This window comes from Castanea sativa, chromosome 11 (assembly GCF_040712315.1).
Source record: "Castanea sativa cultivar Marrone di Chiusa Pesio chromosome 11, ASM4071231v1".
Taxonomy (NCBI): domain Eukaryota; kingdom Viridiplantae; phylum Streptophyta; class Magnoliopsida; order Fagales; family Fagaceae; genus Castanea; species Castanea sativa.
Window position 1 is genome coordinate 69,902,290 of NC_134023.1, and position 55,822 is coordinate 69,958,111.

The 55,822-nt window shown below is 33.4% G+C and overlaps 3 protein-coding genes and 1 pseudogene across 27 annotated transcripts; 1 reads left to right on the forward strand and 3 right to left on the reverse strand.

Moving 5' to 3' along the window:
* Positions 1–3,380: 3,380 nt before the first annotated feature.
* Positions 3,381–25,224, forward strand: LOC142617197 (disease resistance protein Roq1-like). 25 transcript variants are annotated; one of them, XM_075789944.1, is made up of 11 exons: positions 15,492–16,167; positions 16,761–17,886; positions 18,048–18,326; positions 18,445–19,254; positions 19,359–20,356; positions 20,516–20,585; positions 21,780–21,887; positions 22,655–22,721; positions 22,817–22,870; positions 24,153–24,310; positions 24,570–25,224. In XM_075789944.1, the coding sequence occupies exons 1-5, from the start codon at positions 15,716–15,718 to the stop codon at positions 20,268–20,270; spliced, it is 3,579 nt and encodes a 1,192-aa protein (XP_075646059.1). In that variant the 5' UTR covers positions 15,492–15,715; the 3' UTR covers positions 20,271–20,356; positions 20,516–20,585; positions 21,780–21,887; positions 22,655–22,721; positions 22,817–22,870; positions 24,153–24,310; positions 24,570–25,224. The 25 variants fall into 25 exon arrangements, 21 of the variants coding, with proteins under 21 accessions (XP_075646078.1, XP_075646075.1, XP_075646077.1 ...); XM_075789945.1 differs by having other exon boundaries at positions 20,516–20,557; XM_075789943.1 differs by having other exon boundaries at positions 20,516–20,541.
* A 5,353-nt stretch (positions 25,225–30,577) lies between these two features.
* Positions 30,578–33,474, reverse strand: LOC142617554 (G-type lectin S-receptor-like serine/threonine-protein kinase LECRK3; annotated as a pseudogene).
* Positions 33,475–40,479: 7,005 nt separating this feature from the next.
* Positions 40,480–43,144, reverse strand: LOC142617630 (G-type lectin S-receptor-like serine/threonine-protein kinase LECRK3). The gene has a single exon (XM_075790577.1). It carries the CDS (start codon positions 43,136–43,138, stop codon positions 40,640–40,642), a length of 2,499 nt encoding a protein of 832 aa, XP_075646692.1. The 5' UTR covers positions 43,139–43,144; the 3' UTR covers positions 40,480–40,639.
* A 5,536-nt stretch (positions 43,145–48,680) lies between these two features.
* On the reverse strand, positions 48,681–51,213 carry LOC142617924 (G-type lectin S-receptor-like serine/threonine-protein kinase LECRK3). Its single transcript, XM_075790901.1, has one exon. It carries the CDS (start codon positions 51,204–51,206, stop codon positions 48,750–48,752), a length of 2,457 nt encoding a protein of 818 aa, XP_075647016.1. The 5' UTR covers positions 51,207–51,213; the 3' UTR covers positions 48,681–48,749.
* Positions 51,214–55,822: the final 4,609 nt, after the last annotated feature.

A 55,822-nucleotide genomic window follows, 5' to 3' on the forward strand; every position in this document is an offset into this window, starting at 1 on the left:
ATTAAAAACTTTACAGTGTAATAAAATAAACCGTTAGATTTACTTAAAAAATTAAATCAACAATCAACAATTAAATACAATTATAGTACTAAATTTAAATTTAAAAAACTATGGGAACTATATTAATCATAACTAAAAAAGAGATATTCTCTGATAATAGTAGAAATTACATAAGAAATAAGTCAGAAAATTTTAAAATCTCTTTTTTCACATTTCATTTAACCTTATTTATAATATATGTAAGTGCACAATTGCACCTGGTTCCAAGAACAGTTATGGGCTCAGGCCCAATGAGCCTTAAACAATATGAAGTTGTAGAGTGTGGGCTTGAAACCCAGGTTAGAAGTGTGTGAGGATTAAATGACAAACTAAAGATTGCAAGTACTTGGAAACAATAAGGAATATTGTAAATCAGCTTCCTCGGATGTAAGCCGAGAGTTGTTCTTATATTATATATTTCTCTTTGTTTCTTTTTCCTTTTAGGTTACAAAAAGTCCGTCCCCCTTTTTGTGTTCTAGGTTGCCCCTTAAATACTCATCTCTTTGATACTTTGTACACGTGTTGTCCCATCTCCCCCTTAACCTAGATATTTCTTTTCTCAGTGCCTTTGAATAGTAACCAGAAGTTTCCCTTCCACTGTTCAGGTATCACTTCCCCATTAATGCGGCGGGGTAGTAGGTGCAGTCTTTAATGCGGATGTGGCAACCTTTATCCTTGACATTTCTCCAACACCGTGCTTCGGGGCATTCTAGGGTTCCCCTTTTAACCATTGGTCTTAACCGTGTCATCCCCTAATCTTTACTATGAAATCCCGAGTTCTTCGGTGTCCATCCGAGGGTAAGTTCACCCTCGGCTGGATCCTCGGATCCTCGGCATATGGGCCGACCCATAGTACTAACAAATTCTAAACCCAGGAGCAGGTCGGCCTTCCTTAACACGGCCCAAAAGGCCCACATTCCCATCAGGATCTTTTTACCCCCCACAATATATATATATATATATATATATATATATATATATATATATATATAATTTCCATACACTATTATTTTTGAAAATCTAATGAACAATGCTACCTCTCATTTAACATCTTTGTTATGCAAATCATCAGTTAGTAAATATATGATAATGGTAAGAAGCATTACAAATGAAATTACTAAAAAAATATAAAATTAGTTAGTCGCTATCATTATGCAGTAATAATTTATAATTTTACGCATCCAAAGAAGTGGAATATATAGAGTTTTCTTAAAGGTATGTGTAAAGATTCACATTATATATATATATGTGTGTGTGTGTGTGTGTGTGTGTGTGTGTGTGTAAAGGTAAAAAAGATATATTTATGGTTTTTATTAACTTAAAAACTAATGAAAAACCAATGGTTAATAACTAAAATTATAGTATTAATAAAACATTTAATCAGATCATCCTAAAAAAATTATTATACGCAACACGCAGACATGCGACTAATATATATATAAAAGTAGAGACCTCATGGGAGAGAGTATAAAGTCTTGTCACATGGCGCTCTATTAGAGCAACTTTTGCATTTGACCTTCCACCTTGCCTCTTAAAAAATGGAATTTTAACATATTTTTTGAAATTGAAAGGATGCAGGTTATTTAATTGCTTTCAGCAAAAACCATTGAACCAATTCACTTCTCTTTTCAATTGAAGTTAAATAAAGATAGCACTAATTGTCACAGAGCAAAACAAAAGAAAAAATGTGTTGGGCTTAGGAAGCACTAATTGCATATGCTAACCATGCAATTCTCTTTCAATGTTTTAGAGTATTAATTAAGCTCCAACATAGGAGATTTATCTATATAGAAACAAAAAAAGACTCAAATGAGAATTAAAAAATAAAATTCTTATTAGAAGCCTTATGTCAAACACTTGGTGAATCTAGTAATTTGTTCTTATTGACATAACCCTTATGGAAAAATAAATAAAAGAAATGCTATTATAGAGCCTAAATATTATCAACCCATACAAACCCTATAGCTTAGGCCAAATGAGTTCATAACAAAATGATCAAATGTATGGGAAAAAGTGGAGATAAAAATAGATGTTAAGAGGTTAGAAGAGATTGTGTCAAAGTTCAGGCATTCCAAAAGACAGGTTTAGGAGAGAGTAAACTAATGTGGCACTTAATAGAAAAGTCTTCCTAGAAGAACGTAGGGAGTCTTTCAATTTTAAGTGCCACTTGGCAAAGTCTGGTTTTTAAAGTCAAAATCTAGGAAAATTATTTAATACTTCAAGAGTATCATATATGCGGACTTTCATTCTCTTATATGAATTGTGAGTCTCACCATAAATTTAATTTATAATTTTTATTATTATAAACTTACGGCAAAATTACACTTTTGTGCCTACCTCAGTCATTGAAAACAAAAAATTATTTCCAATTTGGTCATTGCCGTCAATTTACTAACTACAAGTCCTACGTGGCAGACGGTGTGCGTTGTTGCACAATAAATGCTGATGTAGCTATTAGAATAAGAGAGATGATACGTTCATAACATTTTTACAACAAATCACAGGTGGTTAGTTGTTAACGGTTCAAATTTGAATCTAACACTAAGATTACTTTTTTGCCCCAACAATAACAACCAGTAACAACCTGCTACTTAAGATTTGTTGTAAAAATGTTGTGAAAATGTTGTGGACATATCATTTTTCATTAGGATAATATTAAAAAAATTTATTTGTCATTTAAAAATTGCCATATCAGCTTGTAAATTAGTAAAAAAAAAATTTAATGTATCAAAAACCAAAACAAATAATTCAAAAACTGAAATAATTCTATGGCGTGTTTGGTACACACTTCCAAACTCACATTTTTACATTTTAAACAACTTTTATATACTTTTTCACACACTTTTTCACTCACACAAATTTCAAAAAATTACAAAAATCTCATCACAATTTTGACAAAGAATTTTGATTTTTTTAAAACTAAAATAATTCAAAAAAACAAAAACAAAAATAAATTTTAGTTGAAATTTGTCCCAAAAACAATAAATTTAGTTGTATTTGTAATTTGCCCAAAAAATAAATAATATATTTTTTTTCAAACAAGTTTTCTCTCTGTCAAACCCGCTGGAGCCCCTGGATTTGTCTCTCTGTCAATCAAGCTTTAACATGATTTAAAGTTAGTGGAACAACTGTTTAGGATTGCGTGGAAGAGGGACATCTACGTGTTTCACATAGTTTGATTGACCACAATGACCCCGGTATGGTTCTTTGAAACTTCAAAGAGTTATTTTGGGCTTTACTTGGAAGCTTCCAGGATATTGCAATTCATGTAAAATGCGTGCCATTTTTTCAAAGCGAGACTACTATAAAGTCTAGCCTTTTGCATTCATTCACTCACCCTCAGTTCCTAATTCGTCCTTCACTTTCCTCACTTTCTATATTGACACCGCTTCCACAGCTTTCTTTCTCCTCCTCCTTTCAACTTTTTTCATCTCTCTGCTTGTGAATCCCAATGGCCTCATCTCACCAACCCAAGGACTTTGATGTTTTTTTGAGTTTCCGGGGTGAAGATACTCGCCGTGGTTTCGTAAGCCATTTATTTGAGGCTCTGACTCGACAAGGTATTCAAACCTTCATTGATGATAATCTCACTAGGGGAGAAAACATTTCTGAAGAGCTTCTCAAAGTCATTGAAAACTCAAGCCTATCAATAATTGTATTTTCTAAAAACTATGCGTCCTCTAGTTGGTGTTTGGATGAACTTGCTAAGATTATTGAGTGTACAAAAAAAGTGCTACCAGTTTTCTATCAAGTGGATCCATCTGAAGTTCGTAAGCAAAAAGGGTATTTTGGAAGAGTGCTGACTAAGCTTGAAAAAAAAATTAAAGATAAGACGAAGGTACAAAAGTGGAGGGACGCTCTAACTAAAGCAGCCAATATTTCTGGCTGGGACGACAAAAACAGGTATTTGTATTCTACTACATATTCCTATCTGTTGATCTTCAGGAGTTTTAATGGTTTTGTGATGTCCATTAAATTTTATTGTTAATTAAACAACAACTAGAATTAATTGTTAGCTTTTATTTTCTCTTTAAATTTTACTAAATTATGAATGTAAAATTTTCTTGTCATATCTTTCATACAATGCTTTTTTTTTTTTTTGTGGAGAAGAATCATTTATACTAAGCTAGTTAGCTATAGATTAAAGATGGAAATAAAAGAACTTAATATTAGGAATTTCATCCCTCATAATATTTGGAAAAATTTTAAAGAAAAAAAACTTAATTCATTTTTTCTAAGCATGTAGTGAGATCCAGTAAGATTATGTTGTCATCTAAGTGGACTTTTAATGCCACTTCATCCCAAAAGCTAATTGCTACCCAAAAAAATGAATTAAATAAAAAATTTCAATATGAGTTACATGCGCTTACTTCATCTAAAAACGCTTCAATTGTGATGTAAAAATTAAACGTTTTGCATTCAGTTTATGTAATTTATTTTTCGTAGTCCAAGTCGTTACATGTGTTAATTAAATGCTTTGTGAATGACAGTTGCACTGATTCTGAACTTGTCGAAAAAATTGTTAAAGAGATCTCAAATTCTGAATTCATTAAGATGCCATCAAATGATGCTACAATGCAGCTGGTTGGAATAAATTCTCGCATGGAGGCGGTAGCAAAACTTTTAGCTATTGAATCAAATGATGTTCGCATGGTAGGGATCACTGGCCTTGGTGGAATAGGCAAAACTACAATTGCAAAAGCTATTTATAATAGGTTTTCAAATCATTTCAAAGCAAAAAGTTTTGTAGAGAATGTTAGAGAGTGGTCAAAGACAGAGCAAGGCAAAATCCATTTACAAGAGACACTTCTTAAGGGTATCTTAGAGGATAAGAATTTGAGGGTGAGTACTCTATATGAAGGAACCGCAATGATAAATAGAATTCTTCACCTAAAAAGGTTTCTTATCATTCTTGATGATGTGGATAATGCCGACCAGATAGAAACATTACTCGGACAATGTGAACGCTTTGTATTAGGAAGTAGGATCATTCTGACAACAAGAAATAAAAGCTTGCTAGCTGAGCGAAATGGTCTTTCAACCTGTTACTATGAGGTTGAGGAATTATATGGAGATGAAGCTATTGAACTCTTTCGTATGCATGCCTTCCCAAGTAACGAAGTCCCTGAAGATTATTTGGAACTTGAGAAACAAGCTAGAAGTTATGCCAAAGGCCTTCCTCTAGCTCTAAAAGTAATGGGTCGTGATTTGCGTGGGAAACCTACAGAATATTGGGAAGATGCGTTAGATTGTTATAAAACAAATCCTCAAGAAGATATTCAAAATATACTAAAAAGGAGTTACGAAGGATTAACTGAAAATGAAAAGACTATTTTCCTTGATATTGCATGTTTCTTCGAGGCATATGACATGCATTATAACATGATTAAGGATGTACTGAAAGCTTGTGATTTATACCCAGTATGTGGTATTCGAAATCTTATTGATAAGTGTCTCTTGACTATTGATCGAGGTAATCATTATTTGTCGATGCACGACTTATTACTACAAATGGGTAGGGACATTGTTCGACAAGAAGCACCACAAAATCCTGGGGATCGTAGCAGACTATGGCGTTATGAGGAAGCTCTTGATGTATTAACTAAAGATATGGTATGTATGTTATTTTGATACACTTTTGCCCTTTACTTCACATGAGAGATGTATTACACTTTTTTCCCTTTTTTATTTATTTATTCTGAATATTTTTTTTTTTATAAAGTAACTATTATATGTTTTGGTGATTCACTTACCCTATTGTTCAACTAGGTTTCAGATAAAATTCGAAGCATAATATTGTGGCCACGTAAATCAAAACCAGTAGAGGTGCAAATAAAGGCACAATTTTCTAAGATGAAAAATCTTAGATTGCTTTTGATTCGTATTGTACGTTTTTGCAATGGACCCCTTGAATGTCTTCCCAATGGATTAAGATTGCTTGATTGGCGTGATTATCCATTTTCTTCGTGGCCACCAAGTTTTTTTCCTGAAAAGCTGGTTGTGCTCAATTTGCCTTTTATCCTATTAAAGGAACCAGTAGTCAAGCAGGTATGATCATTAGCATTTATAAATTATTATTTTATCAAAGTTTTTAATTTTAAATTTATTTATATATACTTCTTTAAAGATTAAACCATGTTCTAACTTTCAAATTTTTTTTCTACAGATTTTTGTATCCGTGACACATGTGGACTTCAGTGATTGCAATCTGATTACGAAAATATCTGACTTATCAATGACCCCAAACGTAACGAACTTGATACTTGAGGGGTGTTCAAATTTAGTTGAGATTGATAACTCCGTAGGGCGTCTTGATAAGCTTAAAGTGTGGGACCTTGGATATTGCGATAAACTTGAAACTCTTCCGAATTGTCTCACGATGAAATCTCTTACATCTTTAAATCTAATAGGCTGCAGGAGGCTTAAGAAGTTCCCAAATATCTTGCACGAAATGAAAGGTGTTGAATATTTAGATCTTGAGGGGAACTTTACTAAAGAATTACCTCCGTCATTTGGGAATTTGATTGGGCTTAAGCGCTTATATGTAAGCCCGATTGCAGGAGAGGCACATCTTCCGGGTAGCATCTATAATTTACAACATATAGAGGCGCTTGAATTTTATGGCAATATCATATTTCCAAAGAATGTGGACATTGATGGACAGCCAGTGTGCAACTCTCTTGGTTGCTCTTCCAAATATGTTTTTCCAATGTTGAAACAACTACGACTTTCTGACATTGAAATTCACGAAATAGAATTTATTTTGAATTATTGTATCCCCTTCACACTGGAAGAGTTACGCATCTACAACAGCAAAGTTGTCACCCTCCCAGAAAGCATGAGCAGATATGAGAGATTACATACGCTTATTATTAAAGGTTGCAATGAGTTACGGGAAATCCCAAGGCTTCCGCATAGTATAAGACATGTAAAAGTAGAAGATTGCGACTCGCTGGATTTACAATCATTCTTTCAGGTATATCTCTCTCTTAAAGATATTAAGAAAATATTTGTATTACCTTCACAAATACTACATGATTTGCTAAGATGTAACTTTTTGAATTTGCTAATTGCATGCAGCTGCTTCCAGAAATCATAGGGCTTCCGCTAAATCTACCACCATGTGTAATAAGCGACATGTTAATGTTTCCACACTCATCTACAATGCTTCCAATTGGTTCAACCATCAAAGGGACGGAATACCGCCTTTGTGAATATAGGTTTGTGGTATCAGGAGATGAGAATGATATTCCAAATTGGTTCAACCATCAAAGGGATGGAAATTTAATATCATTCTGGATTGGTCCTGAATTTCCAATAATTGCTCTCTGCATTGCTTTTGGAACACAAGTTTATCCTGATTATTTTCGTTATCACGTCTTCGTTTCCATCAATAATAGTGAACAAACGTTTGAAAGAAAATTCATTTTCAAACATAAAAGATCTGGGCATCTGGTTTTTTGCTATAGACCTCAGAGCTCATTGCAGGAACTATTTCGGGACTTGCAACTAACTGATCGGAATCATGTTCAGATCCTCTGTAAACCTTTCGCTCCATCCCGACGTCTTGCTCCAATCGTTAAATGGATAGGAGTCCATGTAGAATGCAATTGCCTTTCTTTGCAATCAGGTTTGGGACTTCCAATGGATACAGAAAATGGATCAGACTTAGGTTTGGCATTTGACTCATCAAATGTTGATGGGCTTGATTTGGGCTCATCTTCAGTGGCCCAGCTTGTGACGCCCCAAGTAAAAAGAAAGAGTAAAAAAAGAAAAAGAAAAGTGAGGCCACGTTTTGGAACGTTGTTTAAACAACAATTTCCTTTGTTTAAAAAAAGAAAAAGAAAAGCGATGGTCTGATTTGTTTAAACAACTGAGCTCAACTCAACTTCAAACTCAGATCAGATCGAATCCAAATCCAATGGCTATCACTTTCTCAGATCTCTCGACGAGTTTCTCAAGGCATACGCTGCCGTTTTGGTGACTCTTTCCCCAATGTTTGCAAGTAATATGACGCCGTTTCTTCCCAACTCGCTGCAAGGTTTGCTTTCACTCTCTCTCTCTCTCTCTCTCTCTCTCTCTCTCTCTTTTATTTATTTATTTTTTGCAAATTAAAATGTGTTTTAATTAATTTTTGGTATTTGTTAATAGTCAATTTTGTAGGGAATGATTCCTTAGTATTGTTGGAATAGACATTTTTTAAGTCTATGATTTCTTTTTTATTATGGTTTGGACTTTGGACTATTGCTGCATTTTTTTTTCCTAATGTTTTTAAATTCTCTAATAATTTCCTGGGCTCTCACTCATTGAATTTTGGTGTGTGTGTGTGTGTTTGTAAAAGCTGCTTATGAAAATCCAGGTATTAGCAAGTTGATCAAGATGTTGATTTCATATAATGGTGTTTGTAAGATTTTCTTTTCACAAGCCTATAACAGGCGGACAGATTTATATTTACTTTGATTTAGAATTTTTCTGAAGTTTCAAAATTTTAAATAACTCTAAAAAATTTCAAATTAAGATCTTTTTAACGAACATACCATAATAGAACAGATTAAGATCTTTTGAACGAACATACCAGAACAAGATTTTTTTTCAAGTATACAATTTTGTTTTCAACACCGTTTCAGTGTATATTATTTTCTGTTATGCTCACCGTTTCATGGTGTCCAATGTGTTTTATTATAGGCATTTAAATTATCTTCTGAGTCTCGAATTTTTATGTAAAAGTCTTCTTCTTTTTTTTTTGTTCTTGTATCATGTGTTCTTGTATTTATATGATAAATATAATCACACAAGTTATTCCTTTGAAGGGTAAAAATATTAGCAATTCAGCCCTTGGTCAACCATCATTCCTAGAAGTTGGCTTCCAATCAGATATTTAAATTTGTGTGCAATGATGCTTCTATTTATTGAGAAACCTTATGCACGAATCGGTATTTTGCCAGTTGAACATGTTTTTAATACATTTCTGCTTAATTTGTTTGCCTTAAAACTCATGGCTACACCTGTTTTTTATTTATTTATTTATTTTTCCTTCAAATGTTGCAGTCTAAGAACTTACAATTTTTTTTAGCGTGCAAATTCTTCATTTTATAGGCATTTACATGATCTTTTCACTCTCTACCATCAATGTAAAAGTCTTTATATGTCTTTGCAGGCTGAGGACTTGGTATAAGTTTTTTTAAGGTCTATTGGACAATTTAATTGACTTGACCCATTCAAAGACGATAACAAAAGAAAATAGAAAGAACATTTTTGCAGTTGGTGATTCTTCTTCTTCTTTCCATTCAATATTTATAATTTTACTTGTTGATTTGATTTTTGAGAAATTCAAAACTTTTCAATTTAGCACATGTATCCGGAATGTGAATTACATACCAGAAGATATTTATTGTTTATCTAAGTATTATATGTATGATTCTAAATCATGATATTCATTTGAGGGGCATCAAATTATATTAGGTTCTCTATCCCATACACATCAGTTTATGTATCAACCATGAACCATCCTATTTTTTTACACTAAAAAAGACAGATTCTTGATGAGAAATAGTATATTTGTAAGCTCAATTATAACAAAGAACAAAGAAGCAAATGTACCCCAATTTTATTATATTTTTTTTAAAATATTATTAGTCATTCTTTCCAGCATAAAGAAAAGCAACATTTTTAAAAGATCAAGCAGGGAAGAAAAATATAAAATACAATGAAAGCTTGGAGTGCAATATAAAAGTCTCGAAGTCATCCAAGAAAATGTGCTTCTCAACAAAGGATGACATTTAGTGATAGTATTGAACATATCTGAAAACAGGAAACATCAATCACATAATCTTGCAAGATTTGGAATCCCATGACTTGAACTTGATTAAAAGTTCAATACTTTCCATGTGTCAGATCAAAAACAGGAAACATCAATCACATGGTAGCCAATAATATGTGGTTCTTGGGAAGAGTGATGCAGTGATGCTTGAGATACATGCATGTTGTTTTGGGTTTGGAGTCTGGATGTCCTAATTTGTTTTCGTTTTATGCGTAGGGGCATGACATTTTGTAATTTTCTTTGTATTTGTTTCAGATTTGGCTGGTCAAAATGGACTTTAGCTTGTATCTCCACTATGACATTCTCAGATCTGGTAAACATATTTTCAACTGGCCTTTTCGGCATTATAGATGGTTAAGTAAGGGGGATCCTATAGCCCTTCTCTTATGATTCTTTTTTGTTATGAAGATGCTGAAAAGGATGATTGCAAGAGCAGCAAGAGGCATTCTTATTGTGTTTCAGGTGGGAAAGGAAATTGAGATATCAAACTTCATTATAGATGATCCCTGCATCATCTTCGACTGGAAATTTAACTGACCTTGGTTATCTTAGTTTTCTGCTTCTTTGCATTGAGACACTTCTGCATTAAAAAAGAATATGGGTTCAAGTGAATTGGTTTGAGCGGAAGATGAATTGGTGGCTTTGTAGGCTGTAAGGTAGGTTCTCTTCCCATGCGAAATTTACTTTATTCATAGCTGCAAGGATCTCTGTTTTAGGTTGCTTGGAATTTGATGATTGAACAAATATGGACATTAAATTCTATCAATATATATATGGACATTAAATTGAAGTGCATTTAACTACTTATTTTCTTTCTTACTTTAGTATGCTGATATAGGTGGTTTATACGTATGATAAATTGAAGTGCAGTTTCCATTTATGTGTTTGATTTCGTTCAAAGTATCAGATCAAATATTTGCAAAAATCATTGTCCCCCACAGCTGACCCTTGTTTATGTGTTTGATTTATGTGTTTGATCAGAACTTATTTTTTAATTTTGTTTTTTTTGGGTATTTATGGAATGAGTCAATGGGGGAATAGGTGAGAGATCAAAATCAAAAAATAGAATGTGGGATTGGGAGTGGGATATTATAATTGTTTTTGGAAAAGAAAATGGGCGGCTATTTCATATTTGTAGTAGTAATGAGAAAACGGTTTCTGTTTTTTTATGTGTTTTTGTTTTTGTTGTATTTGTGCGCGCGTGTGTGTTTTGGGAGTGGAGGGAGGCCCAACCAACCCAACTGGGCCCTATAGATTAATGTCGTGTTGTGAAGGGCAAGACACAGAAGGGGGATCACGAGGGAAGTGCAGAGTGGTGCAGACAGATAGTGGGTGAGGATGACTGTGGTGTGGATTGACTGAAGAGGGAGGGTGTGCACCCATAAACTAGATAGAGATAGAGAGAGTTAGAGAGAGAGAGAGAGAGAGCGAGAGGGAGGCAGAGAGAGTTGACATTGACCCACAGGTTAGTTGAGGGGGTCTATGATTGATTTTTTTTTTTTTTTTTTTTCTTGTTTAAATACTGTCATTTTAGTTCATAAACTTTGAATAATTGCCATTTTAGTCCGTTGAATTTGAATATTTTCAGCTTTTGGGCTTAAATAAATTAATAAAATAATTATTTGTAATGATAATCTGGTGTGTGTGGGATGAGAAATGCATATGTGCAATATAATAGCTACTCAAAGAGGTTTAGATGCCAATTTTTTTTTTAATATGAAAAAAAAAATCATTTTCTTGAAATTGCATATTGATAATATGAATTACCTATGATTGTAGTGATCAAGAAGGAGAAGCAAAGTTATATGATTTCTAGTTTGTCTATTCATCCCAGCCTAACCATATAATACTAAAGGAATTTTTTGTTTTTTTAATTACTTCTTATATGTGTGGATACAACTCTAAACTTTGAAGGTGTCTAAAATGCATTTTAGCCTAAAAATTATTAACAGAGTGGGTTTTGATTGAAATTCTATTTTTAAAGTTTCAGGACTACACTGATTAATTATAATCCTATAACCAAAAGTTTGAAAACGCAGTTTGTCATCTGCTTCCGTAACTGCAAAAGTACACTCTTTGCTGCTGTTGAGTATTAGAAGTTAGATCTGTATGAATAACGCTACAAAACTACACTGAGGCTTTGACGCTTCGTTTTGTCTTTTCAAATAGCAGCGCCAGAAGCAAGCCACTTTCTTCTCTCGATTTTAGACAGAAAAATCACATTAAAAAAAGACATTTATGGATACTTGGAGGTTGAAACTAAACATAATTAAGTCTGTGCATTACAACTTGGCTAACAGAGTTTTAACTTATTCCAATTCTTTTCTGAAAGTTTCAAACCATGAATAAAGTCAATACAGTTACGACCACTATTTTATGAAATTATGGCTACAATGCATGACCTCTTTAAATTAGATTTTTTGATTACCAGAAAATATTTTAGACCTTTCAAATAGTGGAGAGGCTAACTAGAATTACATCATTTGGCCCCAACCTCCAGGAGGACCAGGACCTAAAGTGTTGGCATGCAGGTTCATGCTCTTGTTATCCAAACAAAAAGCTATAGTTTGTTAAAGTTATAGTAAACTTCACAGCATGCTCATATATGTCTCCCATGCAGTACTGGCATTTGGTTCCATTGCTAGCAGTGAAATGATTTGCAATTTAAACCGACAATAAAGGAAATTTAAATAAGATTTAATAATCCAATAAGAAAAACAGCAAAACCCATACCAAATCAAGTGATTGACGGCCAAAAAAACCCAAACCCATTGATATTTCGAAATTAAAAATAGGAGAAAATCATCAAATCATGAGAAAATTAACCTTGAGATTGTAATATTAGACTAACAACTCCGGTGATGAATACGGCGGAATGAAGGTCCGGTGTGAGGATGAGGAGCAAAGTTTTCCTTTAGTTTGCCGTTTGGAGAAGAAGCTTTGAACGTGGTTGAGGAATATTTGAGGTTATAATTGCATGTAATAAGATGTATTGAGTTTAAATTTGTTGGCTGATGTGTCGCTTCAGGATTAGTTGGTATAAACAGTGTCTTTTACACCAGCTCCGGATCTAACTTATTCTCTGGTATGCCACTTAATCCTGAAAAATACTGCTTAATTACCCAACCTAACGTAATCAGTGGACCACTAAGGCAAGGTCATATGTGAACAAGAAGATGCTCTGTGAGTAAAAGACAACTCACCTAACCATTTTGAAATTATATACTACCATGTAATTGGTCTTTACCAAGTAACATCACATCCATCAAATATATGTGGACCAGAATTTAACACCTAATTGACCTTGAGTCAGTCAATTGCAGTTTGTATCAACGGTGGTAGGGTAGCAGTATCTTTTGGTAGTGGATTTTGTTCCCCATCTTTTTCGTTTTTTTCGATGAGAAATCAATTATTTACATATATAAAGCTACTTTTCGCACGTGATCGTGCTCTTTCAGTGAAGAAATTTGCATCAGGTGGTGGGATCGGGCCATGGGTACAGGCCACACTACTTTATGTCAAGACTTGAAAAGTATCATCGGATGCTTTATTGTTCTCTCTGTAGACTTTAAATGAGTAAAATTTATAAGGACAATTTATTAGTTTAATTTTCATCTGCTATTAATGTAAATTGTACACAATTGCACGCCAGTGTGTACAATATAATGTTGTAGTATAAATGTGTACAATATTGTATATATTTATATAGTCTATAATCATGCAAGTTTTACATGTGTAGTAGAAAGTAAACTAATAATTTTTTAATTTATAGTTAACATGTATATGGTTTTATAAACCTCATGTATAGCTTCTATCGTTTTCGTCAAACTCATACGATGATTAAATTGTAACAATTTGTAGTAGCAACTCTAGGAATTTTGTTTAGAGGGGTTATTAAAAAATTTTAATAAAAAAAGAACTTGAATATATCGAGTTATCGACAAAAAAAAAAAATAATACATGAAGTTTTACAATTTTCTTCTACAAATTCTTAAATTTTTAATTGTTATATGATAGTTCATTATGAGTATCTATTGCCAATGAGGGTAACTATGCGCCTATGACTATTTTATTTTGTTAAGTTTATCTAACATTTTTATTTTTATGCAATTGTTATTATCTATTTGTTATTTTTTTATAAAAATATTTTAAACTAAATGACTAAACTAAACTCATTAGCTTTGTATTAATTATTGACACACACAACCACACTCATTCATATATAAAATTATTTCATACATAAAATTATACACTACGTGTCTACTTAACCAATCAAATGCTTGGACAAACACAAACGTCCACACACATCATAATTTACACAAATAGCATTACAATAAAAAATAATGGACACAATCAATATTAGACACACTCACACACATAATTTAAATTTATAAAAAAGAGTGATACTTACAATTCACAAATACTTACTCTTTACTCTTAGAGTTTGAAATACTTGTAATAAAGATGTGCAAAATTTAATTTAGGGTGTGCAAAAATATTTTTAATAATAAATTAAAGTATTAAACTAACAAAAAAAAATTATATATATATATATATATATTTTTTTTTTTTGAAGTCAAGGGGTTCATTTGAACCCCTGAATATAGACTAGCGCCGCCCTTGACAATTTGAAGTCATATAGTTGTGCATATTAAACTTTAGACTTTTATTTTATAAAATATTGAATCATGATGTTTATTTTATAATTATTTCCAAATGTGATTATTTATTCACTCATTTTTACGGAAAATATTAAATTATTATAAAAAGAGCTAACTATATGAATTTAAGTGTCCATTTGAAAACAACTCATAGTCCTTACTCGCAACAAGAACAGCTCCACAACAGTATTTCGCACTTCGATTCGTCGTGGCCTCCACCGCCTTGCGATGATTCTGTCTCTGAAGAAGGCTTCGATCGCGAGCTCGATTCCTTTCCTCTACCCCTTAGATCTGAAAAAGGATGATTTGAGTTTTGTGGATTTGATGTTTGGGAAGAACATGATATAAATAATTTTTTTTAAATTTAATTAATTTAATTTCTTTTTTAAACCATCTGTTTTTAATTTTTTATTAATTAAAATTAATAAATATTTTTTTTAATTTATAAGTTGACGTGACATTTTTAATATTATTTTATTGGTCACATCAGCATTTAATGTGCCAACAGTAGACGCCGTTTGCCACATCAGCAATTTCTGTTAAGTGAGTAACGGTAAGGACCAAAATAAAACGCGTTAATTGATTTAGGGATTAAAAGTGGTGAAATAAAAATGTAGAAATCAAAATAAAAATGATCCTAAAATATAGAGACCAAAAATATATTTACGCCTATCATCTAAAGGCTCTAGTCTAATCCTCCAGGACCACCACTTATACATGAACAAAACTTTAAAATATTGTTTCATGTTCGGAAGACTATAAAAAATTCTTTAAGTTTTTAGTCTTCCACTAACTTTAACAAAGTCGGTGAAACTTTAACATGATTTAAAGTTAGTGGAATTCCCATAAATAAAAAAAAAAGTTAGTGGAACAGCAATATAAGATTGCGTGGAAGAGGGACATCTACGTGTTTCACATAGTTTGATCGACGACAATGACCCGGCATGGTTCGTTGAAAGTTTAAAGAGTTAATTTGGGCTTTAATCAGAAACTTCCAGGATATTGCAATTCATGTAAAGTGCATGTCACTTTTTGAAAGCGAGACTTACATGAAATTCTAGCCTCTTGCATCCATTCACTAACCCTCAATTCCTAATTCATCCTTCACTTTCCTCACTTTATTTTGACAGCGCTTTCACAGCTTTCTTTCTCCTCCTCCTTTCAACTCTTTTCATCCTTCTGCTCATAAATCCCAATGGCCTCATCTCACCAACTCAAGAACTTTGATGTCTTCTTGAGTTTTCGAGGTGAAGATACTCGTCGTGGTTTCGTAAGCCATTTATTTGAGGCTCTGACTCGACAAGGTATTCAAACCTTCATTGATGATAATCTCACTAGGGGAGAAAACATTTCTGAAGAGCTTCTCAAAGTCATTGAAAACTCAAGTGTATCAGTAATTGTATTTTCTAAAAACTATGCATCCTCTAGTTGGTGTTTGGATGAACTTGCTAAGATTATTGAGTGTACAAAAAAAGTTCTACCAATTTTCTATCAAGTGGATCCATCTGAAGTTCGTAAGCAAAAAGGGGATTTTGGAAGAGTGCTGACTAAGCTTGAAAAAGAAATTGAAGATAAGACGAAGGTACAAAAGTGGAGGGATGCTCTAACTAAAGCAGCCAATATTTCTGGCTGGGACGACAAAAACAGGTATTTGTATTCTACTAAGTATTCCTGTTTGTTGATATTCAGGAGTTTTAATGGTTTTGTGATGTCCATTAAATTTTATTGTTAATTAAACAACAACTAGAATTAATTTTTAGCTTTTATTTTCTCTTTAAATTTTACTAAATTATGAATGTAAAATTTTCTTGTCATATCTTTTATACAATGCTTTTTTTTTTTTTTTTTTTTTTGGAGAAGAATCATTTATACTAAGCTAGTTAGCTATAGATTAAAGATGGAAATAAAAGAACTTAATATTAGGAATTTCATCCCTCATAATATTTGGAAAAATTTTAAAGAAAAAAAACTTACTTCATTTTTTCTAAGCATGTAGTGAGATCCAATAAGATTATGTTGTCATCTAAGTGGACTTTTAATGCCACTTCATCCCAAAAGCTAATTGCTACCCAAAAAAATGAATTAAATAAAAATTTTCAATATGAGTTACATGCGCTTACTTCATCTAAAAACGTTTCAACTGTGATGTAAAAATTAAAGGTTTTGCATTCAGTTTATGTTATTTATTTTTCATAGTCCAACTTGTTACATGTGTTAATTAAATGCTTTGTGAATGACAGTTGCACTGATTCTGAACTTGTCGAAAAAATTGTTAAAGAGATCTCAAATTCTAAATTCATTAAGATGCCATCAAATGATGCTACAATGCAGCTGGTTGGAATAAATTCTCGCGTGGAGGCGGTAGCAAAACTTTTAGCTATTGAATCAAATGATGTTCGCATGGTAGGGATCACTGGCCTTGGTGGAATAGGCAAAACTACAATTGCAAAAGCTATTTATGATAGGTTTTCAAATCATTTCAAAGCAAAAAGTTTTGTAGAGAATGTTAGAGAGTGGTCAAAGACAGAACAAGGCAAAATCCATTTACAAGAGACACTTCTTAAGGGTATCTCAGAGGATAAGAATTTGAGGGTGAGTACTCTATATGAAGGAACCACAAGGATAAATAGAATTCTTCGCCTAAAAAGGTTTCTTATCTTTCTTGATGATGTGGATAATGCCGACCAGATAGAAACATTGCTCGGACAATGTGAATGCTTTGCATCTGGAAGTAGGATCATTTTGACAACAAGAAATAAAAGATTGCTAGCTAATCGAAATGGTCTTTCAACCTATGACTATGGGGTTAAGGGATTAGATGAACATGAAGCTATTGAACTCTTTCGTAAGCATGCCTTCCCAAGTAACGAAGTCCCTGAAGATTATTTGGAACTTGAGAAACAAGCTATAAGTTATGCCAAAGGCCTTCCTCTAGCTCTAAAAGTAATGGGTGGGTATTTGTGTGGGCAACCTATAGATTATTGGGATGAAGCGTTAGACTGGTATGAAAAAAATCTTGATGAAGGTATTGGAAATATACTAAAAAGAAGTTATGAAGGATTAACCGAAGATGAAAAGACTATTTTCCTTGATATTGCATGTTTCTTCAAGGGATATAACATGCGTTATAATATGATTAAGGATGTACTAAAAGCGTGTGGTTTATACCCAGTATTTGGTATTCAAAATCTTATAGGTAAGTGTCTCTTGACTACTAATCAAAATAATTATTATTTGTCGATGCATGACTTATTACAACAAATGGGAATGGACATTGTTCGACAAGAAGCACTACAAAAGCCTGGAGAACGTAGCAGACTATGGTGTTATGATGAGGAAGCTCTTGATGAATTAATTGAAGATATGGTATGTATGTTATTTTGATACACTTCCTCCCTTTACTTCACATGAGAGATGTATTACACTTCTTTCCCTTTATTTATTTATTTATTCTGAATATTATTTTTGTTTAAAGTTTATTAACTATTATATGTTTTGGTGATTCACTTACCCTATTGTTCAACTAGGTTTCAAATAAAATTCGAAGCATAATATTGTGGCCGCGTAAATCAGAACCAGTAGAGGTGCAAATAAAGGCACAATTTTCTAAGATGAAAAATCTTAGATTGCTTTTGATTCGTAATGTACGTTTTTGCAATGGACCATTTGAATGTCTTCCCAATGGATTAAGATTGCTTGATTGGCATGATTTTCCATTTTCTTTGTGGTCACCAAGTTTTTTTCCTAAAAAGCTGGTTGTGCTCAACTTGCCATTTATCCTATTCAAGGAACCAGTAGTCAAGCAGGTATGATCATTAGCATTTATAAATTATTATTTTATCAAAGTTTTTAATTTTAAATTTATTTATATATACTTCTTTAAAGATTAAACCATGTTCTAACTTTCAAATTTTTTTTCTACAGAATTTAGAATACGTGACACATGTGGACTTCAGTGATTGCAATCTGATTACGAAAATATCTGACTTATCAATGACCCCAAACGTAACGAACTTGATACTTAAGGGGTGTTCAAATTTAGTTGAGATTGATGACTCCGTAGGGCGTCTTGATAAGCTTAAAGTGTGGGACCTTGTAGGTTGCTATAAACTTGAAACTCTTCCGAATTGTCTCACGATGAAATCTCTTACATCTTTTAATCTAGTGGGCTGCACGACGCTTAAGAAGTTCCCAAATATCTTGCACGAAATGAAAGGTGTTAAATATTTAGTTCTTGTGGGGAACTTTACTAAAGAATTACCTCCGTCATTTGGGAATTTGATTGGGCTTAAGCGCTTACATGTAGGCCTGATTTCAGGAGAGGCACATCTTCCGGGTAGCATCTATAATTTACAACATATAGAGGCGCTTCAATTTATTGGCAATGTCATATTTCCAAAGAATGTGGAGATTGATAGACAGCCAGTGTGCAACTCTCTTCGTTGCTCTTCCAAAAATGTTTTTCCAATGTTGAAACAACTAGAACTTATTTACACTGAAATTCACGAAATAGAATTTATTTTGAATTATTGTTGCCCCTTCACACTGGAAGTGTTAAGCATCCACAGCAGCGAAGTTGTCACCCTCCCAGAAAGCATGAGCAGATATGAGAGATTACATACGCTTATTATTACACGTTGCAATGAGTTACGGGAAATTCCAAGGCTTCCGCATAGTATAAGACGTGTAGAAGTAAAAGAATGCGACTCGCTGGATTTACAATCATTCTTTCAGGTATATCTCTCTCTTAAAGATATTAAGAAAATATTTGTATTACCTTCACAAATACTACATGATTTGCTAAGATGTAACTTTTTGAATTTGCTAATTGCATGCAGCTGCTTCCAGAAATCATAGGGCTTCCGCTAAATCTACCACCATGTGTAATAAGCGACATGTTAATGTTTCCACACTCATCTACAATGCTTCCAATTGGTTCAACCATCAAACGGACGGAATACCGCCTTTGTGAATATAGTTTTGTGGTATCAGGAGATGAGAATGATATTCCAAATTGGTTCAACCATCAAAGGGATGGAAATTTAATATCATTCTGGATTGGTCCCGAATTTCCAATAATTGCTCTCTGCATTGCTTTTGGAACACAAGTTTATCAGCATCGTTTTGGTTATCACGTCTTCGTTTCCATCAATAATAGTGAACAAACGCTTGAAAGAAAATGCATTTTAACATATGAATGCTCTAGGCATCTGGTTTTTTGCTATAGACCTCAGAGCTCATTGCAGGAACTATTTCGGGACTTGCAACTAACTGATCGGAATCATGTTCAGATCCTCTGTAAAATTTTCGATCATTCCGGAGGTCGTGCTCCGATCGTTGAAAAGATAGGAGTCCATGTAGAATGCAATTGCCTTTCTTTGCAATCAGGTTTGGGACTTCCAATGTATACAGAAAATGGATCGGACTTAGGTTTGGCATTTGACTCATCAAATGTTGATGGGTTTGATTTGGGCTCATCTTCAGTGGCCCAGCTTGTGACGCCCCAAGTAAAAAGAAAGAGTAAAAAAAGACAAAGAAAAGTGAGGCCACGTTTTGGAACGTTGTTTAAACAACAATTTCCTTTGTTTAAACAACTGAGCTCAACTCAACTTCAAACTCAGATCAGATCGAATCCAAATCCAATGGCTATCACTTTCTCAGATCTCCACACCGAATCAGGCCTCAAATCTCTCGACGAGTTTCTTTCCGGAAAATCCTATGTTTCCGGAGACAAATCTCACCAAGGATGACATCAAGGTATACGCTGCCGTTTTGGTGACTCTTTCCCCAATGTTTGCAAGTGGTATGACGCCGTTTCTTCCCAACTCGCTGCAAGGTTTGCTTTCACTCTCTCGCTCTCTCTTTTATTTATTTATTTTTTGCAAATTAAAATGTGTTTTAATTAATTTTTGGTATTTGTTAATAGTCAATTGTTGTTGTTGTTTCTTGTCTTATATGTGTTGTTCCTTAACCTAATGCCAATGTTCTTGTCAAGCCTTGTGAGCGCAACACCAGGTTAAGGTTATTATCACTCTTAGTAAGGCTTGCTGTTGCTTCTTTTATTGGTTTGTCATTGCTGAACTATGATTTGTTTTTATTTTTATTCTTTTGGTTATCAGTATTATCTCACAAAATGTTCTGTTTTAATACATTTGGTAATATGCTATTCTGTATTTTTCTCAATCAACTTTCAACTTGATGTTATTCTTTTCCTTGGCCGCCAAATAGAGGTGAAGATTATTATCTGATTTTACAATTTTGTAGGGAATGATTCCTTAGTATTGTTGGAATAGACATTTTTTAAGTCTATGACTTCTTTTTTATTATGGTTTGGACTTTGGACTATTGCTGCATTTTTTTTTCCTAATGTTTTTAAATTCTCTAATAATTTCCTGGGCTCTCACTCATTGAATTTTGGTGTGTGTGTGTGTGTGTTTGTAAAAGCTGCTTATGAAAATCAAGGTATTAGCAAGTTGATCAAGATGTTGGTTTCATATAATGGTGTCTGTAAGATTTTCTTTTCACAAGCCTATAACAGACTGACAGATTTATATTTACTTTGATTTAGAATTTTTCTGAAGTTTCAAAATTTTAAATAACTCTAAAACATTTCAAATTAAGATCTTTTTAACGAACATACCATAATAGAACAAATTAAGATCTTTTGAACGAACATACCATAATTAAGATCTCATGACTTCCCAGAACAAGATTTTTTTTCAAGTATACAATTTTGTTTTCAACACCGTTTCAGTGTATATTATTTTCTGTTATGCTCACCTGCTGTCCAATGTGTTTTATTATAGGCATTTAAATGATCTTCTGAGTCTCGAATTTTTATGTAAAAGTCTTCTTTTTTTTGTTCTTGTATCATGTGTTCTTGTATTTATATGATAAATATAATCACACAAGTTATTCCTTTGAAGGGTAAAAATATAAGCAATTCAGCCCTTGGTCAACCATCATTCCTAGAAGTTGGCTTCCAATCAGATATTTAAATTTGTGTGCAATGATGCTTCTATCTATTGAGAAACCTTATGCACGAATCGGTATTTTGCCAGTTGAACATGTTTTTAATACATTTCTGCTTAATTTGTTTGCCTATAAACTCATGGCTACACCTGTTTTTTCTTTCCTTCAATTGTTGCAGTCTAAGAACTTACAATTTTTTTTGGCGTGCAAAGTTTTCATTTTATAGGCATTTACATGATCTCTTCACTCTCTACTATCAATGTAAAAGTCTATATTTGTCTTTGCAGGCTGAGGACTTGAAATAAGTTTTTTTTAAGGTCCATTGGACAATTTTATTGACTTGATCCATTCAAAGAAGATAACAAAAGAAAATAGAAAGAACATTTTTGCAGTTGGTGATTCTTCTTCTTCTTTCCATTCATTATTTATAATTTTATTGTTGATTTGATTTTTGAGAAATTTTAAGCTTTTCAATTACATACCAGAAGATATTTATTGTTTATCTAAGTATTATACATATGATTCTAAATGATAATATTCATTTGAGGGGCATAAAATTATATTAGGTTCTCTATCTCGTACACACCTGTTTATGTATCAACCATGAGCCATCCTGTTTTTATTGCACTAAAAAAGACAGATTCTTGATGAGAAATAGTATATTTGTAAGCCCAATTATAACAAACAACAAAGAAGCAAATGTACCCCTTTTTTATTTATTTATTTTTTAATATTATTAGTCATTGTTTCCAGCATAAAGACAAGCAACATTTTCAAAAGATCAAGCATGGCAGAAAAATATAAAATACATTGAAAGCTTGGAGTGCAATATAAAAGTCTGGAAGTCATCCAAGAAAATGTGCTTCTCAACAAAGGATGACATTTAGTGATTGTATTGAACATATCTGAAAACAGGAAACATCAATCACATAATCTTGCAAGATTTGGAATTCCATGACTTGAACTTGATTAAAAATTCAGTACTTTCCTTGTGTCAGATCAAAAACAGGAAACATCAATCACATGGTAGCCAATAATATGTGGTTCTTGGGAAGAGTGATGCTTGAGATACATGCATGTTGTTTTGGGTTTGGAGTCTGGATGTCCTAATTTGTTTTTGTTTTATGCGTAGGGGCATGACATTTTGTAATTTTCTTTGTAGTTGTTTCAGATTTCGCTGGTCAAAATGGACTTTAGCTTGTATCTCCACTATGACATTCTCAGATCTGGTAAACATATTTTCGACTGGCCTTTACAGCATTATAGATGATTAAGTACGGGGGATCCTATAGCCCTTCTCTTATGTTTCTTTTTTGTTATGAAGATGCTGAAAAGGACGATTGCAAGAGCAGTAAGAGGCAATCTTATTGAGTTTCAGGTGGGAAAGGAAATTGAAATTTCAAACTTCATTATAGATGATCCCTGCATCATCTTCTATTGGAAATTTAACTTAGTTTGGTTATCTTAGTTTTCTGCTTCTTTGCATTGAGAAATTTCTGCATTAAGGAAGAATATGGGCATTAAATTCTATCAATATATATATATATATGGACATTAAATTAAAGTGCATTTAACTACTTATTTTCTTTCTTACTTTAGTATGCTGATATAGGTGGTTTATATGTATGATAAATTGAAGTGCAATTTCCATTTATGTGTTTGATTTTGTTCAAAGTATCAAATATTTGCAAAATTGTAGAGAAAAAAGACGTTATTTTATCCAATATATTTTCTTGTCCTTCCCTAATTCCCTTTGTCAGAGCAAAAAGAAGGTGGTGCCCTTTCTCGGATCCCAATTTTTACCATCCTGAATAATTCCCTTTTCAATTTTCTTATTACAAGGCTTTAATATTGTTTTTTGCAAATGCATTTGTAATCATGTTAGCAAGTCAGTGATATGGAAGGTGGAGGAGCCTTGTCTCTGATCTATTTGTAATCATGCATTAAGACAAGTTATCACTTAACATGAAGCTTTATCTGCTTCTATTTGAAGTTGAAATAAATCTTGTTCTTTTGCACTAGCTATGTGATACGCTTCTCTCCTATTTCTTGTAGTTCAATAGGCTAGACATGATCTTAATTAAGGGGCCCTTTTGTATACTACTTACCTTTGATTCTGTACCCAAATTGAGTGGCATGATTTTCTGGTTTAAGTTATTTGTGTGTTTTATGTAGTTCTCAATATAATGGTGTTTAAAAAAACTGAGAGTCAAATTTCAATTCAGTTCAGACAAGGATTATCAGGAAATGACTTACCATAAAAATAAAATAAAAAATGACCCATTAGATCATGAAGATATTGTCTGAGTTGTGTACAATATTCTTATACTTTTGTTATTCAGGTGTCACTTAGAATGAAAGACATCTGTGACATTATGTACACAAATATGGGCAATTATATCATTTGTTTGTTAATAGATGGTATATATGCAAAGACATCTAATATAAATATAATAAAGCAGAAACATCTAGTGAGGCTCTGCCATGATTTTGAACCGTTTGTGAAATTTAAGATTTATAAGATAAAATGGTATAGTTGTAAAGGAGGGCTGGGGGGGGCGGGGGGCAGGGGCGGTGAAGACAGAGGAGGAGAAAGTAGAGCAAAGCCCCAAAGTTCAAGTCATTACACTAACTTTTATATATTTGTGTGGTTCTTTTAGGTGAAGAGAATGATCAATCCTTTGCCAATAATGAGCATGATGAAAGAGTATACAGGCATTACAAGTCTCCTCAATTAGAATGGCTTTTCTTGGGATGAAATTTGCAAAACAGTGGTACTGTGGCAGCTGATGTTTAGCTTTGGGAAGCTTATATCAAGGTGCCATTCTATCCCATTAGTAATTTTGCTTGGATAAAGGGTTTTCCTCTAGTTATCACTAAAGAGCACCCCAAAGCATAGCATACAAACTTGTATATTTTTCCCCTTTGATGAAATGATATTACTTCTGTACTCATTTAGTAAACTGAGTGTTTTTTTGGGAAACATGAGATGAAGAATATATGATCATATTGATTCTATAATAATCAATGAACTGGATAATATTTTGTAGCTTTCGTTTAAAAATGACATTTTGCAGGAACATTTGGATTTGTGCTTGATTTATGGTAATGAAAGTCAGAATGGAAGATCAAGTTCGTTTGGACATGAAAATGGAGGTCAACAATAATGGCCTTTGGATGGGATTGACGATAACTTGGGATATGCAATATCCAGCTAGGGAGTTTGAAATATCTTATCAGGGGAAAAATGAAAGTCTGCAACTTCTTAAGACTCAGCATGTTCTGAAAAATTTCATAGATCATCAAGGGAGAGATACGAGAAGCACTTGAGGAAAGGCCATGAGTAGTCAAAACAAATGTGGGTACCGGGAAGGACAAAGAGTTCAATTGAATAGAATGTATTGATACAACATTTCAAATTGTTCCAGAAATAGATGAGAAGCTCTTTTTGGAGGGATTTTGAACTCTTAGAAGATGAGAGAATGGCCACAAAATTTGCAGCGAGGAAATGGTTATTGAGAATGGTTTGACAGGACATCTAGTTTGCTTGTCAAATTGGGATATAATTTAGATTTGGTTTCAGAGTTTTGTCAATGTAAATAAGATCCAATTTTAGAGTAAAAATATTTTTGGAATAGAATTTCTTGCTTGATTGATTGTTATATTTATACCCAAATCATTTTCAAGTGTTCAAGGTTTTAATAGGAAGTCAGTTTGATTTTGTTGGGAGTACCTGCAGCTGCATGGTGATGTTTACTGTCTTGCTTCATTGATGAAAAAGTAACTAAGTTTATATTAAATATTAACTTGTCACTATCATTCTCTAGGCTTGAGACTTGGGATAACCCAAAACTAGAAGACAAAAGTAATTGAACGTACTTTCAATTACTTGTACACTGATTTACTTTTTTAAGGCATCCTGTACTTACAAATTATAAAAATAATAATAAAAATTGTCATTCGACTTTTATAAACTTATTTTTAGGTGGTTTGGGCTCAACCCCCAAGTGTGTTTGGGCTAATGTTTGTAGAATTTGTCTACCTATCTCTTTTATTCACCTAGCAATAAATAAATAATAATACTACCAGAGTACCAGTAAGTATAAGCAAATTTCATGCTAAAATGGCAAAGTGGGTGTTGTTTGCACCCAATGCATTATACATATATAACCTCTTTGGCATTTCTGCCTTTTGGATCTCTAAGAACAACAACTCAAACAATTTATACTTGTGGCCCAGTATGTCAAAATTTACCCTATTTGTCAAATTGTATATTATTTATTATCAAAAAACTGTAAAAAATTGTGTCATTTTTGTCTTAATGTGGATCGTTTCATTTACATATATGAGTTCAATAAACATTATGCGGCTTGCAGTGTAAACTCAAGTAGTATACTCAATGACTCTGGATTGGATGCAATAACATTAGTGTAAACTCAAGTAGTAGACTCAATGACTCTGGATTGGATGCAATAACATAGAAGTACTGGTAAGAGCATTTGCATTTGACTACTCAATAGGTTAGTCCAGCCCAAATATGCCAAGAAAGCCCAATAAATTGACCCACATTGGACTAGCAACCTAATAACAAATATTTATGCAAGCTACACTAGTCATCCAGACATAATTGGCATTGTAGCAACAATTACATTTTTTTTATATTCATTTTCTTCCTCCATACCTGAGCTGTTTGGTAGTAGTTGGTTGCGAGTGTGGGTAGCGGCATGGGCAAAGGTGTGCGGTGCAATGTGGCATAGTGGGATTGACGTGTGCATTGGTAAAGAGAAAGTGAGGGAAAAAGTAAAGAGTAAGACTAAAAAAACCAAGAAAATTAATTAATTTATATATTACTAAAAGCTGTTTGGTAGTAGTTGGTTGCGAATGTGGGTAGCGGCATGGGCAAAGGTGTGCGGTGCAATGTGGCATAGTGGGATTGACATGTGCATTGGTAAAGAGAAAGTGAGGGAAAAAGTAAAAAGTAAGACTAAAAAACCAAGAAAATTAATCAATTTATATATTACTAAAAACTGAAACGTAACATTTAATATTGCTACACTCTCATTGAACCACATTATGTCATTTTCATTTTTTTTCCTCTTAATTTCTCCGATAATTTTAAAATACTTTTACTAAAATTTTTCCCTAATCTATATATTATTAAAAAGAAAATGATTTCTAGTCATATCTCCACCATAAAGCCCAATCTTTATGGCTTCAATTATGTCCAGCATAAAGCCCAAAAAATGAATTTTATGTTGCTGTCCACCATAAGGTCCAAATCCAAACCTTCCTTCTTCTTCTTCAATTATTCTTTTAACGCCAACCCTTTCTTCTTCTTCAGACCTTTTAGCTTGACTAACGCCAACATCTCTCTCTTCCAAAGATAGTTTCAAAACTTCAAACCTTTGGCTTTCTAATGCCAACCTCTCTCTTCCCTCCTTCGTCTCTTCCTCTCCTTATTTAAATGAATCACTCCTTCATACCTCATTACTATTTCCTCTCCTTTTGCTCTTCCTATCTTTCACGGTTTCAAAACTTCATAACGACGGCTTTCTCTTCCCTCCTCCGTCTCTTTCTTGAAGAAGAGTTCAAAAATACTGACAGAATGTGGATGATTCACTTCAGGTATTTACATCAGAAATTTCACCTTTGCATTTTCTTAGTCATACAAGTCTGGGCACTTTGTTCATGTTTCGTTTGAGAGTGTTTCTTCTAAATGATTAGCTCAGATTGATGGATTTAAATCCCTGTAATGGGTTTTGCTAATTTCAATTATTGGCTTCATTGCTCTCTCTCTTTTGTATTTCAGTAATTCAGTCAACACTCTGTTTCCTATCCATTTTCTTCTGCGAGAGGCAAATTGGTCTGAACACAGGCCCAAGTTCAAGGCCAACATCAACTTTAATGGCGATGAGTTGTTAGCTTCCTCCTCTGTATGAGCCATCGATATCTACATCAGCTACAAGGTCTAACTATCAAGTTGAGGTATACTTAAATTTAATTTTCTATGTTTATTTTAAAAAATGAGGGTTAATTCTTTTGTGTTTTTCTGTTTGGGTATTGAGTTTATAGTCTGCAATTTTTTTGTATTTTTAGTTGTTATTCGCTGGAGAGAAAAGCTTAGAAATTAGGGTAAGGAAAATTACCCCAAGCTGTAATCATTTTTATTAGGCTTATATCAAGTTGATGATATATATAGAGATGGGTTCAACTTACTAGCGTAACCTTTTAGAATTATACATTTTCTACACCATTGAATATGAGTTGATCTAACAGTAAAAAAAAATTACTCTTTAATACTGATTATAATATCATTTATTCTAATTACAATCTCATTTATTATTCCTTACTTATAAATTTCCATACTTATCTCTTGTTCCCAAAAACGTTCTCTACCTACCTTCCCTCATCTGCTCCTCCTTATTATTATTATTATTATTATTTTTTTGTAGATAAATCTAATCTTATGCATTCCAAAATATGTTAACTACATCATTTTGTGTAAACTTTTTGATTATTAAAATCTAGATGCCGTTATACTACACTTTAATTTTCGCTGTGATCATGTTATTAGTTCACGTAGAACTAAGGAACAAAGGAGTAGAAGAGAAGCTTAAAGGAGATATTGTTAGCCATTGTACCATGTACTTTACTTATTGTTGTGTGTACACACGCTTATTGTTTAACATATCTAGACTTGGTGTTAAGTTTAGGTACTTGATCCTATAGAAATATCTTGTATATTCAAGGGCTGCCACTAATTTTAGATTTTTCGGGGTTAAGAAAAACTTCCTGATGATGCCGAAGAAAACACCAGTAAGCTGCGAACACTCTCCAGATCGAAGCAACACCTGCGAAGAGAAAATAGAAGACCGAACAGAGAGCACCGGTGTGGTGCCGGCCAAAAACCCTCCGATGATCAAGTTAGAGTCTTTTAAACAACCCTAGAGTGCCAGAGTTGAGATAACTGTGCGTACCTTTGGGTCATGAGGGTTTTGGGGTATATATAGTGGTATGGAACCGAAATAAACGCCTTGGTGAAGAAGTACTTTCCTTTTAGGAGAGTAGTTTGTGGATTTTCGCATATCATATAGAGCCCTTTTCCTTATAAGAATCTTCTTGACTAAGGTCGAACGTGTAGCGTAAGAATTTTCCTTATATTCAAGTATGTAGAAGTCAAGGTAGGTTAAGAATGAAGGTTGGATTACTTCTTCAACTTTTACCTGCTAAGGTCGTCAGCCTACGTGTGCCTCCTACATTGTCGTCAGCCTACGTATGTCTTCAAAAAGGCCGTCAGCTAAGGACCTTCACTATCAAGGTTGTCAGCCTTGACTTTGTTAGCTTGATACTTCAGCCTAACGCCGTCACGTAAAGGGTGTGGCCTCGAACGTTAAAAGAAGGCGTCCTAATGACAATGGCTGTCGGGTTCTATATTCCCGTCAACCTTCTTAATGTACTGACAACTTGTAAAAAACATCACTATCACTTCCCACAAATTTAATTAAAGGCAGAAAGTTGGTGGCTAGCGGCGGTGGAACCTTGCAGCCGAAGGCGGTGGAATCTTGTGGATGATGGGTGGAGATGGTGGAACCCTTTGGCCATGGACGTGGAGGAGAGAACAAATGAGGGTAGAGAGTTGAATAGGAGGAAAGAGTAGATGAGGGAAGATAGATAGAGAACGTATAGAACGTTTTTGGGGAGTAGAGATAAGTATGGAAATTTTTAATTAAAGGATAATAAATGAGATGGTACATCAGAATAAATGACAATGTAATTGACATTAATGAGTTCTGTTTTGACCATTAGATCTACTTAAATTAAAGGGTATACTCATTAGGTGTAACTTGAACCCATATATATATATATATATATATATATATATTTTCAGCGATTTTGTAAAGAAGCAAATAAATAAATAAAGAGGATGTCATGCAACAATTGAGTGGGGTATATTTCTCTATTCTGATTCTTTGTGATTTGTGAGAGCTTTTTTGGAGTATTTGAAGTTTGTGAAAGTGCCTCTATATTACTTTTCTATTTTTCATATTTATTAGTGAAAATTTCCCCTTGTCAATGCCTATAAATGATTTAGGACAAAATTTAGTTACAAAATTGATTACAGCTTAAGGATACAACTTTACTTAATATATATATTAATTGAAGGTAAATTTTGATAAATCCACAATTTGATTATATCTTCTTCTTATATTCTCCATACTTGTAAAATTTCTAAAAAATTAAATATCAATAACTATATCATCAATAAATTGTTTAAATGACAAGTTTTTGTAGTTTAAAATTATGCATAAAATATAATCTTATAAATTATATAGTAAATAATATCTAGTTGATACAAAATTTGACATGTGTATTAGAAGCATAAAGAATATGCAATCCAACGGTTAGATTTTTGTCTTGCACTTATTTGTTCGTCCTTGCAATTGTTGAGTGCTTCGATTAATAAATTTTCTGATCACGTATATTCCGCATTAAGTGTGTTTAGATTAAAATTAATCATACCGTAATTAAAATTGAGAGTCTGAACTAGCTCTAGCATTTACATTATCAAGCTTTCATTGCAGGCTAAACCCCATTATATCAAAACTAGTGTTTAGTGACCATTTCTTGTCCTAACAGATTTGGAAGGGTGTTCTGTTAAACGGACGTGGCGTATGCCACCTTACAGAAAAAGTTCCTCATCTTTTTTATTCAGTTTCTTCTTTCTTTGTTTTAGTGTTTACAGATGCTTTTTCTTTTTGTTTGGCAATTTAAGTTAAGCTTTTTGTCTCACTTCTCCGCCAACCCCCCGCCCCAAAAAAAAGTTAATAATAAAACATTAAAACTAGTTGTTTTCTGAAAACTAATTTAGCAAATAAACTATTGAAAACTATGGGATACAAAACTAGTTGTATCATGTATGACATATGATTTGAATTTTTCCATTTTGAGAATTCAAATTTTCTTTGACTACAATGTTTCGTTTCCTTCGTCTATTAAAATTTAAAGTTGGATGACAAAAATGATTGACGGAGTTTTTTTTTTTTTTTTTTTTTCAATATAAAATTTAAATTTGAACATCATGTTTGACTTGATTTTTTCAAGGAATAATTATTATGAATCTCGATCCCCTTGGATTGCAGTTCTTACAGTTACAAATCCAAATCAACCCACATGCAAGTACGCTTTAATTCCACAGAAAATTACAGCAAGAACAATTTAACAAACCCAAGAAAAAAAAAAGTCAAATTGAACTAGGAATCCAAAATTACAACTACGAAGGTGAAAGACACAAAGGGATAATAGGCATGAAACAAGGGAACCTTGTATCCAAGAACAAAGGACAGTGCCAAAGACAAATGCATAAGGGAAACCAACCACCGATCAGCCTGAATCTGATACCATAATACAAATAAGAATAGGTGTGGCGCCTCACCTTTAAAAGAGGTTGCTCAACACTTAGTTATTTACAAAGTTACCCATTATCATCAATCTCAGATGCTTACCTTTCAACTGAGGAGAATGAAAACTCAAAGGAACTACTTTTTGAAGGCGGAGAGTAATTATACAATGAGGGACTTGGGGGAACAAAAACTTCAATAACTCCCTCAAGCATCTGTGTGATCTTTTTCATCGAGGGTCTCAGTGAAGGATCTTCTTGAATACACCAAATTGCCACAATCACAAGCCTCTCTAGCCTCCTCATGTCATTGCTTGCTTCCTCATCGTTTTCTATCAACTTATCTAATTTTTATCTTTGTAGCATTCGTAAGCCCAATCTATCAATGCCTCCTCTGCTTGCAACGCAAATGTAACACTAGACTTGCAACAAATAATCTCAAGTAACATCACACCAAAACTGTACACATCAACCTTAACGGAAATGGATGCTTTCCTAAACCATTCAGGTACAAAGTACCCAATCGTCCCTCTTATTCCTGTTCGAGCAGCTCGAGTTTGCTCACCCAACAAAAGCTTTGCTAATCCAAAATCAGCAATCCTTGGTGTAAAGTATTCATCTAGAAGTATGTTTTGGGGCTTTATGTCACAATGGATGATTTGGGTGCAGCACTCTTCATGTAAGTACATGAGACCTCTTGCAATTCCAAAAGCAATCTGCACTCTTTGGTTCCAATGAGGCCTGGATATCCCAAAGAGAAAGTTAGCTAAAGAGCCATTACTCATGTACTCATATACCAGTAGTCGGTGCTGCCCCTCATCACAATAACCAAGCAACCGGACTAAGTTTTTATGATGAGTCTGACCGATCACACTCACTTCTGTTTTGAATTCTTTCTCACCTTCTTCTACCACCTTACCTAACTTCTTGACTGCAACAAATCTTTTTGAATCTGATGGAAGGACCCCTTTATAAACAGTTCCAAAAGCACCTTTTCCTACTATTTGCTTGAAGCCCCTGGTTGCTTGTTCGAGCTCTTTATATGTATAGCTTCTCACATTTGTTGCAAGTGTGCTATCAATATTCCATGGCGAATTCAGCTTTTTGTGGTGCAAGTAGATAATAGCCACAATACTAGCTATGAAGAAAAGGATATTGAGAAATGCAGAGCTGCCAAGGAGTAGTGCCAAAACAACTACCACAGACTGGCTTTTCTTCACTGGAACAAAGCTATTAGGTACCTTGATGAAAGCTATTCTCGTAATATTTGTGCTATATCTTCCGTTGGACAGAGGGTACTTCTTCTTCCAACAATAACCACCTGTTTTTTCGAAAATGGCCACAACACACATGCAATCGTCAAGGCATTGCTGCTTACACTCTGTCTCATTAGCCCCTTGAACAAGGCTGTAATCTGTAAACGGCCAGTCCATATTTGTAAGCCGTACAAAGCTTACCTGCCCCTTATTTTCTTCCCATCCATTGTCGCAGTTGGGTAACGGAAAATCTGGTTTACACCCTGCCCAATCCTCATATGGGTTCAATTGAGAAAATCCATAAGGACATGAGCAAAATGTCTCGCCCCCACTTGAAGCATCTGAGGTACGACAAACACCGTTGAGTCCACAGAACCCACCTACAAAAGTATTAGCATCAAATACACCACAAATATCAGTAATACCAGGAATGCCTTGCACTGGATCCCATGTTGAAGGACAGCTTCCACAACTTGTGTCCTGCTGTCTGAGATGTTTGTATATTCTGAAGACCCCATCATAATCAATCCTAGCCATGTGGTAGAAAGAGTCTTTTGAGCCTGGATCTTCTTGGGTAAGGTTGAAGATGTTGGTTGAATTGTTCGCATCTTGGACGTACATGTATCCGGCTTCAGTAAAGATCAACTGTGATTCCCAGAAGATTGTCATGGTGGCAAAATAAGCATGATTAAGAACTTCAGATGGCATATTTATAGAATAAAGCACCAGATTGCCATCAAGCTGTAAAGAAAGCTGGAAGCGGCCATAAGAATAATTTGTAGTAGATTGGTGAGACCTGAGTGTGGTATTCATGTACAGTATTTGGCCAGGCAATATCGTATCTGTAGGCTCTTTGAAGCTTTCCCATACAGAATTATACTGCTCATCTAAAATCACCAAGTTCCCATTGTCCAGTATAGCCGCACAACTGGATATGGAACCATTCACTGGAGCCTTCCATAACTCATTGCCATTAGGGTCATTGAGAACAAATGCACTGCTGCTATTCTGCGTCAGTGTAGAACCTTGTGGTGCTGGTTCATTGCCATTTGCAGACCAAACTATGGTTTGGTCTTTTGTTATAGTAAACCAAACTGCAAGCAAGAATTGAGACTCTTTCTCATTGATTTGAAAGCGGCGGAATCCAAAGGAAAATTCACCTGAACGTGACGTGAATAATGTATTAATATCTTGGTCTGTGACTGAAGCCGGTGAGTTCAGCAATATGTTACAGTCATCTTTGGTGTAGGTAAAGACAGTGGGAACGAGAGGAAGAAGCAGAAGGAGAAGAAAGAGAGAACAACAATGATGAAGTGCTGAAGTAACCATTAATGCCATAATAATGGTTATGGCTTATGGGTTATATGAGTTAGAAAGAAACCATTACAACAACATTTATAATGTTTGATAGGTTTGAAACATGCTGTTCCTAGCGGTTGCTGCAGTCTTGTAATTGAGATTATTTAAGAACCATTCATTTTCATGGTCTGTGACTTCTTCAGATATTTGAATTAACTAACACTAAATTGTTTGGAAAAAGTCTAACTAATAAGACTGGCTAGCGTCAAGAAAGCAGGAATGCTTCAACTAGTAGCAATGTTATCAAATGAAAAAACCTTTTCAATTAATAAAGATAACTCTTTAATCCCTCTCCCTTAAATTAATAGTAGCTTCTTAATTAATACTAGTTTTTTTTATTATTCAGACAGATGTTGCTCTGCTTTAGCATTTGTATGAAAGTTGAGATTTTATTTCTTGTATCTACAAGTGTAATGTCCTAGAAACGACATGATTCTATGTACACCTTTTGAGTTTATAATAATTAATCTAAACCAAGAAGAATCAAGAAATTTATACATTTTAGGGCTAACTTGATAAATTATAAGTCTTTTTTGTTTTTTTTACAGAGTTTCAACCTATAACGTCCGCTTCTAACGATTGTGCTCTTTATCATCATTCTAAATCGTCATTCAGTTTAACTTTCTACTCTCAAGTCTCAAGCTGTTAAAAGAATTGAACATGAATAATAATTTTTTTTTTTTTTTTACAATTGTCCCATATCTAGAAGCCTTACAAGAAGAGGGAAAGAGTGAAAAACTCATATATATATATATATATATATATATATCTTTTTGAAATGGTACTGAGGATATGATTTTACTTTTCTTATAAAATAATTGAAATTTAAAATGAAAAAAAAAATCAATACAAGACAAGTTATGCTTAGTGGAACATAAAGTAGTATACAAAAAATGATACAGATAATTTTTATTTTCCCTCAATTAGACCTCACTAGGTTCTCAAAAAAAAAAAAAAAAAAATTAGACCTCACTAGCTGCGTCATTAGCTTATAAAAGTGGCAATTTCCATGCCATTCCTTGATTTAATGCATGTATCGTTCCAAATCCTCATTCTCTCTCTCTCTCTCTCCCAATTCCTTTTTCTACAATTAATAGCGTAATTACTCTATTAATTACTCCATCTGTTGACAATTGTCAATTGTGGCTTGAATGCCTATTAATTAAAAGGTGTAAATATTTGCAATTTGAAATAGTCATTCGGTCGGCTTCTAAAAAAAAATAGTCACATTAGCCAGGTATCTTGGTTGAAGCCTCGGCATTGTTTCGTTTGTGAAACTTGATCAAATCAAATTAAAATAGAGAGTAGTTAACGTATGTGGCTTGACCGCCTATTGTTTATTTATTTATTAATTTATTTTTTTTTGAGAATCTTGACCGCCTATTATTTAAGTGTTGGCTTTGAGTTCTTTGCATGCACAGCTGCACAAAATTGCCAGCTTTAGTTGAACTTGTCAAGTATATATATATAATAAAACTAGTTGCTAGGAAAACTTTTAGATCAAAGGTTAAAATGTTCTAATTTAAATATTTTTCTAATTTCAACTATTTGAAAGCTAAATCAACTTCAATGTAAGATGAAAGATGTAGTTTAAAGGTAATTATTAGGTATTTTTGGAATACTATGAATGTGTATTCTCTCTCTCACATAACTGTGGGTCCTACTAATTAAATTTATGGTAGGACCCACAATTCATGTAAGAGGGGGTACGCATTTATGGTACTTCCGGAGTATTCAATAATTTTCCATAGTTTAAACATTACTTATGAAAAATTGTCAAAATCTTACCACATAAGATCATTAAATATGAAAAAACATACAAGTATTATGGAGTAAAATATTACAATAATTAAAGCATGCTCTTACATTTGTTTCATAAGTATTACAAAAGAATTAGTAAACAAAATTATTTATAATTGTGCTTATATCTTCAAGCTTTATTTAATGTCTTTTTGGATTTTGCTTTCTGTGAAAATTTCTAATTCTCTTTTGTTCATTGTTTAGAGATTAAATCCATACAAATATTCTAAAAGATTAAACATACTAAAAACAAAAAATATTTGACCAAATGATCGTGCCCTTAAACTCTTCCAATTAGCAAGTAACATAGGACATTAATTGCAACTAATCAAATAATTCAACAATTTTAGAACATTGCATAATTCAACAATACTATGCAAATCTTATATATCAGTCCATCAACCTTTTTCTTAACTAAGAATAGTAATTAAACAGCACTAAGAAAAAAATTGCACAAGAAAAATCAGATAAAACCAATATAAGTATAAGGCTAGAAGATGTACTCTAAATTATTGCAATTTTTTATTTAAAAAATCCATAATTAAAACAAACATAGAGTTAATATAATTAATTAAGAAATCAAACAAGTAAAATTATTGCAATCTTTTATACAACAATATCTAAAGAGATCCAAAGAAAAGGGGTACCATATTGATGCAGAGAAATTAGAGTCGCTAGGGTTTTGGTTAAACAAAAAGAACTCAAATGTGAGGAAAGAAAAATCTAAATTTGATTTAAAAAAAAAAAAATACAATTCATACTTGTCCAGTCATGCCAAACACACAAAAGACAACCTAACGCAATGGGTCCTCTTTATTTAGAAGGTGGCTCTTTCATCGGTCTTGGAATTCATATTACACAAAAATTGCAACGGAGAGCAAAGAGAAAAAAAAAAACAAAGACAAAAAAACTTAAATTCATTTAGAAGAGGAAAAGAAGCATTATGTTTATAATGGACCAAAGCAATCGGGTTTTCTGGGTCTTCATTGTGGATAAGAGATTGGATTGGAGTGAGAGAGAAGGAAGGTGGCAATTGAAGCATAAGGTTTTCACCGTGTGTAGAGTTTTTAGAAATTTGGAAAATAAATAATAAAGAGAATAAATTAAATATAAAAAATAATAATGATGTGGAAAATTGTGAAGGCTCCAAAGCTTATGTGGTACAATATAAGGAAGTCAACAAATAGTCAAATATCTTTGATTATAAATATATATATATATATATATATATATATATATATATATATATATATATTAGGGTAAATTATAAATTACACTTCTAAAGTTTAGAGATGATTGGATTTTACACCTTGAAATTTTAAAATTTGGGTTTCACCCCCTAATATTTGAAGGTGTTTGGATTTTACACCCAAAAATTTCATAATTTTGAGGTGTAAAATTCAGATATTCACAAACTTTAGGGGGTAAAATCTAAATTCTGAAACTTCAGGGTGTAAAATCCAAACACCCAAACTTTAGGGGGCAAAAGCCAAATTCTGAAACTTCAGGGTGTAAAATCCAATTACCTCCAAATTTTAGGGATGCAATTTGTAATTTACTCTATTATTTATAGGGAAACTACTAATTTGGTCCCTATCATTTATACCATATTTCAACTTGGTCCTAACTTTTCAACTGTGCCAATTTAGTCCCTAACTTTTTAGTGTCGGGTCAATTTAGTCTATGTTATTATCTCTTGGATGGAAATTACTAACGTGGCTAGCGGCCAAAATAAAAAATTAGTTTCTATAAATCTGGCAATAAACTAATTTTTATTTTAGTTGTTTGCCACATTTGTAATTTTCATCCAAGAGATAACAACAAGTACTAAATTAACATAATACTGGAAGGTTAGGGACTAAATTTACAAAATTTGAAAAGTTTTGAACCAAATTAAAATATGGTGTAAAGGATAGGGACAAAATACATAGTTTACCATTATTTATATCTAAAAGATGAAGGTGAATCACATTTATGTCATCATTTTCTTTCCTTCATTTAAAAAAAATGTGTTTAAGTATTAATGTATGTAATATTAATGCACTCATTCTCAAAACTAATTAGAACTTATAAATCATGATATAACCATCACTTTCACTCCTATGACTTTACATGTTCTTGAACCTAAATGTAACTTATAATATAAAATACATGTAATAAAAACATCTTCGGCGGAGACATCATTTATTTACTTTTAATTTATACTTGCCCAAAAAAATCTCATTCCACCATTGTATTTATATCCGTATGTAAATGTAGTATCCAAGGCTAGGTTGAAGGGTTTAGTTCCGCTCCTACTTAGAGAACCATATATTATCTTCATCAATTTCAAGACATAGAGATAATAAAGCTCTTAAAATGGTTTTTTATTTTTCCTCTTTCTTTTTCCTTTTTGTATAAAATATTATATGCAAGAGGCTTTCCTAATATGATTTTTGTAGTGTACCAACTTTCTCTACATGGTGTCAAATTCAGCTTGAATAACACATAGAATCACAGATGAATGCATAATAATTTACTTAAAAATATTAATTTCATAACAAATCTAATTGATGTTACTTAATTTAACATACTGGAATAAACTATTCATCATAGATTATGATTTTACATGACTTTATTCTTATAATTATTATCAATTTTTTGAGTTATGTTTACTAATTACGGTTCATTATTTGGTCCATTTTGGACTATTTGGTCCCGTTCGGTCCAATTCAGTCCACTTGGGTCATATCTAGTCCATTTTGTCCACTTCAGTCCAATTACACCCATTTTGGTTCGATTTAGTCCACTTCGAGCTATTTAGTCTAGTTCAGTCCAATTTAGTCCTCCTTGGTCAACTTATGTCCAATTTAGCCCATTCAGTCCACTTAGGTCCATTTGATTCAATTCGGTCCATTTGGTCCATTTCAGTTCACTTTAGTGTATTTACTTAAGAATGAGAAAAGTTAAGTTTGGGTTAAGTGTATTATTAATTTTTTGAGTAATATCAATTGTAATTATATTATAATCTTTTATTATCAAGATCGTCTCCTTAAGAGAATGAGAATTTGAATAATAAATTTGAAAATTAAAAACTTTAGTTGTACCAAAAGAAATTAGGAAAATATAGTGCATATTAACAATAATTAGAAGAATACGGACCACTTTAAAAAAGAATAATATCAATTAAAAACACCAAAAATGATACAATTACATATTTGTAAAAATACCAAAAATGATACAATTATATATTTGTAAAAATAGAGAGATGAAAATTACTTTTAGAAATTGTTTAATTTTTAGGGAGCAAATTATGTACAATAAACAATATATTAGACCACATCTCAAAATAATTATATATTCCCATGAATTCCATGGGCCTGTGACTAGTATGAATAAAACCTATTATACACTTGTGTGTATTCACACAAGTGTTAAATAACACTAAATCTTGAGTCTAACTCACATTTTCAATTTTGAAATCATGGGTTAAACTGAAGATTTTAGAGTTATTACACACTTGTGTGCATATACACAAGTGTGTAATAAACAATGCCCATAATTATATGTATCTCGTGCGATTTTGTAAAAAGAAAAAGAAAAAAAAAAGAGGTAATTAAATAAATAGGATGCCATGCGACAATTGAGTAAGGTAAATTTCTTTATACTTAAATCTTTGTGATTTGTGAGAGCTTTTTGGGCATATTTGATGTTTGCGAAAGTGCCTCTATATTACTTTTCTATTTTTCATAATGTATTGAATTAAGGGGCTTGAACAGGTCCATTATCCCCTTCCATAACACCCCCAAAAGTGAAAAGGCCCATGACCATGAGATCCAAACTCCCGGTCTGCTAAGTGCCATGACGACTAGTGCCAACAAAATTGACAGAACTTTAAACAAAGATTGAGGCATGCATAAAAGTATAAACCTGTAATCTGGTACTTACTACTTAGTCTAGAATAACATGTGCAAATGTTTCCACATTAAAGCTCTAAAAAACACAAGCACCCAGAGAACCCAAATCAAGCTCAAAAGCCAAAGAGTTTCTAAATTTTCTCTATTCTCATTTGTCTGACCAATTGGGTACCAAGAAAGATAGTGTGGTTCTCACAGAATACCTCCATTATAGCTTCCCAGATGGCTTTTAAGTTGAAGACCTGCCCATCCGCCAGGTTGAGAAACTGGCTTTGGTATCTGTTATCTTTGGCTTGCCAAAAGGCTGAGCATTAGTTCCTTTACTAATGGGTTTTGATATCAGAGGGCTACTAGTGGGGGTAGCAAAGAAACTCTCTGTTCCAAGACCCCATGTATCAAAACCAGAGTTTACTCGTGTAGCCTGCTTACTTTGGTGACCATTTCTTGTCGAAACAGATTTGGAAGGGTGTTCTGTTAAACATACGCCACCTGAGACAAAAGGTTTCTCATCTTTTTTATTCAGTTTCTTCTTTCTTTGTGTTAGTATTGTTTAGAGATGTCTGAATAAAGGACATTTTTAAATTTCTCTGGAATCTCTGTTAATTTGATTTGGCATACTTCACAAAAATACACTCTTCCTTTTTCTCCTTTTTTTTTTAATTGTTTTTTTTGCACTTTATCCCTTAATTTTAGCCCCTTATTAGTTTCTTACTAGATTTAAGATTAAATTCCTATATTTTTAGGGTTTTAGAATTTGAATTTCAAAAATAGTGCTTTTTTCTTTTGGCAATTTAAGTTTAGCTTTTTGCTTTTTGTCTAACTTTTTTTTTTTCTCCCCTAAAAAAGTTATAAAATTGGTTGTTTGTTGAAAATAAGCTACCAAAAATTTTGAGATACCAAAGGAACAAGTATGATACATACGAATTGAATATTTTTCTTTTTGAGAAATCACATATGCTTGACTAGCATGTTTCATTTCCTTTCCTCTATTAGAATTCAAAGTTAGTTGGAAAACATGATTGATGTAGGTTTTTTCATTTCCTATTTCAAAGTTAAATTTGAAGATGATTGAAGTGGTTTGCTCAAGTAGTAATTATAAATGAATCTCGACCCCCTTGGGTCACAATTCTCAAAGTTACAAATCCAAATCAACCCACACACAAGTATAATTTAATCACACAAAAATCATAGCAAGAACAATTTAACAAACCCATGATAAAAATAAAATAAAAAAATTAGATTGAACTATGAACCTTATTACCAAGAACAAACCACAGTGCAAAAGATAAATGCATGAAGGAAACCAACTGCTAATCATCCTGACTCTGATAGCATAATATAAACAAGAATAGGTGTGGCACTACTGCCGTTTCATTCTAAAAAAGAATAGGAATTGCTAAATACCCAGTCGTATGTACAAAGTTACCCGTTCTCATCCATCATAAATGGGGCACAGAAACTGAGGACAATGAAAAATCAAAAAATGAACTACTTTTTGAGGACGAAGAGGAAGTATACAATGGAGGACTTGGGGGTACGGAAACTTCAATTACTCCTTCAAGCATTTGTGTGACCTTCTTCATTGAGGGTCTTAGTGAAGGATCTCCTTGAATACACCAAAGTGCCACAATCACAAGCCTCTCTAGCCTCTTCATGTCATTCCTTGCCTCCTCATCGTTTTCTATCAACTTATCTAATCTTTTATCTTTGTAGCATACATAAGCCCAAACTATAAATGCCTCCTCTTCTTCCCTTGCAAAGGCAATGCAGGACTTGCAACAAATGATCTCAAGTAACATCACCCCAAAACTAAATACATCAACCTTAACTGAAATGGATGCTTGGGTAAACCATTCAGGTGCAAAGTACCCAATTGTCCCTCTTATTGTTGTAAGAGCTGCTCGACTTTGCTCCATCAACAAAAGCTTTGCTAATCCAAAATCAGCAATCCTTGGGGTAAAGTACTCATCCAGAAGTATGTTTTGAGGCTTTATGTCACAATGAATAATCTGGGTGCTGCACTCTTCATGTAGATACATTAGACCTTTCGCTATTCCAGAAGCGATTTTCACTCTTTGGTTCCAATGAGGCTTAGATATCCCAAAGAGAAAACTAGATAGAGAGCCATTACTCATGTACTCATAAACCAGAAGCCGGTGCTGTCCCTCATCACAATAGCCAAGCAAACGGACTAAATTCTTATGATGAGTCTGACCGATAACATTCACTTCAGTTTTGAATTCCTTCTCACCTTCTTCTACTACCTTATCTAACTTCTTGACTGCAACAAATATTTTAGAATCTGATGCGAGGACACCTTTATAAACAGTTCCAAAAGCACCTTTACCCAATATTTGCTTGAAGCCCATGGTTGCTTGTTCCAGCTCTTTATATGTATAGCTTCTCACATTTATTGCAAGTGTGCTATCAATATTCCATGGCATATTCACCTTTTTATGGTAGATGTAGAAACTAGCCACGAAACTAGCTATGAAGAAAAGGATATTGAGGAATGCAGAGCTGCTAAGTAGTACCGCCAAGATAACTACCATTGGCTCACCTTTCTTATCTGACTTGCCTTTCATATCTGAACCATGACCTTTAGGTACTTTGATGAGAGAAATTCTTGTAATATTTGTGTTCTTTCTTCCATTAGACAGAGGATACTTCGTCTTCCAGCAAGATTTATCTTTATCATCATAAACTGCCACAACACACAAGCAATCATTGAGGCATAGCTGTCTGCACGTTGCCTCATCAACTGCAGATCCTTTAAGAAAGTTGTTATCTGAGACCGGCCAGTCTGTGTTTGTTAGCTTTACAAAATCAAACTCTTTATTTGCTTCCCGTCCATTGTGGCAGTTAGATACTGTGAAATTTGGTTTGCAGCCTGTCCTATAGTCCGATTGGTCCAAGGCAGAAAATCCAACAGGACAAGAGCAAGATGCATGACTAGAACCACTTTTTGTAGTACAAATGCTGTTGGGTCCGCAGAACCCACCACCATTAGCATAATTAACAAATGCATCACAAATATTATCAGGAATGCCATTTACTTCAGTCCATGATGCAGGACTACTTCCACCACTTGTGGTGTCCTCCTTTCTGAGGTGTTTGTATAATCTGAAGACTCCATCGTGATCAATCCTAGCCATGTGGTAGAAAGTTTCACTTGAGCCAGGATTTTTCTTGAAAACGTTGAACCAATTGGTTAATATTGCGTTTTGGACGTACATGTATCCGGCCTCAGTAAAGTTCAACTGTGTTGCCAAGTTTACTGTCCAGCTAGAAAAATAAGCTTTCCCACGGATTTCAGATGGCATAGATAGAGAATAAAGCACCAGATTTCCATCATACTGAAAAGCAAGCTGGAAGCGCCCTTTAGAATAATTTGTGTCAGATTGGCGAGACCTGAGTGTGGTATTCCTGTACAGTGTTTGGCCTGGCAAAATTGTATCAGTAGGCTCTTTGAAGCTCTCCCACATTGGATTATATTGCTCATCTAAAATCACCAAGTTCCCTTTATCTAGCATAACAAAGCAACTGGATTTTGAACCATTCCTTTGAGGCTTCCACAACTCTTTGCCTAGAGGGTCATTGAGAACAAACTCTTTGTTGCTAGATAGCTTCAGTGCAGAACCTTGTGGTGCTGGATTATTGCCATTTGCAGACCAAACTATGGTTTTGTCTTTTATTTTATCAAACCAAACTGCAAACAAGAATTGATTCAGAATCTTATCGCTTTGAATAGGATAAAATCCAAAGGCGAATTCACCTGAACGCGACTTCCATGGACCAGTTCCTTGCTGTGCAATTAAAGGTGAGTCCAGCCTTATGTTACAGTCATCTTTGGTGTAGGTGAAAACAGTGGGAAGGAGAGGAAGAAGCAGAAGTAGAAGCAAGAGAGAACAAAAATGAGGAAGCGTTGAATTAGCCATTGCAATGGTTAAGGCTTATCGGTTTATGAGTTAGAAAGAACCCATGGCAGCCTTTATATAGAAGAAAAAGTTTTGTGATTGAAACTTCTACGAACCACGGTCATTTTTCATGGTCAAGATATTTTTTAATAGACTAACATCAAATTCTTTTGGAAAACGTCTAACTAATTAATAAGACTAGCGTCTAGAAAGTATGAATACGTCAACTAGTAGAAACATCCGTACTAGACATGTGCCCAGTGTGATTTAAAAAAACACCTCAAAAGTATTTGTGTCTTAAATTTGTAATATTTAATTAGAATTAAGAAATTTATACATTTCAAGTGGAGAGAACCTTAATCCACCAATTTATATTTTGAATTGAAAATTAGGATGGGTACTTAATTATTTATTTACTTTAAGTGAGTGTAATCAATGTATTCAGATTATACCATATCAGTATTCTCAAAAAAAAAAAAAAAAAAAAATATATATATATATATATATATATATATATATATACACACCATATCATAGATTTTCAAGAATAGATTAAAAAAAAGTTACACTCAGTGCATAAAAGCTTTCAAGTTTGCAAAGGTTGAGAGAAGTCATGATTGACAATTAGGACTATCCACCACCTGCCTAGACTCGACAATCTCCACCTGATAACTGCCTGATCCAAGCAGTGGTTCGGCCAGCCGCGGGTTGCCAGCACCAGGACCTGATGTTGTTAGTTTGAGTGGCAGTTTGGCTATTTGAGAAGTTGACGAACCCGACCTGCCCAAAGACTTGTTCTCTCCCTGTCAGAAATCGTGAGTTTTGGCCAAAACTCCGTTAAGCCCGACTCTAACTCTGTCAATATTAGGTGATTTAGGCCAAATCTTGACAGATTCATCCAGATCTCCATAGATCCGAAGGAATATCAGCCAAATCTCGTTACATCAACTCAAATTTTTGCCAAAATCCGCAAGATCGGCAACCCAAAACCAACTAATACACACTCGAAACCGATATAACCCAACCCGGTTGATCCGAAACTTCATTCGGGTTGGCTGCGGGTTAAAATCTCTCCCACCCAATGATGTCGGGTCAAGTTCGAGTTAGGTACAAACCCAACCCGGCCCTACCCATTGTGCACATTAAAATCTCCATTAAACCCATCGTATATATTAAAAGACCAATTTTTCCATAAAAATTAAATAGGGTAAAAAAATTATCAAGAATTATTTGGATTTAGATCGAGTACCTAAATTGGTATTTTTATAGGGGGAAAAAAAACACGAACCCCAATTTCTTAATTTAAAGAGAGAATAACTGAAAAATATTAGAATCATCATCTCAATTCCTGAAGAGGATGAATAATCAGAAAAAATATGACAACAATCCCAAAAATCATCCTTTCATGAAAGCAAAAAATATCTTGTAATTTGTTAAAATTTTTTACTCAGAGCTAACCATAAACTTTGTTACTACCATTAGATCCACTAACCATAAACTTTTCAGTCCTCAATGAATTGACCCACAATTTGACCATGCTTCAAGGACTCTTTCCCCATCGAAACCCCCATACCATCTTGTGCCACCCACAACCCATTCCCATGGGCAATGAAGAGAGAGAGAGAGGGAGGATACTTTTTCCCCCTTTTAAGGTATTCATGATATATTTTTTAAGTTAAACACAATTTTTGATAAGAAAATTAAAAATTTCTTAAAATTTTTTGAGCTTAACAAAATTCAGTAACAGCGGGGTAACATGCATATTGCCAATAAATCAAGGAATCATTGCTTAGCTTTAAAGTTTAGGGAGTATTGAAGAGTATCCCCATTATTAGTTGATTACAGGGAAAGTGCAATTAATCAACCCTTGATGTATTGGTGTTTGGCTTGCATTCAAGTGCTCTTGTGTGTTAGAGGTGAAACGAATACGACATGTATCCTAAAATGACAACATGTTGACCAAGTGTTCCGTCCAATACACATAAGCATTTACGGAAGCCTCACCCAATGTATTGTCGTATCCAAATAGCATTTACTATTTTGACGAGCAAAACTGCAGAAAGCTAGACTTATTCATTTTAGCTGAGTTCTAGAATCATGAGTTCATGTCAACTCCACACGGTTCATTGACTTTATACATGAATTAGTATTTGTGGCCTATAAATGAATCAGTTAGTCCATAATTGTTGGCAGTTTCGGTCTTTGAGTTCTCTGCAGAACAGCACCACAAAATTGCCAATTTTAGTTAGGCTTTTATACTGAAATTTTCACACCCAACCAAGACTTTTATTTTTGTGTTATGGTGGCCCAGTCAAGTGGGAGAGTGCGTGACTGCGTGCTATGAAATTTTCTATGAAAAATTGGTCAACTTTTCAAGGAATACTTTTTGTGCAGTTTTGTCAAAAGTAGGTGGCGGCAATTAGAGTGTAAATTTTATTATTCTTTGTGATTTTTGAAAGACTTTTTTTTTTTTTTTGTTGATGTATTTGAGGTTTAAAATTTTGAGAGTGGCTTTGTGCTACCATTGTATCCTTTGTAATTATTAGTGCAATTTTCTTCTCGTAGTCACCCATGGAAGTAGGAGTCTTTTGGGTAAATATTGGTAAAAATGAAGTTTTTTGGGGTTATAGTCACTGTTTGAAGTTATTTGGGAAAATGAGGAGAGAGAGTGAATTTCGGCAACAGTGTTGCCGAAATTCGAAGAAAAGTATGAGAGAGAAAATCCAAACTGAGGAGAGAGAAATTTTGAGAATTTCGGCAACAGTGTTGCTGAAATTCCTTCTGCCCAAACCCTGCCCGCTTCACTGAGTGCCCATGCGCGTGAGTGCCAAAAGGAAAAAATAAAAAAGGTTTGTGGCAATCCCATTGCCGAAAATGGAGGGAAAAGAAAAAAAAAAAAAAAAAAGAATTACAGCAATGGGATTGCCGAAATAGGGGGGAAAGAAAAAGAAAAAGAAAAAAAAAAAAAAAAGAGTGGCCATATAGTGCCGAAATAGGAAAAAAAAAAAAAAAAGGAAAATTTGCAATGGGTTGCCGAAATAGGGGAAAAAAAAAAAAAAGGTGGCCATGTAGTGCCGAAATAGGAAAAAAAAAAAAAAAGGAAAATTGGCAATGGGGTTGCCGAAATAGGGGGGGAAAGAAAAAAAAAAGAAAAAAAAGGTGGCCATGCCGAAATAGGAAAAAAAAAATAAAAAAAGGAAAATTGGCAATGGGGTTGCCAAAATAGGGGGGGAAAAAAAAAAAAAGAGGAAATGTGGCAATGGGATTGCCGAAATAGGGGGGAAAGAAAAAAAACAAATGTGGCACTACATGGCCACCTTTTTTTTTTTTTTTTTTTTTTGTGCCCCCTAGTTCGGCAACCCCATTGCCAATTTTCCTTTTTTTTTTTTTTTTTTTTCCTATTTCGGCCCTCCATGGCCAATTTTTTTTTTTTTTTTTTTTTTCTTTCCCCCTATTTCGGCAATCCCATTGCTGTAATTCTCTCTTTTTTTTTTTTTTTTTTCTTTTCCCTCCATTTTCGGCAATGGGATTGCCACAAACCTTTTTTTATTTTTTCCTTTTGGCACTCACGCGCATGGGCACTCAGTGAAGCGGGCAGGGTTTGGGCAGAAGGAATTTCGGCAACACTGTTGCCGAAATTCTCAAAATTTCTCTCCCCTCAGTTTGGATTTTCTCTCTCATACTTTTCTTCGAATTTCGGCAACACTGTTGCCGAAATTCACTATCTCTCCTCATTTTCCCAAATAACTTCGAACAGTGACTATAACCCCAAAAAACTTTATTTTTACCAATATTTACCCAAAAGACTCTGGAAGTAGGCCTAAAAGGCTAAACCATATAAGTCCTTGGTTCTCACTTGCGTGGGACTATGTTTATTTTTTTCATTCCTATCTTTCTCTAGTCCCCAATAATTTTTCACAATCAATCTTGTGCAAGAATGCTATCAGAAGGCTCTTTTGTGCAGCAAGCTGGTATTAAAGTCAAGGCTCTCTAGGCATTTGAATCTGTTCTCTTAGGAGATTTTGTTTTTGATTGGTTCATAGATCTGATTGTTGGGAAGAAAATGTTGAGAAGTATGTTTAGAGCTTGCTGTTCAATTTTAACAAAATTAAGCTAAACTTATTAAATTAACCACTTATGATAGGCATTGGATTCCCTGTTAACAAGGCACAAAAACAAATCACAATATAGTATAAAGTGAAAAAATAAATAAATAACATAGTGATTTGTTGACGATGTAAAAACATAGAGACAAACCCAAAAGGGGGAAAAAACACCTAGTGAATACCTACCCAAAGAAAAATTTTATTATTTAGAATCAAAGTTTACAATAGAATAAACCCTTGCTTCTAAAGCTATCTCTTGTAGTTGTGACTCCACAAACTGCTCCAAGTTCCTTGAACTATTATATCATGAAATTCTCCACACGAACTCCGTCCATGACTCCAAGGAGTACTGCCTCAAAGATTTCTTCACAACTACTAATTGTGGTGGCTCTGTGGCTCTAGTTACTGATACCAATCTTCACAAATCGTCTTTAGATTTTGTTCTTGATCTTCGGTATAGGGTGACACAAAGAGAATTGGGGTTTTGGACATTAGATGCATGACTCACACTTTCTCTCCTCTATTTGAGTTAATTGTAATAGGCTCTAAGGGTCCGTTTGGATGAATGGAAGAAGGAGGGGGAGTAAAGGAGAGTAGAGTAGAGTTGGCTAAAATTAAGTCAATTTTGGGCAAAATTTACTCTACTTTACTCTACTCCCTCTCCGTCCCCCTCAATCCAAAAGGACCATAATATATTTTTTCATGTGGGGCTTGAATTCCCACTTGATAGTTGACTTAGTGAGCCTTTAAGAGAATCAAAATTCTTGATTTTAAATTGATCAAGAGTCAACCAACAAGTAGATCTAGATCGATCAAGAGTAGAACAGGATGCAGTTGAAATTCCGAAGACTACAATAACAAGAGCTGACTCTTGTGCTTTGTCTTTCACTTGAAGTTTTACAATTCAAAGAAGCATTACATTGTCATGAACATGCCAACACTAACCTAATAGATGTCATGTGAGCCATCTACAAAACCTTTGATAGTTAAGACTATGGTCTCTAATTCCAAACTTGAGGTAGAAAAATTTAAAGGATCAAACAACATTGGCATGTGACATACGAGTTAATGGATGTCTTGATCTAACAAGAGTTGATTATTACTTTGAAAGACAAACCTGAAGAAAGGTTAGATGGAAACTAGGAGAAGATTAATAGATAAGCTTGCGCCACCATCCGTTTTTGTTTTGACAAGGATCCAAAATATTTATTATATAAGGTAGACAAATGATAACGAGCTATGAAAAAAAAATTTGGAGAAGAGGCACATGACCAAGAGTATGGAGATCCAATTCTTTTGAAGAAAAAACTCTTCAGTTTCCATTATTGTGCAAGTATTTGTCTATTTAACCAGTCGAATGATCATAACAAAATACTAGTAGATTTGCAAAATTTTGAAGTTGAGATTAGTTATGAGGATAAAGCTTTTTTGTTATTAACTTGATGCCTGTGTTCACTTAATTACTACACTATTGTATGGAAATGATAAAGATCATATTTGAATTTATTGTCCAATATCAAGGTGAACTAATTTTTTGAAGACAAGGAAGTATACAGTGAAGGGCGTGGGGGTACAGAAACTTCAATAACTCCCTCAAGCATTTGTGTGACCTTTATCATGGAGGGTCTCTGTGAAGGATCTTCATGAATACACCAAATCGCCACAATCACAAGTCTTTCTAGCCTCTTCATGTCATTCTTTGCCTCCTCATCATTTTCTATCAACTTTTCTAATCTTTTATCTTTGTAGCATTCATAAGCCCAATCTATCAATGCTTCCTCTTCTCCCAATGCAAATGTAACACTGGACTTGCAACAAATGATCTCAAGTAACATCACACCAAAACTATAAACATCAACCTTAACCGAAATGGATCCTTTCCTAAACCATTCAGGTGCAAAGTACCCAATTGTTCCTCTTATTCCTGTCCGAGCTGCTCGAGTTTGCTCTGCCAACAAAAGCTTTGCTAATCCAAAATCAGCAATTCTTGGAGTAAAGCACTCATCTAAGAGTATGTTTTGAGGCTTAATGTCACAGTGTATGATTTGAGTACTGCACTCTTCATGTAAGTACATCAGGCCTCTTGATATTCCAAAAGCAATCTGCACTCTTTGGTCCCAATGAGGCCTTGATATCCCAAAGAGAAAGGTGGCTAGAGAGCCATTACTCATATATTCATATACCAGAAGTCGGTGTTGCCCCTCATCACAATAACCACGCAACTGAACTAAATTCTTGTGATGAGTCTGACCAATCACACTCACTTCTGTTTTGAATTCCTTCTCACCTTCTTCTACCGTTTTATCTAATTTCTTGACTGCAACAAATCTTTTAGAATCTGACGCAAGGACCCCTTTATAAACAGTTCCGAAAGCACCTTTACCCAATATTTGCTTGAAGCCCTGGGTTGCTTCTTCAAGCTCTTTATATGTATAACTTCTCACATTTGTTCCAAATGTCCTATCAATATTCCGTGGCAAATTTAGCCTTTTATGGTACAAGTAGATAATGGCCACAGAACTAGCTAAGAAGAAAAGGATATTGAGAAATGCAGAGCTGCCAAGGAGTACTGCCAAGACAACAATCAGAGACTGGCCTTTCTTTTCTATACCTATATTTTTAGGTACCTTGATGAGAGCTATGCTAGTAATATTTGGGCTTTTTCTTCCGTTGGACAAAGGATACTGCTTCTTCATACATGTCTTGCCTTGATCATAAACGGCTGCAACACACAAGCAATCATCTAGGCAATGTTGAATACAGCTTTCCTCGGAAACATCAGGTCCTTGAAGAAAGTCGTAATCTGAGGATGGCCAATCCATATTTTCAAGCTTTACAAATTCTACAAGCTCTTTATCTACTTCCCATCCATTGTTGTCGCAGCTAGGCAGTGCAAAATTTGGTACACAGCCTGACCAATTGTAGGATTGGTCCAAGGAGGAAAATCCAGGAGGACATGAGCAAAATGCCGTCCCTCTTGAACCGTCAAAGGAACTACAAATGCTGTTGGGTCCACAGAACCCACCTCCAATAGTGTCACCAGAAAGTACACTACAAATATCATCAGGAATGCTTTTCACTACAGTCCATGATGAAGAAGAAGAAGAACAGCTCACATACTCATCATTTGTGGTGTCCTTTTTGAAGTGTCTGTATAGTCTGAAACCTCCGTCATGATCAATCCTAGCCAAGTAGTAGAAATCTTCTTTTGAGCCTGGATATTCATTGGTAATTAGGTTGTGCACTCTGTTTGATTCGTTTGCGTCTTTGATGTACATGTTTCCGTCCTCAGAAAAGTTCAACTGTGATTCCCAGTTCAGTGTGCCAGTGGCAAAATAAGCCCTCTGAAGGGCTTCAGATGACAGAGATTTTGTCAGAGAATAAAGCACCAAATTGCCATCAAGCTGTAAGGAAAGCTGGAAGCGCCCATCCGAATAATTTGTATTAGATTGACGAGACCTGAGTGCGGTATCCATGTACAATATTTGACCAGGCAAGATTGTATCTTTAGGCTCTTTGAAGCTTTCCCATATGGGATTATACCGCTCATCTAAAATCACCAAGTTCCCATTGTCCCCTATAGCCACACAACTGGATTTGGAATTCCTCGGAGTTGGAGCCTTCCATAACTCATTGTCTTCATGGTCATAGAGAACAAACTCATTGTTGCTAGACAGCCTAAGTTCAGAGTTTTCTGGTGCTGGTTTATTCCCATTTGCGTACCAAACTATGGTTGGTTCTTTTGTTTTGTAAAACCAAACTGCAAGCAAGAATTGATTTTCTATCTCACTTTCAAGAGGATGGAATCCGAAGGCAAATTCTTCTAATCTCGACGTGATTGGATTAGTTTCTCGCCCTGCAACTAAAGGTAATGAGTCCAGCCTTATGTTACAGTCTTCTTCGACGTAGGCGAAAACAGTGGGAAGGAGAGGAAGAAGCAGAAGCAAGAGACAACAAAAATGAGGAAATGTTGAAGTAGCCATTGCAATGGTTATGGCTTATGGGTTTATGAGTTAGAGAGAACCCAGGGATACCTTTATATAGAAGAAACGTCTAATAGGTTTAAACTCGCTTTTCTAAGGAGTTGTTCAAGTCTTGTGATTGAAATTTCTAAGAGCCACTGTCATTTGTCAGGGTCAAAGATATTTTAATAAACTAATAATATATTGTTTAGAAAACGTCTAACTAAAGACTACCGAGTATTTATTCATTTAAATAAAATAAAAAAACTACCAAGTATGTTTTTTTATTTGTTCGACTACCGTCTAAAAAGCATGAATACTTCAACTATTAGCAATATCTGCATTGCACCGGTAATTATAATATTATTATTATATGCTCTTCTCTCTTAAATAATTATAGATCTCATTAATAAAATTTACTGTAAAATTTACAATTAATATAAGAGAAGAGAGTATGTAGTTATGATATTCTCAAAATATTCAATAATTTTTCATATTGCATATATATCCGATGTGAACTTTTGAATACCTTAAATTAATATTATTATATACCTTAAATTATAATATTATTATATACTCTCCTCTTTCACATAATTATAGATCTCATTAATGAAATTTACTGTGAGATTCATAATTCATGTGAGAGGAGAAAATACGTAATTATGGTACTCTCAGAATATTTAATAATTTTTTATATTGCACATGTATAAACTTTTGAATACCATAAATTAATGTGTTCTTAATTAGTTGTTACTAGTCGCAAACCTGTGTGATGCGCAGAAAAATTCGATATGAGATTATTTTTTATTAGATAATTATTGAATTAATATATTAGATCATATATTTTTAAAAGTTCAATATGTGTTATCTGAAATTATGTATTATGTATAGTGAGATATCTATGAAAACACAATGCAATAATTTTTTTTTATAAATTAATAGTGTGAGAACTATTAGACCAAATTGTAACTATGTATACTTTGTTTATTACCATACAGATGTATGTGATTTAACTCTTATAGGTATATTTTTCTCCAAAACATAGATCAACATCTCTTTCTTCCTTACAATTGAAACTAAGTGAAAAAGTAAATAAAGATAACTATGCAATAGATCATGATCAATAAATCATATATCATAAATTGGAAATATAAAATAAAATAAAATGCAAAAAGAAAAAATTCCTTAAATATCTATACATAAAAACATTAATAGCATAATGATGCTCTAGAGTAGATTATATTTTATTTTATTCTCTTTTTGGCATTTTCAATAAAGATGATCAACTAAGCAAAGTAAAAGTTTACCAAGAAAGTTCAAATTAACCAAAAATTTGATTGTGGAGATGCTAATTATTTGTAATAAAATGACCAAAATAAAAATAAAGTCAAGGAACTTATAGCAAAATGCATTCTATACAAAATTTCAATAGAAGGGAGACTAATAGGCAGTAAAGATGATCAACTAAGCAAAGTAAAAGTTTACTAAGAAAGTTCAAATTAACCAAAAATTTGATGGTGGAGATGCTAATTATTTGTAATAAAATTACCAAAATAAAAATAAATAAATAAAAGTCAAGGAACTTATAGCAAAATGCGTTCTATACAAAATTCCAGTAGAAGGGAGACTAATAAGCCCTCCACTTTTTTCAAGACATAGGAGATTATAAAAGATCATGCATCTTTTGCCTACCATTTTCTCTTTCTCATTTTCACATTACCAAAGATGTATATGAAGCTAAAAACATTTTTGAATACATCTTTGTTCAATGGAAGTCCATTGATAGGCACATTCAAATTCGTAGCCATATATAAACTCAAATTTCTATTCTTTTTTTTAAAAAAAAAATACATATTAACCCAAACCAAAATTCAACCAAAGCTATAAGAGTGATTTGTGATGAAAAATTTAAAACATACAACACAAAAAAAAATTAAATAAAAAAACCATCAACCTAAATTAGAGTTATAAGAAAGAACAAAAATAAAGAGAGAGAGAGTAAATACTCACAGTTTTTGTGCGGAAAAAATATGTATTGAATAGAATAAATGATATCAAATTTATACAAAATAAGATGGGGAGAAAAAACATCAAAATATAAGAAAAAAGAAATGATGAAGGAAGTTTAATGGTAAAGTAAAGAGTAGTAAGGAGATAAAGAGGCAAAGAGAGGGGAAATGTTGGAGGAAGAGAAAAAAAGTTTTTATTTTATTTTATTTTTTTTAGAATAGGAAGAGAAAAGTTTAAATATTCAATTTTAACAATTACTTGAAATTAGAAAGAAGAAAACGAAAATTTAAAATCAATTTGGGTAGTTGAATATAATCAAATATTTGCATCTAATGAATAGTAACATTTGTAATGAATTGTCAATCATGTGCATATATTTACTAAAAAGATAATGAATTATTCAATTTTAAAAATTACTTGAAATTAGAAAAATGAAAATGAAAAATTGAAATCAATTTGGGTTGCTGAATAATCAAATATTTGCATTTAAAATAAATGAATAGTAACATGTTGAATAGTAATGGAGTGCATTACCAAGTTTGTCCATGAACTATATTTAATTATTTTATATAAAAAAATAGAAAAATCATAAAGGAAATTTTTTTTTAAGTACGACGTGGCTGATGAGGTGGCTCAACAGAATTATAGCAATATTAAATTCTACGTCTCAGCTTTAGATAGATAGATATATATATATATATATATATATATATTATTTAGAAAAAATTTACTCCTTATAACATTTTGTATGATAATTGGAATTTTATTTTTTTAATCTAACAATATAATATCTTATTAAATAATGTGACATTATCCATAACTTTAAACTTACATAATACTTAATATGAATTAATTAATTCATACAGCTGAAGTGGAAAGAATCTTTAGTCATTTAGTTTATGTTTTCCTTGATATTAAGTATTAACATTAAGATATGTACTTAAAATAGTTATTTATTTTAAGCAGGAGTTTTTTTTTTTTTTTTTTTGGGATAAAGAGTAAGAGTAGTTAAAGTATTTATATTGTATCAAATCAGATTTTAAAACTTTTGACGAATTTCTGTGTACGAATTGCATAGTATATGGAGTATAGGCATTTTCTTATATGATGCACGAAAACCGTAGAAAGCTTTAAGTTTTTCATTTGATTTCAATAGGATCATGGCAAATGCACACGGTTCATTGACTCTTTTTTTTTTTTTTTTTTTCAGAAAACATAAACTTTATTAACTATGAAAGAGAGAATACATTTTGGATAAGAGCTTACTCAAGAAAGTAAGAAGTTTCTTCAATCTAGGTTGAGAAATCAACAATGCTAAAAGTATGTTTAGCTAACAAATGAACTGAGCTATTTCCTACCCTTCCCACATGAGAAAAAAAAAAACCCTATGAATTTCATGTAATGTTGAAAGAATTCCATATATCACTGAGGCCACCAATGCAGGGGGTGAGTCTTCTCAGCCAAAGCCTGGGACCGTTTCAACATGCAAAGTTATTTCTTGATGCAGATGAGTTTATAAATAAAAACAACAACAAAGTTTTTTGTCCCAAAATTTAAGGTGTACTATGAATCCTCTACAGATTAAATTGGGTCTGTTACATGAACTCTTTTCCTCCGTTCTATCATTATTTGAAAATAAATCCCTCGTTAAAAACCTTGTCCACTTTCTAAACTTCTTTACAGACAAAACTTGGCTGAGTAATTTAGAAAAGTTAGCAACAGATATTGATAAACAGATTTCTAAAAATATACTAAATATCTTAATATCATGTAAAATTGTAAATATTCATCAAGCCTTTCAAGAACACTTAAAAATCAGTAATAGAAACATTTTTTTTATATCTGAATGATGAAGATCCCTCCATTCCTTGAAAAAAAAATATCAAAACTTTGGAGTGTGTTTATGTATGTAAAGATCTTTTTGCCACATGAATCACAATTGATTATTCTTATTCTTATGAATTATGTTCTTGAGGATTATCGCCTGATCCTGTGTAAATTGTGCAGTTATGAGACTGAAACAGTCACCCACGTTTTCTGGAGATGTCAGTATGTTACTGATGTTTGGAGTGTATCAATCGACAATAAATTTCCCCGGTGGTTTTTGAATACAGACAAAATTCCTGGAGGCAATACATTTTACAATGCGGAACCAGGATGATATGAACAAAGCTTTGATTTTGTAGATTGTAGTTTTGACTCTTTTTGCATCTGTTTGTAAAAGGGATTTTCACCTTCCTGTTGTTCTATTAAGGGTTGCTTATAACCAAAAACACGCCTACATTTACTTATCACTAAGGTGCAACAAAAAAGGTCCAAATTAAATTACTAGTTAAGACACATTACGAGAAAACCTAGATAGGACTAGAAATTGAGCAACTCTTGAATGTCAACCAGAAGTTGATAACTTGTGTGCCTGCACCAAGTTACCCGACCAATCAGCTACATAATCAATTAGGTTGAACCAAACGTGCACAAGAATTTCCTGCTTCTACATGGTTTGTAGACAACTTTACAGCCAACTTTTGAAGAGGCAGATTCCTAAACTCTAATTTACGACACATTGCTTGCGCAGATGATAAGCGCAGACGACAATTATCAACGCATCCAGGTTTGACCTCTCTTAA

Bases quoted from the DNA above. Each gene is read 5' to 3' on its own strand.
- LOC142617197 (XM_075789947.1), top strand. From the start codon at position 15,716: ATGGCCTCATCTCACCAACTCAAGAACTTTGATGTCTTCTTGAGTTTT. The intron at 18,327-18,444 runs GTATGATCATTA...TTTTTTCTACAG, and splicing joins AGGAACCAGTAGTCAAGCAG to AATTTAGAATACGTGACACA. The intron at 19,255-19,358 runs GTATATCTCTCT...AATTGCATGCAG, and splicing joins ATTTACAATCATTCTTTCAG to CTGCTTCCAGAAATCATAGG.
- LOC142617630 (XM_075790577.1), bottom strand. From the start codon at position 43,138: ATGGCTAATTCAACGCTTCCTCATTTTTGTTCTCTCTTGCTTCTACTT.
- LOC142617924 (XM_075790901.1), bottom strand. From the start codon at position 51,206: ATGGCTACTTCAACATTTCCTCATTTTTGTTGTCTCTTGCTTCTGCTT.